Source organism: Pinus tabuliformis, chromosome 5_2 (genome assembly GCF_031772625.1).
Source record: "Pinus tabuliformis cultivar Carrire ecotype Pingquan chromosome 5_2, CPIR1, whole genome shotgun sequence".
Classification (NCBI taxonomy): domain Eukaryota; kingdom Viridiplantae; phylum Streptophyta; class Pinopsida; order Pinales; family Pinaceae; genus Pinus; species Pinus tabuliformis.
The window spans coordinates 73,978,439-74,050,527 of record NC_142306.1 but is presented as its reverse complement, the minus strand read 5'-3'; the positions used below and the strand labels follow the sequence as shown (position 1 = coordinate 74,050,527).

The window sequence follows — 72,089 nt, the reverse complement described above, 5'->3', positions numbered from 1 at the left end:
GAAGGCATTCTGACAAAGGTGATTAGCAGCAGTAGAAAGGTTTGGGCATACATATTGGTGGAGGCCATTTGGGCATAAAATATTACTTGGAAAACCACCACTGGATTCACTCCTTATGAGCTGGCATATGGGAAGAAAGCCCTGTTATCTATTGAATTTGAATACAACACCTTAAGGATGGTAGCACAACTGGATCTAGATGTCACAAGGGAAAAACAAGAAAGGTTGCTCCAGCTGAATGGGTTAGATGAATTTATGATGCAGGCCCTCCTACACATAGAAGTGACTCAAGTACAAAGGAAAATATGGCATGACAAAAATATCAAGAAAAAACTGTTTCAAGAAGGCAACTGGGCCTTGCTTTATGACTCCTGGTACAAATATTTCAAAGGCAAGTTAATGAACAGATGGTTGGGACCATATGTGATAGAAAAGTTCCATGACAATGGCGTTGTTCAGATAAGAACCATCGATGCAGAAGGTATCCCTTTGCTTGTCAATGGGTACAAGTTAAAGGTCTACAAAAGGCCCTTATCAAAGCATGAATTCATTAGTAGCATCAGCAAGGAAATGATGGTGATTGAAGAAGCCTCAGCTTCCACTTCACCAAGTCCTTAGAAAAAAAAAAAAAAGGACCTAGGTGAAAACCTCCATGAGGCAACTAATTCCAACTTTTGGGTTGAAAACCTCTTGAGGAAACCCAAGATTATTAAAAATAAAAATAAAAAGATAAAATAAAAAAATAAAAAAAAAATAAAAAAATAAAATCTTTGGGTGAAATCCTCTTTTGAGGCACCCAGGGCAGCCAACAAGGATGAAAACCTCCTTCGAGGTAGACTAGTTTTCTTTTCAAAAACAAAAAAAAAGACAGAGAGAGAAAAGAAAAAGAAATGAAAAAAAGGGACAAAAACATACACAAATAACAATTATGTTTTTGTAAGTTTGAAAAAAGATGATGAACACAGGACACAGAGGACAATAGACCCTACCACAAACTATGTTTTCCTTCATCCATCTCATCTCCTCCATAATCCCCGTGTTCTTCCATCCATACTCAACTCCATATTCCAATTCCAAGCAATTATATGTTTTCTACATGATTCCCTGTAATACTACATGATTTTCCTATAGGTATTACAGGAGGCCTTGAAAAAGTACAGGAAGGGTAGTCCAGTGGAAAAATGGTGACACAAACCTGTTTTGGGTTATCAAAAGAGCCATTGACCTCACCACACCTCAGCCAACACCCTCTATGACCATGTCATCCCTGTATCCGTCAAGAAAAATCAATGTTAGAAAATAAAAAAATAAGAGAATGAAAAGAAGAGAAAAAAAAACATCAAAAAGATATATGCCAATAGTCGTATACCTCATCTGCCACTCCATAACCACAACCTCCACTCATTCCAATACCCATTCAACTTCAGAGAAAAGAAGAGATGCGAAAGTTCAATAAAAAGGTAGCTACAGGACATCCTGTAGGAATTCTTGTAGCAGCCTATTCCACAAAATGGCCACAGCAACTCCAACCCACTTTCAACACAAGGACTACAGGGATGAGGAAGCTCCTCCAGAGCTCAGCAACAACAAAATCTAGCACATGTACATCATCAAAGGAACAACTCATCAAAAGAAGAAGAAGAAGAAAACATAGTTGAAGAATATGCAGTTAGGTCAAAGAACAACGGATTAGCACCACTCTCTAGCATTCATTAGCAAAGCAAAGGACCAGCAAGTATGTCATCTCACCAATAATCCCTCATAAGTACGAATATGATTAAACTGTAGGAATAATGCAGAAGTTGATTGTATAAGAGAAGGTTTCCAGTTAACTTGGCCACCCTAGGTCAGATAACGAGAAGAAAAAGGGTTAGTCAAATCCACACGTGGCAAGGTCACATCAAAAAAAGAGGGGAATGAATAAAAAAAGTGGTTAAGTTACTGTTATAGACATTTTTGGGCACTGAAACCCCAATCATACATGTCCATAAACCAAGGGCTCCTAAGTCCCTAAAAGTGTTGTTTCACACCCTAAAGGAACAAGGTCAGATGATTACATCATCTCCTAGAAGTTCTCCATGAAAAACTACTCAGAAATGGTCAAAATTGGACCATACTGATTGCTCAGTGCTGAGGGTGAGATGCATCACACCTATTACACACAGGGGGTGTGATGCATACTGAAAAGTCCTTCTATAGGTTGCGATGGACGAGAGTAGACAAATGGCGGAGGAAGTTTGCTAAGTGGATGATCTTGGAATCTTCCAGAAACTTCCCCAGGACACTTATCTCTCTGAATTTGCCCAGGGATGAGTAAGAGATCATCAATCTCCAAGTGGAATCAAGAACTATCAGAGAGAGGACACTAATCAAAATCCCAGAAGCTGACTCACCCCCATGCAATCATCTATATATGGATCCCTCATCCCAGAGATCCGGAGGCTGGAATTTTGTATCTTGTAAGGAAGTGTTGTTGGTGGAATATCATAGTGTTGGGTGATCTAAGCTTTTCATGAGGTGAAGAAGGGCTTTCATGCTGGGAGGATGACGCTAGGTCAGAAAAATTGATTGTAATCCTCTTTGCTATTCTTGATATTAATAAAGCTATTCAAGTTTTCCTCCACATTCTTGTATGTTTGATGATATATGCATTTAGGTGGTCAATATATATCTGGTCCTATATTGTTTATGATTGTAGATCTCTGTTCTTCGATAGTATTATGTGGCTTTGATTCCACAGGTGCTCTTCGAAGCTGTGTAGATGAAGGAAAAGCGGCAAATATTTGTCAGAAGGGAGAGGAACCAAGCAAGGAACCAAGTGCAAGACTGAGGTTGGTGTCCTTTGTTCCCCTCTTATCTACTTCTCGTAAAGGAAAGCAAAAGTAGTTTTAGTTTGTTTGTTTCTAAGATAGCTACCAGTCTTAGTGGGACTAGCAGCTCCGAGTGGACACTAGATTTCCCGATAACAAAATGGCGACTCCACTGGGGAGCGAATAGATTGTTTGCTTGTATATATTTGTTTGTTTTATAAACTTACAGATGGAGCTTCAAGTTAAGCCAGCTAGCCTTCGAACTGCATTTGTTATGCAAGTGCAAAGTAGATCAATGCTGCTTCAGTCTATCTCCGGGTTTTGTTTATAAACTGAACAATCGATTTGCAAACCTTCTAATTGCCCTAGTAGTGGCTCTAGTAACCTCATTAGATCAACCCCTGTGATTTATATTTACTGAACATCACTTGCTCAACCTAAATCCCTGAACTGAGCTGCAAACTATGACCCGGAACCCAGTTGAAGTCTCGTCCCTGGACCATCGCACTTTCTCCTCTTGGGAACCTAGATGCATCGCACCTCATGTGTGCAGTAGGTGCGCTGCATTGCACTTTCCCTGTGTTGCAGGTGCGCTGATCAGACAAGACCTCTTCTGCTCTCAGATTTTGGTTTTTGTGTTCACTCTCTTCAACTTTATTCAGGAGTTTTACTGTCTGTGATCAGTATACCACTGTAGAAACTCCCTTCTTTTGCATGATTCTGCCTCCATAGTACAAAGAATTATGAATGTTTTTATGTATTGTGCGTCATTTACAGTTCTCTTTTACAAAAAGTAACATAATCAAACTGTCGTCTTTTGACTTGAAAGTGTCATTTTCAGTCAAAGAAGAGAATCCTATTGTTCTGGATGGTCGATTACACGGTTACTCTTGTATTTGATTTGAATTAGTGGTTTTTCAAGTGTCAAAAGCATTTTTCAATTCAAAATAGCAAAGTGTCGTCATTATCTTCCTTTCGTTTTTGAAGAGAAATTTGTTAGTACTGTCACTATGAAAAGATAATTCAGCTTTGTACTTAACATTCTTCTTGTCATTCACACATTAAGAAAGTTGAAAACAAATACATGCATGTGCATTGGCATTTATACTGCTTGTTGGTTTGATTTAGGACAGTGCATCTAGTGTGTGCTCTCTGCTCTATGTTGAAAGAATGCCATCTCTCTTTCTTTAGTAGCTAGGATTTTCATTGCAAAAAGAAGATTAAACAATTGTTTATCATCTTAGATTGCATTTTAGGAATTGTACATCTACATCACGTGGTGAACCTGAAAGGAAAATTTCTTAATAAAGATCAACTGTAAAATAAATTTAATAAACATAAAAACGCTTTGGAACCTAACACACAACATCTAGAAGTCTAGGCTAGAGACGTATTCCAGTGTTGTAAAGCCTGGTAACTATCGCTTTCACTGTTGGTTGGGTGATTCCTCCTCTCTGAGACAACAAGTGCCAGTACGGACTTGTGCTCCCACCTACCGTCGAGTATATATTGGGAGACCACAATAGGCTATATCCTTTATCCATAGGAAGCCGTGTCTGCCGCTCTATCGATCGCAATGCACTGAACACAGCATTCGGGAAGATTGACTGTCGTACCGTAAAAAGTATTCTGTAGTTTTGCAATTGGTTTGGTAATCCCTTTGTCTAGATTTCCAGAGTATTCTCTTTCGTTCCTTTTCAGACACCTTAAAGGAAAGGGTCCATCTGAGCACTTGTCACTTCAAGCTGATTAAAAATCGAAGGCGACTAGAGTCATCTTTTGTTTTTTCTCGACTCTTAAAAATTGAAAAAACAAGTTGTGTCAAAGCGTCTAAAATTCATTTAATTCAGAAACATCTTCCCCTTTATTTTTAGTTGATTGAGTAATTCGCAATCGTGGAGGAAAGTCAATTAAAACCCCGTCGTTCGTGGAGACTTATGAGTCAACCGTCTTTGTCTCCAGAATCAAAACTAGTCCGGACAAAGTGAACTCGTTTAACCAGCTCAAAGTCACCTGGTCTGGTTGGAACAAGTGTTCCAACACCCTCGGAGACTCTAGTTACTCCAAACATTTCTGGTACCCCCGCCTTTACAGAAGAAGTTCCGCAGCCTCTAGAGGACAGTAGAATTGATCCTAGTGTGAGGGTAAACACTTCTATACCTGAACCGGCCCCATCTACAAATGATTCGGAAGGTGTTATTCCCAAAACATCTGTCGCTGCAGAATATATACCTTCTTCAGCACCGAAATATTTTATGGACCTGGCGGTCTACCTCTTCCACCTGGGTTAATTGCTATAGAAGAGATTGTGGAGGATCCCCCATCTAGTACTCCATCACATTTTGGAGTTGGGATCACCCTATATCCTTCTTCGTCGGAAATTAGTCTACCGTTATTGGAAGTTCCTGTAGAATCGCTAGGAAATATTTTGGATAGAGTAGATATGTCTGAACAACCATCGACATCTAGGACTGTGTCATCTGACACAGCAACGGTAGAACTTCCTGTTGCCACTCCAACAATGTTCGCCGGCGTACCGTTTGTCGCAACTAGCTCTTAATCGTTGGATGGAATCCATCCAGGGGTTGTTTTGACAGTATGGTCTGTTCCCATTTGTTCGTCCGGAATAATATCTAGAATCTCTTATGTTGAGTCTCAACAAATTGATCCTTCGCAGTGTCAATGTGGGCAGTCTGGTCCTCAAAGGCAAATCATTCCCTTAAGCACTGGATTACCGCCGTATGGGGGGCAATATGCCCTTTCATTGTCTCCTCCGGGAGGTCAAACATATGAGAGTTCACAACAGAATTCAAGTTATGTTGGAATTACATCCAGTGGTTGGATGCCAATACTACCTCAACAAACAATAGTTGTATACTCAATGCAACAAACTCTGCCTATGTCAAATATCCCCACTACACCGGCTATTGTGACAGTGTCGCAAGTACAAGTGTTACCTGTTGTATGCCAACCTCATGTCTCTCAGGTCGCAATCCAACAACCCCTTGTCTCTATGACGCCACCACAATCATCGATTAGTGGCTCCCTAACTAGAGTGACCCAGGCTCAAACGGGTACCATTACCCCTCATCTTGGTCAAACAACCAGTATTGGACAACAGCACATGGTCTCACAACCATGGTTGGTGCAATATCAACAACCGCAATTCCAACAAGTTTACCAAGGATCTAAGCACCAAATCTTTACAAGTAATGGGCAGTCGTATATTCAAAAGGGTCAACATCAACCATTTCATAATGGTTATGCCCATCAACCTTATCAAAGTTATCAACATCAAATACATTATTCTGGTATGCAAAGACCCATTGCTCAGGCGATTCCATCTTATCTTGGGTATGCTTCCCCTAACCTGAATCAACGGTTGCCCTTTGTGGAACCTCTAGAATTACCAGATCTAAACCGGCTGATGAATGATCCAATTGCTTACGCCCCTTGGTGGCTGCTGATTCCACATAAACTTCCGTCAGATATTCCTAAATTTAATGGAAATCAGGGTGAAGACCCGTTGAATCATGTGATGACCTTTTATCTGTGGTGTTCATCCAACACTCTCAACGATGATTCTATCAGGCTTCGCTTTTTTCAGCAAATGTTAACTGGTCCGGCAGCAAAATGGTATATCGAATTTCCTAGAGCTTCATTTGATAACTTCAACACCCTAGCCACAACCTTTTTAAACCATTTTCAGTTACCCATAAGGTACGAAACAGGAACAAATCTTCTTACCAATTTCAAACAAACGACGGCCACTCACATATCTGACCATATTCATGAGTGGCGACGTCGTCGTAGAATGGTAAAAACATATGTTCCTGATCAGTTGTTAGCTGAATGGTTTATTAAGTCATTATTACCTCCTATCACAGAAGATGTGGCAAAGGGAGGAGTCATCACTAAAGAGCAAGTCATTGCTCGTGCACAATATCTAGACTTGATCTATACTCAGTCTGGCACGCTCTACGATAAAATACCTAATGCTCCTAGACCGGAATTTTCCGTTCCTCCCCCTCCTAAATCAAACAAAGACTCTCATGTCAGCGATGGCATGATAGGTACGACAAGCATGAAATCGACAAAGGCTACATCTAAGAAAGTCCTTAATATTTTTGATCAAAATGAAAATGAAGAACTTCTCGCCTCAGAGGTAAATGTCGTGTCGACCAACAAGGGCAAACAACTGAAGCAACCAGGGGGCAAGAAGAAAAAGAAAGGGAGAAAGAAGAAGCAGGATGAGTCATCTCCTGAAAAAACTTCTGCAAACCCTTCTAGGCAAAGGAAACCCCCTGCGGGGTGTCAGATATCCGATGAGGATCATCAGATGAAAGATTGTCCACATAAAGTTGAAGTTAAGAAACTCTTTAAGAGTTGAAAAACCTCAGTGGTATTGATTGATCCGTTTCCAAACCCGGGAACCAAACTGGTTGCTAATCAAAATGCTTCCCCGTCCCAATTCCTCATGTTGTCCATTTCAAAATAGCAAAATGATGCTTTTATATCGACAAGGAATAAAGATTACAGGAATCCACAGCTGTCGAACAACAAGGCTACTGATCAACCTAGTAGTTCGACAACAACTTCGACCGAAGTTGTGCCACCCATCATTCCTGAGCTAACGATAAAGCCGCCAAAGGGAGTAGTACACAAATTGACATTTAATCCTCGTGCTAGAGCAGCATAGAATTATAATATAGTAGAGGGCTTGAACCAATCGCCGTCCGCTATGTCGACACTTGAGGTACTGCAAAATTTCCCCTCCCAGAAGCAGCCTCTATTATCAGCGATAGGTGGGATTGACCCAACGGATTCCAATCTTGTGGCCTTTAATCAGAAAGGATATGACCCTCAGTTACTAGCTCAACTAGCTTTCCTTATTCAAGTGAAAGCCCTCAACAAAACTGTTCATCGAACAATTATTGATGAGCGAGCATCTACATGTATTATGTCAATGAGTTGCTGGAAAAATTTAGGCTCACCACCCTTGTCGCGATCGTCAACGACGTTAAAAGCATTTGATGGACGATCATACACTCCATACAGGATTTTAAGTAACTTGCAAGTTGAACTGGGGGGCAAAACAGTAGAAATTGATGTTGAGGTTATCGATGCAAACCTCGATTACAACATCCTACTAAGCCCTGGATTTATGCTATGGCTGCCATTGTGTCAACCTACTTCAGGAAGATTGCATTTCCCTTCCAAGGAGGAATTACAATCGTCGACCAACAAACATTTCTCCCCAACAGTTCACAAGTTACGGGAAGCATTCTGATGATCCACGGAAGCTCTCAGGCGCTTCAAAATATTGGAGTAGGCCTACTAAAATACCCTACATCGATGGGTACTTTTGCCCTACCTCCTCCAAACAATCTGGCGGAAGTGGCCACGGTGGGAACCTGCAATATGATATCTTCTAAATTTAGAAGATTCTTGAACATTATGACAGCATGGATCATCGCCATTTTAGAAATATTGTAGCAATCAATTTTCTTGGCCTAGGGGGCAAACCCAGATCAACGCCCATTGAGTGTTTGGATAGATAGGTCTAAGGAATATGGCACCTTTTCAGATCCTTGGTCGCATGTACATTCTACAGACGAAGGAATCATTTAGTCAAAGATGATAGGAGAGGCACCATGGGAAGATTACCACCATTGTTCCCATCTTCCAGATTACCACGAAGATTATTCTGGAAACCTTAATCATCCTTCAGTTTTTTATTTTCTATCAAATATTGTAAATATGGTGGATTCTGAGGATAGTTCTTTTCCTATTTCAACCTCATTAAAAAAATGAAACAACTCCCTTTCCAAATCGAGTCTTTGATTACGATCTCGTAAAATCCAAATCAAGTCTTTCAAAAATCTCGAAGGTAAACCTTCATTCCAACCACCGTGTTGAATGCAATGAAGCTTGGGGGGCATGCACATCAATTTGCGTTATTATGTTTGGGGCATGCAAACTTATCACGAGCAGTGTTACAGCAGGGTTCAAGCTCGTTAAAAAATAAACCTGCCACGAGTAGTGATACCACAGGGTTCAAGCTCGTTAAAAAATAAACCCACCACGAGCAGTTTTTATGCGAAGTTGAAGCTCGTTAAAAATTAAACCTTAGCAATGAGCAAATGTTTCCCCCAGAGTTTAAGCTCATTAAAAAATTAACCAATCCACGGTAAAACCATTGTGAATGCATTATCATCAGCTTTTGAGCCCTGGTCGTGTTCTTACCATCACCTCCACTCTGTTTTAGCCGATCATTCACCTCCATTTGATTGTTTACCCCTTTTTGAGGAACAACTGCAAAGAGTGATCCTGTTAGCCATCCTTGTGACACTGCCGTGATTGGAAAATTCCAAACCTTACCTGGAATCAGCTACTACCTGAAATTATCACTCGTTCCTCAAAAAACGAGTCTCCTTTAAGCTCTTTTCATCTAACTCGTAAAATATGAAAATATTACGAGCAATTGGCCTCTCCAACTCGTTAAAGCTACCGGGAGTGCTATCCCTCCTCTAGATTTTAATCTTTTTGGACCTGAGGTATTATTACACAAAAAGATCAAGCGCTTGTTTTGTTCGGCTCGTTAAAATTACCGAAAATTCATCCCTTTCGTATTATTTTATACTTTTTCGGACTTAAGGGATTATATGAAGAAAAAGGATTATTGGAGTTTCCTTTACGTCCCTTTCAGACTCTCTAAAATTGAAAAGGACCAAGTTATCTTTGTTGTTAAACTCGTTAAAACCAAATAGTGACAAACTTGTCCATATAGACAAGAACGAGTTTCACTATCGCTAGGCTCGTTAAAACATAGCGACGGGTTTGCCTGAAGGGAAAATTATAGAACAAGTATATGTTATCCTCCTCAAGCTTGAAAAAAATAAAGAGGCACTGGTCATGACTGACTGGGGAAAAATTGGTAAGAAAACTTGAAGAAACTTTATTGGTAACAAGTCGCTCTTGAACATGACACTTTCACTCCACATCCGAGTCAGGTTGGGTTATTCCATTCACCGGTCATATCACCATTGGTCCATCGCACCATCCATATTTTGGGTTAATGCTACCAATCCATGTCAGTGTCACCGGTATGTTCAAGAGAAGTCGCTCAGAGAATTCACCTGTGTCTCATCCGATGCAATACATTCACGCTCCATTCTTTCATGACCGCCACCCTAAACATTGTATCATCAGATTGTTTTCACCTCCAAAATCATTTACTCCGTTTCGTGTCATAGATGTGGGATTCATTAAGGCCCTCCTACGACGGGTCGCTTCTTGTCGACATCATCTCATTATCCAAGGAGTCGACTTAGGAACAACCCTTTCAGTACTTTGAAGCTTGCATGCCTCAATGGCAAGTTTATCACTTCCAGCGACAAGTTTACATCAATGGCCTTCGACCGAAATATTTTGCGTGGTGTTCAATGCCAAGTCCCCTTTCACACCACGCGAATTGTACTATAGTACCTTGAGGGTCATCATCATTATTGGTGATTCCTCTCACGCCTGTTAACAGCTTACATCATTGGCTGGTAATCAGGCGATGTCTTTCCATGTTCAACTCCAGAACATCTTTCACATGGATCGACTTGTACTCCGAGTGAAGATTGAACGAGTTTGAAGACCCCGGATCTAGTTTCATCCATCCGGGCTGCGATAGATTGAAGAAAATAAAAACATCAAATGTACATTGTTGCTGCACAGATGATCATCCAAGCCAAAGGATGATGACTCTATCAGAATCATCAGTCTACCACACAGACGGTCATCTGTCTTATGTACATGAAAATGAATTTATAAAGCTGAGCATGGGAATGCCCGCCTCAGCTAGATCATGAAAAATATTATGAAGATAATGTATTGTATTGTATCTTATTACAGGTCGCCTTCCAGCTCGAAAAAACTTTGGATCCTCATGATAAAGCATTTCACCCGACATCAAAAGATTAATGACCTCATGCTGTAGGGGGCAACTGTTATAGACATTTTTGGGCACTGCAACCCCAATCATACATGTCCATAAAACAAGGGCCCCTAAGTCCCTAAAAGTGTTGTTTCACACCCTAAAGGAACAAGGTCAGCTGATTACATCATCTCCTAGAAGTTCTCCATGAAAAACTACTCAGAAATGGTCAAAACTAGACCATACTGATTGCTCAGTGCTGAGGGTGAGATGCATCACACCTATTACACACGGGGGGTGCGATGCATACTGAAAAGTCCCTCTATAGGGTGCGATGGACGAGAGTAGACAAATGGCGAAGGCAGTTTGCTAAGTGGATGATCTTTGAATCTTCCATAAACTTCCCTAGGACATTTGTCTCTATGAATTCGCCCAGGGATGAGTAAGAGATCATCAATCTCCAAGTGGAATCAAGAACTATCAGAGAGAGGACACTAATCAAAATCCTAGAAGCTGACTCACCCCCCTACAATCATCTATATATGGATCCCTCATCCCAGAGATCCGGAGGCTGGAATTTTGTATCTTGTAAGGAAGTGTTGTTGGTTTCTTGGTGGAATATCATAGTGTTGGGTGATCTAAGCTTTTCATGAGGTGAAGAAGGGCTTTCATGCTGGGAGGATGACGCTAGGTCAGAACAATTGGTTGTAATCCTCTTTGCTATTCTTGATATTAATAAAGCTATTCAATTTTTCCTCCACATTCTTTTATGTTTGATGATATGTGCATTTATGTGGTCAATATATATCTGGTCCTATATTGTTTATGATTGTAGATCTCTATTCTTCGATAGTATTATGTTGCTTTGATTCCACAGGTGCTCTTTGAAGCTATGTAGACGAAGAAAAAGTGGCAAAGATTTGCCAGAAGGGAGAGGAACCAAGCAAGGAACCAAGTGCAAGACTAAGGTTGGTGTCCTTTGTTCCCCTCTTATCTACTTCTCGTAAAGGAAAGCAAAAGTAGTTTTAGTTTGTTTGTTTCTAAGATAGCTACCAGTCTTAGTGGGACTAGCAGCTCCGAGTGGACACTAGATTTCCCGATAACAAAATGGCGACTCCATTCGGGAGCGAATAGATTGTTTGCTTGTCTATATTTTTTTTTTTATAAACTTACAGAGGGAGCCTGAAGTTAAGCCAGGTAGCCTTCAAACTGCATTTGATATGCAAGTACAAAGTAGATCAACGCTGCTTTAGTCTATCTCCGGGTTTTGTTTATAAACTGAACAATCGATTTGCAAACCTTCTAATTTCCCTAGTGTTGGCTCTAGTAACCTCATTAGATCAACCCCTGTGATTTATATTTACTGAACATCACTTGCTCAACCTAAATCCCTGAACTGAGCTGCAAACTGTGACCCGGAACCCAGTTGAAGTCTCATCCCTGGACCATCGCACTTTCTCCTCTTGGGAAACTAGATGCATCTCACCTCCTGTGTGCAGTAGGTGCGCTGCATCACACTTTCCCTGTGTTGCAGGTGCGCTGATCAGACAAGACCTCTTCTTCTCTCAGATTTTGGTTTTTGTGTTCACTCTCTTCAGCTTTATTCAGGAGTTTTTCTCTCTATGATCAGTATACCACTGTAGAAACTCCCTTCTTTTGCATGATTCTGCCTCCATAGTAAAGAATTATGAATGTTTTTATGTATTGTGCGCCATTTACAGTTCTCTTTTACAAAAAGTAACATAATCAAACTGTTGTCTTTTGACTTGAAAGTGTCGTTTTCAGTCAAAGAAGAGAATCCTATTGTTCTGGATGATCTATTACACGGTTACTCTTTTATTTTATTTGAATTAGTGGTTTTTCAAGTGTCGAAAGCAGTTTTCAATTCAAAATAGCAAAGTGTAGTCATTATCTTCCTTTCATTTTTGAAGAGAAATTTGTTAGTACTGTCGCTTGTAAAAGATAATTCAGATTTGTACTTAACATTCTTCTTGTCATTCACACATTAAGAAAGCTGAAAACAAATACTTGCATGTGCATTTTCATTTAGACTGCTTGTTGGTTTGATTTAGGACAGTGCATCTAGTGTGTGCTCTCTGCTCTATGTTGAAAGAATGTCATCTCTCTTTCTTTAGTATCTAGGATTTTCATTGCAAAAAGAAGATTAAACGATTGTTTATCATCTTAGATTGCATTTTAGGAATTGTACATCTACATCACGCGGTGAACCTAAAAGGAAAATTTCTTAAGAAAGATCAACTGTAAAATAAATTTAATGAACATAAAAATGCTTTGGAACCTAACGCACAACATCTAGAAGTCTAGGCTAGAGACGTATTCCGACGTCGTAAAGCCTGGTAACTGTCGCTTTCACTGTTAGTTGGGTGATTCCTCCTCTTTGAGACGACAAGTGCCAGTACAGACTTGTGCTCCCACGTACCGTCGAGTATATATTGGGAGATCACAATAGGCTATATCCTTTATCCATAGGAAGCCATGTCTGCCACCCTATCGATCGCAATGCACTGAACATAGCATTCAGGAAGATTGACTGTCGTACCGTAAAAAGTATTCTGCAGTTTTGCGATTGGTTTGGTAATCCCTTTGTCTAGATTTCCAGAGTAGTCTCTTTCGTTCCTTTTCAGACTCCTTAAAGGAAAAGGTCCATCTGAGCACTTGTCACTTTAGGCTCATTAAAAATCAAAGGCAACTAGAGTCATCTTTTATTTTTTCTCGACTCTTAAAAATTGAAAAAACAAGTTGTGTCAAAGCATATAAAATTCATTTAATTCAGAAACATATTTCCCTTTATTTTTAGTTGATTGAGTAATCCACAATCGTGGAGGAAAGTCAATTAAAACCCCATCGTTCGCAGAGACTTACGAGTCAACCATCTTTGTCTCCAGAATCAAAACTATTCCAGACAAAGCGAAATCGTTTAACCTGCTCAAGGTCCCTTGGTCTGGTTGGAACAAGTATTCCGACACCCTCGGAGACTCTGGTTACTCCAAACATTTCTAGTACCCCTACCTTTACAGAAGAAGTTCTGCAGCCTCTAGAGGACAGTAGAACTGATCCTAGTGTGAGGGTAAACACTTCTATACCTGAACTGGCCCCATCTATAGCTGATTTGAAAGGTGTTATTCCCCAAACATCTGTCGCTCCAGAATCTATACCTTCTTCGACGCCGGAAATATTTTACGGACTTGACGGTCTACCTCTTCCACCTAGATTGATTGCTATAGAAGAGATTGTGGTGGATACCCCATCTAGTACTCCATCGCATTTTGGAGTTGGGATCACCCTATATCCTTCTTTGTCGGAAATTAGTATACCGTTATCGAAAGTTCCTGTAGAATCGCTAGGAAATCTTTTGGATAGACTAGATATGTCTGAACAACCGTCAACATCTAGGACTGTGTCATCTGACACAGCAGCGGCAGAAATTCCTGCTGCCGCTCCAACAATGTTCGTCGGCGTACCGTCTGGCGCAACTAGCTCTCAATCACTGGATGGAATCCATCCAGGGGCTGTTTCGACAGTATGTTCTGTTCCCGTTTGTTTGTCCGGAATAATATCTGGAATCTCTTATGTTGAGTCTCAGCAAATTGATCCTTTGCAGTGTAAATTTTGGCAGTCCGGTCCTCAAAGGCAAATCATTCCCTTAAGCACTGGATTACCGCCGTATGGGGGGCAATATGCCCTTTCATTATCTCCTCCGGGAGGTCAAACATACGAGAGTTCGCAACAGAATTCAGGTTATGTTGGAATTACATCCAGTGGTTGGATGCCAATACTGCCTCAACAACCAAGAGTTGTATACTCAATGCAACAAAGTCTGCCTATGTCAAATATCCCCGCTACATCGGCTATTGTGATGATGTCACAAGTACAAGTGTTACCTATTGTATGCCAACCTCAAGTCTCTCAGGTCGCAATCCAACAGCCCCTTCTCTCTACGAAGCCACCACAATTATCGATTTGTGGCTCCTTAACTAGAGTGACCCAGGCTCAAACGGGTACCATTACCCCTCATCTTGGTCAAAAATCCAGTATTGGACAACAGCACATGGTCTCACAACCATGGCTGGTGCAATATCAACAACCGCAATTCCAACAAGTTTACCAAGGATCTAAGCACCAAATCTTTGCAAGTAATGGGAAACCGTATATTCAAAATGGTCAACATCAACCATTTCATGATGGTTATGCCCATCAACCTTATCGAAGTTATCAGCATGAAATACATTATGTTGGTATGCAAAGACCCATTGCTCAGGCGATTCCATCTTATCCTGGGTATGCTTCACCTAACCTGAATCAACAGTTGCCCTTTGTAGAAACTCTAGAATTACCAGATCTAAACCGGCTGATGAATGATCCAAATTCTTACGCCCCTTGGTGGACGGCGATTCCACATAAACTTCCGTCAGATATTCCTAAATTTAATGGAAATCTGGGTGAAGACCCGTCGAATCATGTGATGACCTTTCGTCTGTGGTGTTCATCCAACACTCTCAACGATGATTTGATCAAGCTTCACTTTTTTCTGCGAACGTTCACTAGTCCGACAGCAAAATGGTATATCGAATTTCCTAGAGCTTCATTTGATAACTTCAGTGCCCTAGCCACAACCTTTTTAATCCATTTTCAGTTACCCATAAGGTACGAAACGGGAACAGAGCTTCTTACCAATTTCAAGCAAACGATGGCCACTCGCATATTTGATCATATTCATGAGTGGCGACGTCATCGTAGAATGGTAAAAACATATGTTCCTGATCAGCTGTTAGCTGAATGGTTTATTAACTCATTATTACCTTCTATCACAGAAGATGTGGCAAAGGGAGGAGTCGTCACTGAAGAGCAAGTCATTTCTCGTGCACAATATCTAGACTTGATCTATACTCAGTCTGGCACGCTCTACAATAAAATACCTGATGCTCCTAGACCTGAATTTTCCATTCCTCCCCGTCCTAAATCAAACAAAGACTCTCATGCCGGCGATGGCGTTATAGGTACAACAAGCACAAAATCGACAAAGGCTACATCTAAGAAATCCCGTAAGATTTCTGATCAAAATGCAAATGAAGAACTTCTCGCCTAGGAGGTAAATGTCGTGTCGACCGGCAAGGGAAAACAACTGAAGCAACCAGGGGGCAAGAAGAAAAAGAAAGGGAGAAAGAAGAAGCAGGATGAGTCATCTCCTGAAAAACCTTCTGCAAACCCTTCTGGGCAAAGGAAACCCCCTGCGGGGTGTCAAATATGTGATGAGGTTCATCAGACGAGAGATTGTCCACATAAAGCTGAAGTTAAGAAACTCTTTAAGAGTTCAAAAACCTCAGTGGTATTGATTGATCCGTTTCCAAACCCGGGAACCAAACTGGTTGCTAATCAAAATGCTTCCCCATCCCAAGTCCTTATGTTGTCCATTTCAAAAAAGCAAAATGATGCTTTGATATCGAGAAGGAATAAAGGTTACAGGAATCCACAGCTGTCGAACAACAAGGCTACTGATCAACCTAGTAGTTTGACAACAACTTCGACCGAAGTTGTGCCACCCATCATTCCTAAGCTAACGATAAAGCCGCCAAAGGGAGTAGTACACAAGTCGACATTTAATCCTCGTGCCAGAGCAGCACAACATTATAATATAGTAGAGGACTTGACCCAATCGTTGTCCGCTATGTCGACACTTGAGATACTGCAAAATTTCCCCTCCCAAAAGCAACCTTTATTATCAGCGATAGGTGAGATTGACCCAACGGATTCCAATCTTGTGGCCTTTAATCACAAAGGATATGACTCTCAGTTACCAGCTCAACTAGCTTTCCTTATTCAAGTGAAAGCCCTCAACAAAACTGTTCATCGAACAATTATTGATGGGGGGGCATCTACATGTATTATGTCGATGAGTTGCTGGAAACATTTAGGCTCACCACCCTTGTTGAAATCGTCAACGATGTTAAAAGCATTTGATGGATGATCATACACTCCATAAGGGATTTTAAGTAACTTGCAAGTTGAACTGGGGGGCAAAACAGTAGAAATTGATGTTGAGGTTATCGATGGAAACCTCGATTACAACATCCTACTAGGCCCTGGATTTATGCTATGGCTGCCATTGTGTCGACCTACTTCAGGAAGATTGCATTTCCCTTCCAAGGAGGAATTACAATCGTCGACCAACAAACATTTCTCCCCAACAGTTCACAAGTTACGGGAAGCATTCCGATGATCCACAGAAGCTCTCAGGTGCTTCAAAATATCAGAGTGGGCCTACTAAAAGATCCTACATTGATGGGTACTTTTACCCTACCGCCTCCAAACAATCTGGCGGAAGTGGCCACGGTGGGAACCTGCAATATGATATCTTCTAAATTTAGAAGATTCCTAAACATTATGACAGCATGGATCATCGCCATTTTAGAAATATTGTGGCAATCAATTTTCTTGGCCTGGGGGGCAAACCCAAATCAATGCTCATCGAGTGTTTGGATAGATAGGTCTAAGGAATATGGCACATCTTCAGATCCTTGGTCGCATGTACATTCTACAGACGAAGCAATCATTCAGTCAAAGATGATAGGAGAGGCACCATGGGAAGATTACCACCATTGTTCCCATCTTCTAGATTACCACCAAGATTATTCTGGCAACCTTAATCATCCTTCAGTTTTTTATTTTCTATCAAATACTTTAAATATGGTGGATTCTGAGGATAGTTCTTTTCCTATGTCAACCTCATTAAAAAATGAAACAACTCCCTTTCCAAATCGAGTCTTAGATTACGATCTCGTAAAATCCAAATCTAGTCTTTCAAAAATCTCGAAGGTAAACCTTCATTCCAACCACCGTGTTGAATGCAATGAAGCTTGGGGGGCATGCACCTCGATTTGCATTATTATACTAGGGGAATGCAAACTTATCACGAGCAGTGTTACAGCAGGGTTCAAGCTCGTTAAAAAATAAACCTGCCACGAGCAATGTTACCACAGGGTTCAAGCTCGTTAAAAAATAAACCCACCACGAGTATTTTTTATGTGAAGTTCAAGCTCATTAAAAATTAAACCTTAGCAATGAGCAAATGTTTCCCCCAGAGTTTAAACTCATTAAAAAATGAACCAATCCCCAATAAATAACCATTGTGAATGCATTATCATCAGCTTTTGAGCCCTGGTCGTGTTCTTACCATCACCTCCACTCTGTTTTAGCTGATCGTTCACCTCCATTTGATTGTTTACTCCTTTTTGAGGAACAACTACGAAGAGTGATCCTGTTAGCCATCCTTGTGACATTGCCATGATTGGAAAATTCCAAACCTTACCTCAAATCAGCTGCTACCTAAAATTATCACTCGTTCCTCAAAAAACGAGTCTCCTTTAAGCTCTTTTCATCTGACTCGTAAAATATGAAAAGATTTCCGCGAAATTGGCCTCTCCAGCTCGTTAAAGCTACCAGGAGTGCTATCCCTCCTCTAGATTTTAATCTTTTTGGACTTGAGGGATTATTACACAAAAAGATATAGCGCTTGTTTTGTTCGGCTCGTTAAAATTACTGAAAATTCATCCCTTTCGTATTATTTTATACTTTTTCGGACTTAAGGGATTATATGATGAAAAAGGATTATTGGAGTTTCCTTTACGTCCCTTTCAGACTCTCTAAAATTGAAAAGGACCGAGTTATCTTTGTTGTTAAACTCGTTAAAACCAAATAGCGACAAACTTGTCCATATAGACAAGAACGAGTTTCACTGTCGCTAGGCTCGTTAAAACATAGCGACGGGTTTGCCCAAAGGGAAAATTATAGAACAAGCATATGTTATCCTCCTCAAGCTTGACAAAAATAAAGAGGCACTGGTCAGCAATGACTGGGGAAAAATTGGGAAGAAAATTTGAAGAAACTTTATTGGTAGCAACTCACTCTTGAACATGACACTTTCACTCCACATCCAAGTCGGGTTGGGTTATTCCGTTCACCGGTCATATCACCATTGGTCCATCGCACCATCCATATTTGGGGTTAATGCTACCAATCCATGTCAGTGTCACCGGTATGTTCAAGAGAAGTCGCTCAGAGAATTCACCTGTGTCTCATCTGCTGCAATACATTCACGCTCCATTCTTTCATGACCGCCACACTGAACCCTGTATCATCAGATTGTTTTCACCTCCAAAATCATTTACTCCATTCCGTGTCGTAGATGTGGGATTCATTAAGGACCTCCTACGACGGGTCACTTCTTGTCAACATCATCTCATTATCCAAGGAGTCAACTTAGGAACAACCCTTTCAGTACTTTAAAGCTTGCATGCCTCAATGGCAAGTTTCTCACTTCCGGCGACAGGTTTACATCAATGGCCTTCGACCAAAATATTTTGCATGGTGTTCGACGCCAAGTCCCTTTTCACACCACGCGAATTGTACTGTAGTACCTTGAGGGTCATCATCATTATCGGTGATTCCTCTCGCGCCTGTTAACAGCTTACATCATTGGCTGGTAATCAGGCGATGTCTTTCCATGTTCGACTCCAGAACATCTTTCACATGGATCGACTTGTACTCCAAGTGAAGATTGAACGAGTTTGAAGACCCCAGATCTAGTTTCATCCATCCGGGCTGCGATATATTCAGGAAAATAAAAACATCAAATGTACATTATTGCTACACAGATGATCATCTGAGCCAAAGGATGATGACTCTATCAGAATCATCAATCTGCCACACAAACGGTCGTATGTCTTATGTACATGAAAATGAATTTATAAAGCTGAGCATGGGAATGCCCGCCTCAGCTAGATCATGAAAAATATTATGAAGATAATGTATTGTATTGTATCTTATTAGAGGTCGCCTTCTAGATCGAAAAAACTTCGGATCCTCATGATAAAGCATTTCACCCGACATCAAAAGATTAATGACCTCATTCTTTAGGGGGAAACTGTTATAGACATTTTTGGGCACTGCAACCCCAATCATACATGTCCATAAACCAAGGGCTCCTAAGTCCCTAAAAGTGTTGTTTCACACCCTAAAGGAACAAGGTCGGCTGATTACATCATCTCCCAGAAGTTCTCCATGAAAAACTACTCAGAAATGGTCAAAATTGGACCATACTGATTGCTCAGTGCTGAGGGTGAGATGCATTGCACCTATTACACAGGGGGGTGCGATTCATATTGAAAGTTCCTTCTATAGGGTGCGATGGACGAGAGTAGACAAATTGCGGAGGCAGTTTGCTAAGTGGATGATCTTGGAATCTTCCAGAAACTTCCCCAGGACACTTGTCTCTCTAGATTCGCCCAGGTATGAGTAAGAGATCATCAATCTCCAAGTGGAATCAAGAACTATCAGAGAGAGGACATTAATCAAAATCCCAGAAGCTAACTCACCCCCCTGCAATCATCTATATATGGATCCCTCATCCCAGAGATCCGGAGGCTGGAATTTTGTATCTTGTAAGTGTTGTTGGTTTCTTGGTGGAATATCATAGTGTTGGGTGATCTAAGCTTTTCACGAGGTGAAAAAGGGCTTTCATGCTGGGAGGATGACATTGGGTCAAAACAATTGGTTGTAATCCTCTTTGCTATTCTTGATATTAATAAAGCTATTCAAGTTTTCCTCTACATTCTTGTATGTTTGATGATATATGCATTTATGTGGTCAATATATATATGGTCCTATATTGTTTATGATTGTAGATCTCTGTTTTTCGATAGTATTATGCTACTTTGATTCCACAGGTGCTCTTTGAAGTTGTGTAGACGAAGGAAAAGTGGCAAAGATTTGTCAGAAGGGAGAGGAACCAAGCAAGGAACCAAGTGCAAGACTAAGGTTGGTGTCCTTTGTTCCCCTCTTATCTACTTCTCGTAAAGGAAAGCAAAAGTAGTTTTAGTTTGTTTGTTTCTAAGATAGCTACCAATCTTAGTGGGACTAGCAGCTCCGAGTGGACACTAGATTTCCCGATAACAGTTACAGAGAATAAAAGTTGGAGATGATTATAAGGAAAGGTGATATGATGAACTTGTAGTGGGACCAAAAGTCCAAAAGAAGGTATTCGTACTCACCGAGCCAGCACATCACCCAACAAAATCATCCACAAATATAAATAATCACTAACTCTCATGCAAAGTATTAGTTATTTCAAAAATTTGAAGGCAGAGGCAACTTCGAGGAGTCATTGAAAGACAAAGTTACTCTCAGCATCCCTGCAGTGACAACCTATAGGAAATAGTGAGCACCTACAACAAACAAGAGCACCTATAGGAAACTACAAGAAAGCTATAGGATACAGGGAGAATTACCACATAGAGTTGTAGGTGGACACCGAGGGAAATCAATTCAAGATTTCTCATCACCAGAGCATAGAAGAGGGAGGTAGTTTCCATACCTTCTATGTTTCTCATTTAAAAAGAAGAAATCCTCCTTTCTTTTGAGTATTTTCAGTACACATAAAGGTAGAAAGAATTTTGTGAGGGTTAAAGAAGAATAAACTACGAAACCTCATCACCTACTAGAGTTCTTAAACTATAACCACCCAAACCTCACTCAGACGAGAATTGCCAGAAAATATGATAGGGGGTTTCAACAAAAGGGAGCCCACCAACACAACAAGAATACACTAGCATCCTCCTGTGGTAGAAATCTTTACAAGGCATCAATGGATGGGGTTCTTTGAGCTACTGAGGGGATACGATGATGATGTGGCTAGAGAATTTGCAATGTCACTCATACCTCTCACTAGAGCCAGTGCCACTGCTGTAGTGAAGGGTTTGTCAGTAGAAATTACCCCTGAGAGTATTAGCAGGATAACTACACTCCCCCTAGGGTTGCAATGGAGAAAAGAGGACAAGACTAACAACACTCTTGCAAAGAAAGGTTTTTTCTTGGAAGGAGAAGAACCAATTGAAGACAAAAATGGGGTTAGAAGGGAAAACATTCCATATCCCGGAATGAGGTAAGTTACCACATCATCAAGTATATTTCATGTGAAGGTAGATACAGTGTAGTGTATGGGTACCACTTTAGACTCCTCCATGAGCTAAGATTTGGAGAGGAGACACCTCCTCATAACAGGCTTAGTGTACCTTATTTTATGTTACAATCAATATTAGACATAAGCATCAAGGTTGTAGGAATTTACAGGGTAAGTTCCTCAGAAAGAACACCAAAAGGACACCGCTCACAACCAGATCTCAAATCAATACACCAGTATTTTTGACGTGGTTAAAACCCTCAAAGAGGGAAACAGTCCACGGCCTGTGCCAACGTGGCTACTACAGGCAATTTATTAATCAAAGAATGAAAATTTACATAAGCTTCTCTCATGCACGGATTACCCGAACAATGACCCTCCATGCGCTTTAAATAGAACTCATGGACCAATCGGGTGTCAAGCCACGGATCAAGTGTCGGTAATACCGAGGAGAGAGTGAACCGTCGGATCACTACATATCGTGACCGTCGGATTGTAAGTTACAAAATGTACAACGGTAAAGAAACACACTTTACCTAACTCTATACCTAACTCTACACTAGACCAAGTTGAACTTAACTATATCCTATGTGTCGGAATATCCTAACATCCCCCCTTAAGAACAACTTGGGATAGGATTGAAGGATTTACAAATATGACACAATAGGAGAAGGAAGGAGGCACTAGAGCCTATCCCCCCTTAGTGACAACTTCCTGAACTCCAAGCATATATCGAAGTTTTGTGAACTTCGCCTCTGTGAGAGCCTTTGTGAAGATGTCTGCAACCTGATCATCTGTTGAACAATATTGCACTTCAAGAACATGGTCATGAATGAGCTTTCTGATGAAGTGCATGTGTAGTTCAATGTGTTTGCTACGCTGATGCTGGACTGGATCTTTGCATAGCTGAATGGCACTTTGATTATCACACTAAAGTGTGGTTGGATGCTGCTGCTCAAAGCCAAACTCTGATAGGATCTGACGAAGCCACAAGGCTTCCTTACTAGCTTCCACGGCACCACGATACTCTGCTTCTGCTGACGAAAGAGAAATGGCAGCCTGTTTCTTACAAGCCCATGTAATAGGTCCTAAACCAAGAGTGAAGACATAACCAGCAGTAGACTTCCGATCATCAGGGTCACCAGCCCAATCAGAATCAGTGAAACCAACTAATAGAGGAGCTGCTTTGGCACTGTAATGAATCCCAAACTGTACTGTACCTCGAACATAACGAAGTATTCTTTTAGCTGCTTTCCAATTACTTTCACAGGGGTTTTGCATAAAACGAGCAACAAGGCCAACAGCAAAGGAAAGGTCAGGACGAGTATGGGTTAAATACAAGAGTTTTCCTACAAGTTGACGGTATAAGGTAGCATCAACTTCAGGAGAAGTACAAGAGACTGAAAGTTTGACTCCAGACTGAAAGGGAGAAGGGGCTGGCTTACAGTCTTCCATGTGAAAATGACGAAGAATATCACAAGCATACTTGGACTGGGAAAGGGAAATACCCTCCTTGGATTGCAAGACTTGAAGACCGAGAAAATAGTGTAAGTGTCCTAAGTCTGTCATTTCAAATTTCTTTTTAAGGCTGGACTTCACATGGTTTATAAGGTTGGGATCACTACCAGTAAGAATAAGATCATCAACATAAAGAACAAGGATGATAAGAGAGTTGCCCACTTTCTTGGTGTAGACAGTATTGTCAGAATAACACCTAGAAAAGCCAGATTCTAAAAGAAAGCTATCCATTTTGGCATACCAAGCTCGAGGAGCTTGCTTGAGACCATAAAGAGATTTCTTAAGTCGACATACAAGGCTGGAATCTGTTTGAATGAAGCCAATGGGTTGTTCCATATAGATTTCTTCATGCAAGTCCCCATGCAAGAAGGCAGATTTAACATCCATCTGATGGACTTCCCATTTTAAAGAGGCGGCAAGGGAAAGAACAAGGCAGATAGAGTTCATTTTGGCAACAGGGGAGAAGGTTTCAGTGTAGTCAATACCTTCAACCTGTGAAAAGCCCTTAGCAACAAGACGAGCTTTATGTTTATCAACTTTCCCATCTGGTCCATACTTGGTTCTGTAAACCCATTTACATCTAACAAGTTTGCGTCCCTTTGGTAGAGGAACAAGATCCCATGTATCATTTGTCAACAATGAATGATATTATTCATTCATAGCTGCTTCCCAATGTGGATGGCCTAAAGCTTCTGCAAAAGTGTCAGGATCATGATTTACTGGAGCTTGAGCCAGTAAAGAAGAGGCTCTTTCAAACTGAGAACGTGTACATCGCTGATCTGTAGGATCACCGGCAAGATCACCTGCTGCATCCCGAGTAGCACGGACCCATCTTGGAAGTTGAGGATCCCGAGAAGGTGGGGGAGGATTGTCATCCTCACTTTCATCATCTGAAGAAGAAATGTTTTCAAAAGTAGAAGAGATAGGAAGAGGTGGCACATCCGCCGGACTAGGCTCGCAGGCCGATTTATTTTCATTAAATTTTACATCTCTTCTAATGATAACATTTTTGGACTTAAATGGAATAAGTCTATAACCTTTTACATCTTTAGAATATCCAACAAAAGTACATTTCTCACTCTTAGGTTCTAAAGCTTTATGCTTTTCATCTGGAATATGGGCCCATGCTTCACTTCCAAAAACACGAAAGTGACTTACATCTAGTTTAATGGAACTCCAAGCTTCTTCTGGAGTGAGATTCTTTAGAACCTTAGTAGGAGTGCGATTTATTATATAATTTGCACAATTAATTGCTTCGGCCCAAAATCTAAGACTGAGTCCTTTAGATTGCAGCATACAATTAGCCATTTCCTTTAAGGTGCGATTTTTCCTTTCAGCTACACCATTTTGTTGTGGAGTGTATGGAACAGTATGTTGCATTTGAATTCCATTTTCGGTGCAAAAGTTGATGAATGTGTTTTTAACATATTCTCCACCATTATCAGTTCTTAGCTTAAGAATTTGATGTCCAGATTGTTTTTCAACAAAGGCTTTGAAGGCCAAAAATGTGTTAAATACTTCGCTCTTGAGTTTTAAGAAGTATACCCAAGTGCGTCTGGAGAAATCATCAATGAAAGTTAAGAAATACTTGCAGCCAGAGAATGAAGCAACAGGAAGTGGACCACATAAATCACTGTGCACACGCTGTAAAGGGGCTGAGGCGTGCCAAGAGGCACGTTTTTCAAAACTGTCCCGATGATGTTTTCCGAGTACACATCCGGAACAAACACCATCTCTGCAAGATACCATAAGAAGACCTGTCACCATATTTTCTTTACATAGATGCTGAAGGGAGCGATAGTTTAAGTGACCAAATCGCTCATGCCAAAGTTTGCTCACTTCATCATTATGAGCAACAAATACTGAGGGAAGATTTGATGACCCAAAGTTGTGAAACTTATACAACCTTGTGGAATCATCAGCAATACCAGTAGCTAGAATCTGTTTAGGATCTCTTAGATCATTGATTACAACATCATGAGGTGAAAATTCAACAATTTTACCTTCACCTGAATGAGTTATCTGATATACAGATAGAAGGTTGCAGGATAAGGTTGGAACACATAATACATCATTAAACTGACCATTGTCTAGATGAACAGTTCTAGTCCCTACAACATTAAGAGATCTATCATCACCAACATATATATTTTTGGTGTTACAATCATTTAAAGAAGAAAACATGGCTTTGTTTTTGGCCATGTGATAAGAGGCTCCAGAATCAATGAGCCACTCATGAGAATGAGAAGAAGAAGATACATTTAATGCATAACCAGACTAAGATGATTGACAACGACATGCAGAAAGTGCCATTCCTGAAGATGAACTTGAAGTTGAAGTTGAAGAATGCTCCACATGGATGTTATGTTTCTTGATTGCGGCTTCCAAGGCTTCCATCTTCTTAAAGCATTTAGATTCTAAGTGGCCATCTCGATTACAAAAGTTACAATGTCTATCAGTCTTCTTCCATTTGTTTTTATTGGTCCTATCATTTTGCTGAAATGATCTTTCATTTTGAGGCTGAGTTTGCTTAGGACCCTTGTTTGGTTTAGGACCATTCTTTTTAGGATATGACTTCTTAGGATTCTTTGAATTTGGTTGCTGCTAGGCGGCTAACGCTTTCTTGGAAGAGTTTCCAAGATTAAGAAGACCAAGGTGTAAGAGTTTTTCTTGTTCTCTTATTAAAGAATCACAAAAAGAGTCAAAGGAAGGGGCCTTGTAGTCTTTTCCCTGACAAATGAAAGCTTCCCTTGTAGAATGGAAGGTGGAAACAAATACAGAGTAGGCTGGTCCCAACTTAGTAAGGATGGAATAAATAAGGTTACTATCTTCTTTCTTAACCTTAACACCTTCCAAGAGATATCTAAGGGTCTTGAATTTGGACAAGAAATCTTCAATGCAAGAAAAATTATTAGGATCCAATGTAAGCAACTCATTTTCAAGTTGATGGGCTCTAATTTCATTTTTAATCCCAAAAACTTTAGTGATTTGTTCCAATGCTTCATGAGGAGTCTCAAGTTCTGCAATATGGAATCTAAGATCAGGAGAAATAGACATCCCTATCAAACCACGTGCTTGATCTTGTCTATTTTCCCATTTTGCAGCCTTGTCTTCATCTTTTGGTTTCTTCTCTTGGTCTGTGGCTATTCTGTAGAGACCTTTACTTCTAAGTAAATCTTCCATGTAGGCTATCCATTGGAAGTAGTTAGTGCTGTCAAGAATGACTTGGCATGGACTTTCCATTTAAAAAAAAAACTGAAGCTGAAGATGCGGAAAGTAAGTGTTCCAACGGATATATCTCGAAAAATTAGGCGGTTTTAAAAAAAACGGCTCTGAAAAAGGCTTCCGGATGAAGAAGTTATGGCTTTTTGAAAACAAATTGTTGAAGTTGTCGGCAAAGTGCGCGAATGTGCGGAAATGAAAAAATTTGCCCCCACAAAATGGAGACTTGAACCCAAGACCTCTACTCTCTTAAAATAGCTTTGAACCAATTGATCTATACAAAAAATTAGAGAGAGAGGAGAGGGGGGGCCTTGGTTTGCGTGCTTGCCTTGAGAAAGCAAAAAAACTGAAGCTAAAGATGCGGAAAGTAAGTGTTCCAACGGATATATCTCGAAAAATTAGGCGGTTTTAAAAAAAACGGCTCTGAAAAAGGCTTCCGGATGAAGAAGTTATGGCTTTTTGAAAACAAATTGTTGAAGTTGCCGGCAAAGTGCGCGAATGTGCGGTAATGAAAAAATCCGCCCCCACAAAATGGAGACTTGAACCCAAGACCTCTACTCTCTTAAAATAGCTTTGAACCAATTGATCTATACAAAAAATTTGAGAGAGAGAGAGAGAGAGAGAGAGAGAGAGAGGGGGGGGGGGGCTTGGTTTGCGTGCTTGCCTTGAGAAAGCTCTTTTTCCCTACAAAACACAAAACCCAACACAGACATGCAAAGAAAATGAACCTTATGGCTCGAAGTTAGCTTTAGCCGAAAAAACTAAATATTTTTCTCAATGTTTCTGATTTTCCGAGATCACACTAAGGTGCAGGGAAAAGAGCATACGCATGAGAAAAATCCTTCATTTCTGTTTCTGATTTGCCCAGATCGCACAGAGTCGCAGGGCAAAGAGCATACGCAGAAATGAAAGGTATAGATCCGGTTAAAAAAAAGCTAAATAAACTGAAACCGAAATAAGCAGAGAGAAAATAACAGTAAACTGCAAATAAACACTGTATACCTCCAGATCTTAAAAAAGACGCAGCTAGGGCTACCAGAAACCTTTTCGCGTGAAACGAAAGGGGTTCCTCACTGGAACAGATGCTCCGAACACAACAAAGCAGTCCTCTCGGCCCGAAAGCAGTCAGAAACAGTAGATCTAGGAAACAGCAGTCGGATGCAGTTCTACCGGCTTCAGATTTAGATCACCAACGGACGCGGCCCTCAAATAGCTCTGATACCATGTAGGAATTTACAGGGTAAGTTCCTCAGAAAGAACACCAAAAGGACACCGCTCACAACCAGATCTCAAATCAATACACCAGTATTTTTGACGTGGTTAAAACCCTCAAAGAGGGAAACAGTCCACGGCCTGTGCCAACGTGGCTACTACAGGCAATTTATTAATCAAAGAATGAAAATTTACATAAGCTTCTCTCATGCACGGATTACCCGAACAATGACCCTCCATGCGCTTTAAATAGAACTCATGGACCAATCAGGTGTCAAGCCACGGATCAAGTGTCGGTAATACCGAGGAGAGAGTGAACCGTCGGATCACTACATATCGTGACCGTCGGATTGTAAGTTACAAAATGTACAACGGTAAAGAAACACACTTTACCTAACTCTACACTAGACCAAGTTGAACTTAACTATATCCTATGTGTCGGAATATCCTAACAAAGGTACAAGAAGGAAAACATCAGTAGCTAGCACATCATGGGTTGATCAAACTCATCCTAGAAGATGCTCTACACAATTTAAGAATCCCTATTGCATGGTCAACAATTGCAGACATGCAGGAAGAAGGAGAAATTCAAGCCATTGAGTATGACAAAATCCCTACTTCTAGTGAGGGAGAAGAATAAAAGGAGGATGAAAAAGAGGAAGAAATAGAGGATGAAAAAGAGGAAGAAACAGAGGATGAAAAAGAAGAAGAAAGAGAGGATGAAGAAGAAGATGAAAGAGAGGATTAAAAAAGGATGAAATACAGAAGGATGAACAAGATTCTGAAAAACAGAGCAGGGAAGAAGAAGGATCACCAAGGGTGTCTCCAGAGCCTACAGAGAAGGAAGTAATAGCTTCTCTAACTTCCCTAAGTACACCTATCAAATGAAAGGGGAAGAGACAAAGGCAAACTCCACTTTACTTTAGGACAAGGAAGAGCACCCGGATTAAACAAGGGAGACCTCAAACTCATACCAAAACTCCAATTTTCATAGAGGACTCACCAAAACAACAAGAGAAAGTAGTCCCTCTAGGGAAGAAGGAAGGAAAAGAAACACCAAAACAAGCTTCTCCTAAGTCACCAATCACCTATGTTAGGAGACCTGTCACCAGGTCAGCCTCAACAAAAGAGAAAGGTCTCCTACAAGAAACACAGTCATACCTATAGGAAGAAGAAACAGTTCTACAAGAAACCCTATCACATCTACAGGAAACAAAGAAAAAAGATCAGGAAAGGCTGCAAGGTCAAAGGGAAGGAAAAGAGGAAGAAATTACTCAAGAAAAAATAGAGGAAGAGGCCCAGGAGCTGAAGGAGCCTAGCCCACAACCAAACCTCAACTCTTACTACAGATTCATTGAAGGAGGTAGGGTGATACCACAAAAATTTCCCATTCCTCTATTCTTTGAACTTGAAAAAGAGAGAGAAAGGACACATCGTTGGATGCAAATTGATAAATCAAAAGGTGTGGAGGATGTAGGCCACGTGGAAGAGAAGCTGCAAGAAATTGGCAGAGGATTGAGTAGCATAAGAGACAGGGAAGCAATGATGAAATATCAATTAGAGGCTGAGAACACATGGCTAAGAAAGCAGCTATAGGAAAAGGAAGGCCAATTGACAACTATGGCAAGTTTATCCATGGAGGCAATTCAATGCAGGATGCCATCAAAGTCATATGCCTTAAACCTCAAAAAAAAATGGTTGCAGTTTCAGATAAAAACCCTTGCTCAAAGAGGAACTATTCCTTTCCAAGACTATAAGAAATTCATTGACCTCTATGATCAAAGTACCCTGTTGGATAGAGCAAAGATATTTAAGTTCTACCTACACAATTTAGCTCTGATATATTTAAATGTGTGGGACCCCAATCCAAAGCTAGGGGACTTATAGTTAATGGATTTGGCATCTTGGATGAGTCATGGGGAAGCGAGAGCTACAGAAATGAAAAGGGTATTGGCAAGAGAAGAAGCAGAACCCCTTTTCATCAGAGTGGAATACTCTACCCCAGTGGCTGTCATCAACACTCACAACCTCATTGCAAATGATCCCAAGCTTGCACCATGATAGCTTGATGTGCAAGAACAAGAAGTCACTCATTTTGAAGACATGCTAAGATTGCTAGGAGATGAGAGCCTGCAAGCCTGCCAAAGGAGATGGAACACCCTACCCCACATCCTAAAGATCAAAGAATATCATTCTATTGATAGAATGAGGGATGTACTAGAGAGAGTACCATTGTATAAACAAATATTACAGAGACTCAAAGTCAAATGGATTGGATTGAAACTCAACCCATGATTTCTTTTAGGTATGTTAGAGGGGATAAAGGAAGAAAATAAAGAAAGAAATGGGAAGAAATAGAGAGGAATTAAAGGTTTTATCCACAAGAAGAGGAGAGTACAACAGAAGTTTGGAATGTCAGGGAGGCCACCAAAGAAATGAAAGACATGGACATAGATTGAGTTTCTTAGAGGATGAGAAACATTTTCAGTAGGGGGGTGATGATGAGGCTCATCAATGGGTAAGTTATATGGACCTTAATGCACCTTCAACTTACTAAAATAACCTTTTCTCATCATTATTTACATGTTTTAATTATGTTTTTCTTAATGAGGAGAGTAAAGATGAGATGTCATGTCTAGTGGTCTACTGTGCCTTGATTGCAGGTTTTAGGGAAAATTTTGGCTAATTAAATTGCAGGAGCTCAAATGGAGACAATCAAGAGGGATTCTAGGAGACAGAATCTCCCTCCTTAAATCCTCACTCACTCGAAGATTCCTCAATCAAATCTCATCAGCTCGAAGTTGCAAGCAGCCGAGTCATGAAGTTCATTGGTAGCCAAATCAGTGACAGTTGAAGACCAATTGATCTCAAGATTGGAGCCAAGCCTCCCTAAATTTAGGGAAGTTGTTGGTAACTTCAGTTGTATAAATCAAGAGGCCTAGAGCCTCATTACGATTCATATTTTTTGTTCAAGATAGCTAAGTAGTTTTTGAGTTGAAGGATTGTAACCAAGAACTCTTATGTATTTATGATTTTTTAATGAAAATAAGCAGAATTCCCTTGATCCAATACTAAGTTGACTCATAGGGCTTAAGCTCTTGGGTTAGGGCCCAACCCTAGCAGAAGAGGTTCCTCTTGTTGTATATGTATGCTTAGGTTATATTCATAGTTAGTGCTAAACTCATTTTGGTGTTGTTAATTTGCAAGTATTGGTAGGTTTAATTATTTTGCTTCCGTTTGTGGATAGTTCTAATAGTAACATTGTAGTGATAATAAGATATTCCAAAAAGGATGACAACAAGTGGTTTTCATCTCATTTTTCCCTTTCAGGGATCATGGTTTCAGGAACACTTCTCATCCAACCCAAAAAGACAGAATTCTTTCTTTTTGTGTAATCTAGGGTTTTCTTGCTAATTAGGTCATTATATTTCAGTTTCATAGGATAAGTTGCAATTGGTATTTTCCGATCTCTTAGGTTTTTCACTAATATCCTAGCTTTCATATTGGTTTCAAGCACTTCCATGCATGAACTTAGCAAGTAAATGGTGACAAATCTATTTTCTTCTATTTTGAATAAACCCTTCTTGTTTTTGATGAATTTATGTATAAATGCCAAGAATGATGTGTGTTGTTGCATGAGTTTCTAAATTGTAGGGAGACCTCATCTCATTAGCCTTAGCCAAGACATATTCACCCATGATTGCCAAAACTCACTAAGGTCTCAATTCAAATTCTTGTCTTATGAGGAAATTTTTCCATCTTCGTTGAGAAAATCCAACCATATTAAAGCTTTGGCTTGAGTTCTAAGTAAGTGCCTACCACTCCTATGCCTTATTCCCTCCTTATTCACATTTTCCAAGCTCCATCCCACCTTCTAGACCACTCCCTAAGCTTTTGGCCTGTTGCTGTAGTAAAACAAGGGATCCTGTAGGTGAACTAGTACTTCCTGGAGACATCTTGTAGGAAAACCTATAGTAGCATGTCTTGAGCTTGATTTGAGAAAAATCATCCCTAAAAGCCAGGTTTAGGCCCCTACTTGCCCTCCAATCCATCTGAACCATTGTACTCATTTTCCTCCACACTTGTCTCCCCTGCCAAAGAACCAAGAAAGATTAGTATTTACATTTTTCAAGCAAAAAGATAAAAAGGAAAAAATTTCTTTTATATTTATTCATACAAACAACAATTAGTACTCTCTAGGTCCGATTTCATGCTTATATTAGTTAAAACCTCACATGTGTTAAAGTAGGGTTCTTTTGCAAGAAAATTATGTTAGCAAGTAGATAGAGGATTTCATGTTATCTTGCAAGCATTCCTTTCAGTCTTTCCTTCATGCAATATACAACATCCCTTTTCTTCCAATTAGGGTAAATTTCCCCTCTCTAAGTTGGTGATCAGATTTCTTCTAGTCAATATAGGCTGGTTTGAGAAACCCTAGTGGTCTATCGCCCCAGCTCAACAATGACAAAGAGTAGACCAATTACATCTATTTGTGTATACATCATTGTCACCTCCAAGTTTGTACAAACTCTGGGTTGATGAAGTAAAGTCAGTAGCGTCAGGAGTTGCAGCATCATTGCCGCAATACTAGTGCTCATCACACACATTCTAAGTCATTGACGAACTATTTTATTCCATTTAGTTGTAATGTACTTTCCAATGCCTAAATTAAAATGAATAATATATCAAATTTTCCATTCATGTAAAATATTTTGCCTTTTAAAGCATCTATGGATGATGCTTTATATGCAAATCATAATTAAGTAACACAATCTAAAAGCATATCCAGTCCAATACAAATAGATAAAACATAGTAAATTAAACCTTACTAAAAAGTCAAAATACAAATAGATAAAACATACTCAATTAAGTCTTACTAAAAGTCAAATAAAACTAGATAGAACATACTAAATTAAACCTTACCATCCTTTATATAAAATGACAAGTGGGATAGTTGCAGAGAAGCTTAGTCCCTGCCTCTCTAAAATAAATTTAATTGCTTCTATTACTAATAGAGGTGGCAGGTGTTGCCAGTTTTAAATAAAACGTCGTTTCAGCTCGCTTCTGTCCTCCATATGTATAGACAATGAAGTATAATATTGAGAAAACATTTTTTTGTTACTAACACATGCACTGCCAATTTTACATCAAACAAAATTTCATTTCGTTCTTCCATATGAATAGAAAACAAAGTATAATTTTGAGAAAACAATCCAAACCCTTCCATACATGTCCACGTCCTTAAAAATCAACGTGGACAACGATGTCAAAATGCAACCATTTAAAACATCTAACACAACGATGTCAAAGAGGAATGAACCAATGCAAGACTTAATTTCCATTCTTTTAAGTTGTGAAATATGCCAAATAATACAACTTCCATCTATGGTATCTAAAATATGTTATCCTTCACTTTTAGAAATCATTTGTTTTGAAAGATAATAACCAACTGTTAATTTGGATATGCTTTATAGAAATATTGATATCTTGAATATGTTGAATGTTACATATCTTTTGTAATTTGTGTCACCCCAACTTTGATAGTTCTGTAATCTGCGTCACCTCAGCGTTGATGGTTTAATATAAAACAATGTACAAATTTGTGAAATTCCATCTTTTCACACATCATAGTCAAAATTTATGACTCAAAACCCCACACACAAGGAATTTACAAATTTGCGAGAACCCATATTTTACAAATAATACTAAGAATTAAGATTAAAACATTACAATTCAAAACTTGCAAGCAGGGACATAAGACAACACTTCATTCCATTAATAAATAATTGTTAGAGAATGCCATCACTTGCAGTTGTTAGAGATAGTTGATAGAAATAACTTAGTCACCAACCATCTAATTGTGTTTATTTGTGGATTATCCTTGACCAATAACAAGATGGGTGTGCCTTTATCGACCATGTTTAATAACTTGACCGATTAATTTCTAGTGGTTATTATTTGGTAAAGAAAAATTATAAATAGTGCTAATTCCACCGTGGTGGTTACGAATTAACCAATTAATTGAGGATGATAAATTATTTGTTAGAATTCTCCTTAGTTCCTTGGAACATGCTTATATAATGTTGTCTAATCAACGAAACAAATCATTCTTGATCTTGTTGACATTGAAAGGACATGGGGAATTAATTTAAGGTTACAATTCCATACATCATGACAACAATGATATTTAACAAAGGAAAAGTACTTCAACCATTTATTCCCTTCCACACATCAACCAGAATTATTACCTTTCGATGACACAGTTGTAATCCTAAATTATGATAATGTCATGGAAAGGTAATGATTATTCAAGTATGAATTGTACAAAATACTTAGTAAATTTGTTGGTAATGTTTAGTTAGTGTTGGTGGTGAGGGATTATATAACATACTTAACATATATATATATATATATATATAATCTAATTTTAAGGTTACGGCCAAGCCAGACATCAAATTGGTGTATGAGACCCCTTGTTTGTGGGACAATGGACTCACCTTTGTGCAACAATTTGAATGCTAAGTCTATGAAGACATACATACTCTACCCTCTCTGGTTTTGAACCTGTGACCTCTTAGGAGGAAATATATGATCTTAACCATTAGGCTTATTCAAGCTATATATATATATATATATAATTTACAAATTCTATAAATTGTATTAATGTTTCATATAAGACATTATGGTGTAGTTTGGTCATATTAATAATTGAAAGTGACATTTTTTACATAAAAATTAGAGAGAAGCAACACATGTCAATTTAATTTAAGTATATACTATTTTTCTTTTCATATGGATCACATGAAGCCAAAAATTTGAAAGATTTTTGACAAATATGTAATTAGTATAACATATAATTGTGTGAAAGTGGAATCATCCACTGCATGCATTTCCATCTACTATTATTTTTTAAAATTGTGAAATGTATATCAAAATATTTTAAAATTCTAAAATATATATCAAGGAAAATAAATGCAAGTTTAAAGAATTAGTATAAGCAATAATCAATTTTGATTGAAGGGAAACCTATCATTGCATACCAACATGTGAAAGTTGCACTTCCCCAACACATGCCTCACCCTAATTCATTGTTGCAATTCATTGTATTAGAGTTCTTAGAGTTCTTCATTGTTGAAATTTAGAATTATTTCTCATGCCATTTGTTACTAGTTTCTTTTTCCAAATTTAGCACTAGGCCAGTTGTCTCTAAATTTGAAGACATGATATATACAAAATTTGTAACTTAAGACAAATTTGAAGGTTTAGCGAGACACATTTCACTCTTGAATAACCACTTAATGACATGGTTCAACTTAGAGAATAGCTTTGGTAAGGTTATCTCAACCAAAGAGCAGTGATGGAATAGTGGAAACAATGAAAATAATTGGGTCTTAAAAGAATCATGCCTTTATTTGCACATCTTTGCAAGGAGTTTAGACTCCATCGGTTGATATTCATCTCGACAAGTCTTCTTCTAATGATATGGAGTACTATTGAATTCTGCAGTAGTATTGACAACAAGATGTTGTGTTCCAACATTGCATCAAAAACACCATATAAGATGACAACTTTGTAAAGGAATTTAGAACTACAAAAGGTACAAGACTTTAATAAATCCAAGGGTGATTTCATATTTTAGAGATTGGTGCATATTTGGAAAGTTGAAATTAAGAACAATGGGTTTTGTGGTATTAAAAGAGTTGGGTAACAAAAGTCTTTAGGAACATGAAACCTTTGACTACTCTACAATATTTGCCAATTCCAACACCAGTAATAGTCATCATCTGGTATCTCCCAGTTCTTGTATAATATTTAATTACTCTACTATGGCATATAGGAACATCTACCTGCACCATATTACTTGTTCTGCGATCCAGGAAATAGGCATAAACCATCCAAGGTATTTGAAGAGACCTAGAATGTTATGCACTAAATATTTTCACTTCTGTTTCAACTTGGAAGTTTATTTTGAATACCAGATTCCATGGGCGTATAACAACAAAGTTCACTTGTAACAACCCCACTAAATACAACTAATTTTTTTTTAATTACTAAATGAAATGAGTTCGATAACTATCTTTAACACTTCTCTATTTATGTAACTGTAATTTGTCATTATACATTACTTTTCAATCTTTTACAATTGTTGATTTGTACATGATCTACCAAATTGATTAAATACAAGATATTTTCTTTCAATACTATGCTTTATTTCTCATTAGGTTCACCTCTTTCTAATATACACCTTGTTAGGCTTAGTAAAAACTTCTTTTTCCTTTTTAATATATATATATATATATATATATATATATATATATATATATATATATATGTTCTATTTATAACCCTTAGCATGTTGAGTTACCATATTTGTATATGTTCGATGAATTTCTTTGTACTATATAAATTATTGTTGATTATATCTAACCTTTTGTATTCATATTTTAGAACAAAGGGGTTTGGGTATAATAATTTCACACACCATGAGTTCATATATGAGGGTCAAACCTATGTTCATGAGAACCTCTAAGTATTATCAACATGTTTGTGACCATGTCAACTTATAGTCTTTGATTAAATTCTTTATTTAACAAGGGAGGCTGTGAGGCAGCAAGTCCCTGCATTGAGAACCGAACTAGATGCTGATTCTGTCAAACTGAATTGGTCATCCTACAAAACCTAGCCGGTCTTGCCACAGTTGCTTCTAGTTGATAGCTTTGTGACTGGTCCTGGGGATGCTACAGGTGCTTTCATTACGTCAAATGCACCTGCATTGAGTAGGCTCAGTTAATATCCAATGCAAAACCTAGCCAGCCTTGCCACAGTTGCTTCCTGAGCAGATTTAAGTGCCTGCATTGAGTAGGTTCAGCCTAAGAATGCACTTGAAAATGCACCTGCATTAAGTAGGCTCAGTTAACATCCAATGCACAGTTTTGATACCAGAGTTCAAAATACGACTGCCAAGATAAAAAAGAATTTCCCAGACATAGGAAACATGATGACGACTAAGTGTTTGATGCAATATTATGTTTAGTGATGCAATTCAACTACAAGTCACAGAATCATAATATGTCTACTGAGCTGCTCAGACTGCTTATGTCAGTTAACATCGAATGCACAGTGTTGACACTAGAGTTCAAATAACCTAGGCTTGTTATTATGATGTTAAGTGTGGCCAAGGTTCTGCAATCCAAATGCCCAATACTGCATAATCAAACTAATGATCAAGAATATCAGTCCACTGTACCACTGTAGCTAACTAAGTGCTAGGTCTTGGAGTTTTTTTACTGTCATTGCCTTCTTGGACTCTAAAGACTTAATAAAATAGAGTTGTACTTTTCTCAGTCAAGTGGGACTATATTCTATCATACTGAATTGGGAACACTTTTGCAGAGAAAGTGAAGGTGCCACTCCTGCATGCTAGCTTTTTTGATACCAGACTTCAAAATACCACTGCCAAGCAGAGAACGCCTTTATGGTTATCCCTAGTCGATTGAAGGTTGACTGAACAGGATAATGTTTAAACAATTTTCTCAGGCATATAAATTTTCTTTGTATTTCCTCAACGAGGAAGTATTGTCTCCAGGTGTTCTTATCGTTTGAGGATCCAAGGAGATTCCTATAAATCGTATTATGAAGTCATAGTTAGAATATGATCATATATAAATCAGATATTGAAACAGAGCATGTCATTTGAAACAGAGAGTTATTGTTTGTAATCATGTGAAGATTTAGAGTTGCAGAACAAATTAATTGTGAAACAGAGAATGTGCTTGACTTTGTAGACTTTGTAAAATTGGTAATACCATTGTCACTTATAACAGGATATAGAACAGGAAGTGATTATGTGTACCTTTGGGACTGCGAAGGTCTACTGAGCTGAGCTGTCAGTTAACATCCAATGCACAGTTTTGATACCAGAGTTCAATATTATGTTTAGTGATGCAATGCAACTACAAGTCACAGAATCATAATAGCAAGTTGAACAATGAAAATGGATATAGAACAGGAAGTGATTGTGTGTACCTTTGGGACTACAACTGTCTACTGAGCTGCTGAGACTGCTTATGTCAGTTAACATCCAATGCACAGTTTTGATACTAGAGTTCAAAATACCACTGCCATCTTTTCTTAGTCAAGTGGGACTATATATTTTACTGAGCGAAGGGCGGGCAAGATAGTGATGTGAGAGCCGCTGGGACTGGTTCTGAAATTGGCATACAACCATCAGCAAGTTGATTGCACCCTGACAGAAATTTGAATTAATTTCTGGTCTTTCACTGCATCCTCTTTAATACAATACAGCCACACTAGCACTTTCTGTAAAATTCATTTCATAACAAGGAATATAATTTCCCAATCAAATAATGATGACCAGTTAAAGGGGAAACACCAGTATAACAAAGCCAGTAGTAAAGGATTTTTTGTGATTTGTCAATAAAAGAAAAGCACTACAGGAATGCCAGAAATCATGTACAAACCTCACGAATTTCTAATGTAGGCATGTGCGGAAGGAAATCATTCCCCACAAAAACTTCATGTCACACTCCAAGTACTCTCGCAAGGTCCAGATGTTGAGAAACTGCTCAATTATTAGCATAATGGCATATGGGAGTAGACTTACTGTAATGAAATCCCTATCCCTTCACAATTAGCTGTCAAATGACCAACCTGACCACAAAGGTAGCATTTTTCTTGCTGACCAAGGAAAGTGATGACCTGTATCATCACCACAGGTATATATTCAGAGGCAGAGCTATCTCTTACATAGTAATCCCAGAATATCTGGAAACAAAATATAAGTGTTTATGTTGCAAAGAAGTCAACAACCTCTCTTAAAATTGAGAAGTGGATTTCATGAGTTGCCAATGCCAACATAATTAAATCTGCATCCTGGAGTTGCAAAAGCAGCTTTTAAAATCATACAAATTATACACAAAAGTAAATGTATGTTATCAAATAAAATCATGATTAGCTAAATGAAGAGATACCATAAGTCTTAGTAAAATATCAATCAATTAACCTAAGATACCACATGTCAGGTTCAAGCAACGCCATTCTTTTTAGAAATCAGAGCACTTACTAATCCATACAAGCAGTGACGCGTATTTGGATTGAAACCTGGGAGGTTTCTTTGGAGACGTATATAGGACATGACTTTGTGTTCTCCCTCACCAAGAACATTTGCATCAGACACTATAACCTTCAAGATTGAATTAAAAAAAGCAGTTCAGCACACATCAGAGATGAAATGTAGAAACGAATCGCAATTATATGAATTAGTCCCAGTCCCTGCAAGGAATTTACAATTTATCGCTCATATATATGTTCATGCTGCTTGCTCTATTGCTCTTTGGGAGCTCTGTGTTTGTAAAACACAGAGCTTACGCATTTGCCTCCAGTAAGGGCCATATGGAGCAGAGCCGACGTCCGAATAATTATACAACAAGTAATTACCTGCAATTGATGGAGGTCTGCTGGCAAAAAGCAGATCACGAGTCTTCATAAACTCCCTTGCCATATCATGAGAAGAGATGACTAAGACGAGCTTGGAGCCGAAGTAGAGAGAATGAGGGGCCCGAATTTCACGAATTTCTTGCGTTCTTTGTTAGCTTTACGATTTGCCCCTTTGTGTTTTCAACTTAAAATTGTTTGGCTTTATCTATCCCTGCTGGTACTTTCTGCAAGCCCAAAACTTCAACAGATGTTGCAGCATCGCCTGAATTGGCACAATAGGCTTGTGGATGACCTTTTCCAGTTGTGGTTGTAACGGTTGGTTTTTTAGTGAAATTTATATGCTTCTAAATTGGTTCTAAGGATACACGAGACAGAGAAACAAGCAGTGGCTTGCGAATGAAGAGAAAGATCCCCATGTGTACAACCGAGGCAACACAAAACCATATAATGATCAGTCGCTGAAGCTTGTTGCTGAATATTGTGTTAGTGGTATATGCTTCTGAGCTGAGATTTGTCAGCTTGTGAAGGATTTCGTGGCACTGAACTCTGTAGTTACCCCGTTGACATCTCCAATCAAAGAGAATGATGTGATTAATGCTGAATCTGATCATTCTGCCAATGGTAGTCTAAGCCCCACTGCAAATTTACCATTGTTGAGAGATGTTCCTTGGTTTGAAAGACAGGATCTTGATTAAAAAATTCAATCTTTGCTGTCTCAAATATGATTTCTCAAACCTTAAAGAAAATATTGCAGAGAAAGAGTTCAAGCGGCAAACCTTACTGGAGCTTGTTGACTATGTTCAGTATGGAGCAAGCACACTCACAGAAAGAGTTCAGGGGGAGATTGCCAAATGTTTGCTTCAAATATTTTTCATTCCTTGCCTCCAGCTTGCCACGAAAGTACAGGATTGGACAAATTTGACTGGGAAGAAGAAGATCCCTATATGGATCCTGCATGGCCACATTTGCAGATAGTGTATGAACTCTTGCTGCGAGACATAATTTCTACAGATAAATATCCCAGATTAGCCAAGAGGTATATAGACCGCTTCTTTGTACAGTGATTGCTCAACCTATTTGATTCTGAAGACCCTAGAGAGAGAGAGTATGCAAAAACTATATTGCATCGCATTTATGGAAAATATATGATGCATCGACCATTTATACGGAAAGCAATTAACAACATATTCTATCGATTTATTTATGAAACTGAGAGACACAATGGCATTAGTGAGCTGTTGGAAATTCTGGGTAGCATAATAAATGGTTTTGCATTACCTCTAAAAGAGGAACATAAACTCTTTTTAAGCAGAGCTCTTTTGCGTCTGCATAGCCTAAATGCTTTTCTTTCTATCATCAACAACTATCACACTGTATCACTCAGTTTGTGGAAAATGATTTCACGTTAGTGAATACTGTTATTAGGGGTCTACTAAGGTATTGGCTAGTCACAAACAGCCAAAAGGAAGTTTTGTTCCTGGGACAACTGGAGGAAGTTCTAGAAATAACGCAATCTTCTGAATTCCAGTGTTTCATGGTACCTCTATTTCGGCAGATAGGCCGCTGCCTCAATTGCTCACATTTCCAGGTTTATAATTGAATTTATGTAGGTTGTTTTATTTTTACATATGTAAGTGTTATTGCTTGGTATTATGTAACTTATGATTGATATTGTGGGTTGATAAGAAACAGTGGTAAATTGAGATTTCTCATTTTTTAATTGATATTGTGGGTTGATAAGAAATAGTGACAAATTGAGATTTCTCATTTTTAAATGGTTCTTAATGTTATGTCGCCGCTCTCTTTACACTTGACAAAGCCGATTGCAAATATATAAATATAATTTCGATTCCTCCGATTGCAAATGTATAAATAAATTGTTATTTCTAGATTATAATGACACTTAACATTATTAATGACCAGTTAAAAAAAGTAATGGTAAGACTTAATTATTTTAGGTGTGAACAACAATGAAGTATTATAATTTAGTGGCCAACCCACAAAACCATATTGCACGCCAGTTCTTGAATCCAGCCACCGAACTATATTGCACAACACTTCTTGAATCCAGTCACATCACGCAAGGCCAAAGACGCCACATCACAAATGAAGGTCCTGCCACATCACGCAAGGCAAAAGACGCCACGTCACAAGGGAAGGTCCCACCGTCCTTTGCTAGTGTCAAAGCAATAAGGAAGTATGTGGAGAAGCATAGCGACACCCACATGATTGTTTTGTCATGATAAACACAACCATGTATGGCTCATGCTGAACGACAACCTGCATGCATACCAAATGCCTTATTAAACATGCCTTATTACGTCCACCAACTCTTTGAATCTCATGTGGTAATGGAATTCTAGTTTTATAAATTCGTCCATTCCGGTTTTGATGTCTTCTTTTTGCTTATTGAGCGCTCTTAATTGCCCCAAGAATGATCATTGTTGGTTGAATTTAAGGTCAGTCTTTTCTTTGTGTGGGCTTTTGGATACTGTCAGTTGTAATGATACTAACCCCCCCTAAAATCACAACTTTGACGTCAGAATCAAGCTACCCATATTGAATCCCAGGTGGGTGTGGTCCTTTCAGTCGCGAAAGAGAAGTATTGTGAAGTACCATGGCTTAGAAGCTGCTAATATTTCATATTTCACGGTAAGTTTAGTTTATATTGGTTCAGGTTGGAAGCTGGTGTCAAAAAATAGAATGTGGGCTGAGGTTAAACTACAACTACTATCTTAATGTACTAAAATTTCATTGTTATTTGACTTGGGGGAGTTTATCTTCAAATGTGTAACATTATGACTTGCTCCCTGGAAGCCAAGATGTTAACTAATGGCACTGGCTTACTCTCTGCTTCTGTAAGTAAGAACATGAATATGAACCATAATGGTGGTGGTTCCACAAAGTTAGTTGTCAAGCTGTCAAGTGGTGGTCGAGATTTGCAAAGAAGCAAACTTCGTCAACCTACCCACATACTGGACAAACATGGCACACAAAGGCATTAGCTCTATGGGCTTTGGTTGCATTCATAGTATCTCTGTATATCTATCGTTCCATGAATACTGATATCATTGAAAGGAGAAACGAGGTGCTGGTTAGTATGTCCGATGAGCGTGCCAGGATGTTGCAGGATCAATTTGTTGTTAGTATGAATCATGTTCATGCCTTGGCAATACTGGTTTCTACTTTTCACCATAGGAAAAAGCCCTCTGCAATTGATCAGGTCGGTTATCAGTTCCCTTTTTTTCCTTTTTTATGCCACCTTTTGAGTTCATAATTATAGAGAAATTTTCAAATGGTTCAGAAAAGAGAAAATAATATGATAAATTCAAGCCCTAGAGACCTGTGTTCTTCATGTCTACTATAACGGCATAGGTGGTCTCTGCGAGAGGTGATTCTATCTTTCAGAAATGCCAACACTCGGCGGCTTGATTTTCCATTTGTTCATGGAAGGCGTTTCTCCGTGCAGACCTGAGAATGGTCTTATCCACTACAATCAAAGTACATACAACACAACATCAGCATGCAGTGCATGCCCTAATCATCATAACGAGAGAGGTCAGCCCAATTAACCAGATGAATGAGAGTGGCAACGAAAATGGAAAAAGATGTAGCATTTTTCCGAGACCAAGCAAAATATTGTAAGCAAAGAATTCAATAATTAAGATTTATTGATCAAAGCATGGATGAATGAATAACTATTCAAGCATTTTAGTAAAGTAGTTTAAGATTATAATAGTAGATTAATGCAATCTGCAAAATTGTCATGTAAAAACATTGATAGAAACTAACGAAAATTAAGCAACTGCAACATGGGAATATCCATTATTCAACATAATCATTGACTTACTTGTAGAGATGATGAGCATCTGTGCAGCATGTTTGAGATTAGCTCTCGCCCAAAGAATCACCCTTGCTCCAATTCCTGTCCTCCATAGAGCATATGCAAGAAGAAGATGCAAGAAACGAAGTCTGGGACTGACATTCAGCTCTCTAGGAAGCTGAGAAGTTGAAGCTGGGATTGACATGCAGCTCTCTGGGAAGCAGATGTTGGGAAGCAAAGGCAAGAAATTTCATGAAATGGCCTCTTTCTGTACTGTAAAAAGTAAAGAAATCCATTTATGTGCCCCGCCCGGTATCCCAGCCTGGGCTGACGCTGATGAACTCAGTAGTCTGTCTGCCAGACCCTGCAGTCACTCTTCCTTGCCGCCCGGGCTGTGAACTCGTGAAGGTGAAGACTCTGGTGCTGCAGACTCTCGTATGCTGTTGGTGTTCACAGTTAAGTAAGTGGCTGACTTCTTATCCGAATAGAAGAAATTGGGGGCTTGTTCTTCGCCCTTTCCTTATCGCTTCTTGTAGTTCACCATGTCTTAATATGAATGAATGGCGCTCTCATCCGTAGTGTAGTCTTCTGCATATAAATTCACTGGCTCACTTCAATTTCATTTCATTAAGTAGTAGTCCTTTATGTGACAGCGCAAGATACCTATTCGATCCCGGGTTAGCGATTAAGACAGGTATTCACTTTTCTGAGCCATCTATGCAACTGTCGTCCTAGATCTTGGATTTGAAAGAGAAGCTGCTTGCGTCTCAGAGCTCTCAGCGGGCTATTCCAAACTAGCCTGCCTCATAATATGCCTGACATTTCACGTCCCACATACTGGTTTCTTGGCCGAATCATCCATAGTGTATCAACTGCTATCTCCTCGAGCTCTCCTCTGACCGACATGAAAGACCATCCAATTTCCAATTGAGGAAAGGCTTTGCCAACCCAATCAGTTCAGTTAGGAAACAAGGGAGGGAGGCCAGCAGAACACCTGCACGACCATGCATGGACACCTACACCACCTGCATGCACAACACCTGCCAATATGTTCAGACCTGCTAATATACTAGCCAACCTGCAAACAAACGCGAACTAATGTTAACATACCTTAACATTAATATGAACTCTTTGATCGCCACAGATAATAAATAGGGCAAAGCAAAATAAACCTATGGTCCAGCCTCTTCCGCATCGGGAAGAGGCCAAATAAGATGGCAAACATGGTCACTTTTCAAAACTTTGGTTATCCCGACAATGGCAAACACCGTCGCATTTGAAAATTTTGGTCACCCGACAATAATCCGCGTAAATTAATAACATAGCGCTTCGAATTAGTGCTATAGCATCGCATATGGATTACTATAGTCCCTGACCATTGCCAGATGGCAAGGACTAAAAATATATTTATGCTTACCCTATGTTAAGTTCCTTGCCTTATGATATAATTAAACAATGATTCAATGTTACACTACTCGCACTTTAACCATGATCTCATAACTATTGTTTACCCTTATTGGTGGCACAATACATATTTGAATTGTAATATGGTTATTTTTATATATTTCTATGTTTAAGCTTCTGATTTCCATGTGGCATATTACAATGATGTGATTTTAGATTATTCTAAGGTGGTGGTACGTATTTCCGTGTGCTCATGTCCCCCTATGGTGTTGACACGTAGGTTTTATCAAACATTAACAGAGTAGCCTAACGAGGCGGAGGAATTGCCCAGATTGGGCATTAGTCTAACGAGGCGAAGGAATTGCCCGTAGTCTAAAGAGTAGAGGAATTGCCCAGATTCTCTGCCTACCAGAAAATTTTCCGACTTGGATTTCGGCCACCAGCTATTCTTATTTTGTTCTCCAGCACCGCCCGCCTCCAACATTTATGCAGCATGTCGCCATGGTTCTGATGACGATGGCATAGCCATCCGATGCAAGTACTAGTTCCCGCCGCACCCATTTCAAATTTTGGTTTCAAATCTTTGTTTTACCGCCCCTCGCAACTCTAATGTTCGTGGAAAATGAAACAGGGGATCAAGTTGAAAGTTGATCAATGCCCATGCTCGTGACCTAACATGGAAAGCTGAGCATCCCCTTACACTGCACTTCTTAAATATTTGACTGTCAGCACGCGCCTGCGGAAGCCAAACATGGCAAAAGCCCCGCTGCCTCTGAAGCTAGCAAAAGCCCCAAGGCCTCATTTTCCCCTGCCACTGCCAAGGTCTGCGGTGGGTTATTGGTCTTCTTGGTTGGATACGTCGGAGGTTTTATGCTATAGGCAACCCAGCGCCGTCGTTTGTCGGGAGGAGTCGAATTAATGGAGGGAGATCTGTGTTGTACATCATTATTTGATTTGAGCGGAATAATTGTTGCTTATGTTCCTGTTCTTAGGTTAGTTCTGGACTGTTCGTCTTTATGAATTATTATTTCATGAAATAGCTCGATACTGTTCGTGAGTTGTTTTGGAGCGTCTACATCTAGAGATCTTCGGGTCTGGGGCATATGGAGTGCTTTTCAAATGAATTTTTATTCATTTTAATAAAATTAGTTGCCAATTAAATGATTTATTCATTTTCTCTTCTGTCACCATCCTTGAAGGAGACGGATCAGGCATCAGCACCATCAAATAGGTTGACTTCACTCCAGACACTGCTATTCTCATTAACCTCATTATCTTTTCTTATTCATCTAAGGAATTTTAGCAGCGCACTGGTTCTGCATTAATAGTTGAATAGGCAGAGCAAACTTTCTAAAGGAGATTATGGGAAGTTTGATTCGGCAGAGGACAATTGTGATTGTGCCTGCCCATGTTGCGAAAAGCCTTTGAAAATCTTGGAGACACGTAGTTTTTATAATTGTAAATGGAAGTACATGGGTATGGTGCAGCAGATAAGTGCAATTGTAAATGTAAGTACATGGGTATGGTGCAGCAGATAAGTGCAAGAGAATCTAAAGCTCCTAAAAGAAATATCAAGAGAAATGGCAGTGGCCTGGGAAACTCAAGAAATGTTTTTTTTAATGTACGAGAGACCTAACAAATAGGAGGTTCCTCGAGTTCAAGGTCAAGAAAATTCCAAAGAACGAGCTCATTGATCGCTAAATTGATTTGGTTTCTTTGAACCAACTCAATGTTGCTTCTGATTACTGCTCTTTTAGTAGTTATGTACATGAAAATGACTTAAAATTGTATAGGACGTGCAGGAATGTTTAATGTTTTGTTGATTTTTAGAGCGATACAAGCATTTGGAGGAAATGCCATCGGTTCTGGATGATACAAGAAGTTAAAACTCCATGTTTGATAGGAAGTCTTCTACTTATTAAATCTGAGAATTTCGGATAGCCTTGTCTGCTTGGACAGATTTTTATTGTTTCTGGTAATAGTTTTGTTAATATAATCTTGTTGTATTTTATAAGATTAAGGGGTATGAATGAATAAAATATTAGTGGTTTATTTGTTTCAAATAAACCGCATTTGGTTTACATGGACTATTTTTTGTCTTTCCCTTTAGAAATATTTTTTTACTTTTCTCCGGAATTAGTAGTTTTTTATTCCATTTAAATTTGAAGTTAATCTTTGTGATGAAGTTTTCTCTTTTTCAGATATGATAATAGTTTTTAATATTTTTCCATTATAATGCAATGTTTGGAATTGATGTAGAATATGGGGAAGTTATAGTTATAGGATAGTATCCAAAATAAGCCATTTATAAAGATGTTCAAATATGAAAACAAAAATAAAACACTATCCAAAATAAAATAGAAAAAAATACTTATAAATATAACATATAACATTATACCTAATTAATATTGATGATTTATTGATTTTGTTATATTAATGTATAAATTTTAAATGGATTTGATATTGAGGAATATATGTTGTTTTTTAAAAGATGATAAGTTTGAATTTATTGACTTATCTTTTTAAATGTTAACGTCCAAATAATTACATTATATCTATATCTATATATATATATATATATGATTTGAGTATATTTTAATTGGTTATATCATCTTGCATTATAATTATTTTTCAATTTTTAGAACTGAAATACCAATTTGAAGTAAAAAACATTGTTATTTATATACACATACTTTTATAATATTTATTTAATATAAGTTGAACCAGTAACTCTAATCAATGTGTTATTCAATTAAATTTGGTTTTTAAAATATTTCATTTTTAGACATTAAAAAAATTAATAAATATATAATATTCTTTTCAAATTTTTATTATTGTTTTTTATATATAAAATATAGATTAGAAAGTGATAATGTATAATATTAAATATTTATGGTATAAAATTGTTTTATTTTCAAAATGTAATGTAAATAATATAAATTCAACATAGATATAGGTTAGAAAATTAGATGATGTATAATATTAAAACACTTATTTTATTAGGGAATTTTATGATAAAAATGTAATCTTCTAAATACAAATTCTAGTATGAGATAAAAATAAATAAAGTTTGCTAAACTATGGTAAAATTACATTATAGTTCTAAACATTTCCCATGTTTGTTTCAAGAAAGATTTTGGGTGCATTTTTCACTTGGGGAATATATGCTTAAATTTGGCAATATGTTTAGTATAGATGATAATAAACCTAAGGAGTTGGCTTGGTGGTGGAGGCAATTATGGAAACTATGTTGCCCATCTAAAGCATGCTTATTTCAATGGTGCATTTTGGAAAATAAAATTTTCATTGTGACAATTTAAAAAAGAAGATGCTTGGTTGGGCCTAGTCGGTGTGTTTTTTGTAAAAACGGTGAGGATATGGTGGAACATATTTTTCTTTTTGGCCCCTTTTCTTTGAGTGTGAAACTCAGTAAGAAATTATCTAGGTATTCACACAAATTGGTAAGGAGTGGAACCAAGTTGATTATAATGTTTCGAAATGGCTAACTATCCAATTGTTAGTTCATTTTAGTCATGGTCTATTGTGCCATGTAAATATTTTGGTGTTGTTCATGTCTAAATGGTTTACACCCTCGACATTGTTGTTGTGACTATGCAGATATAGTTGGTCATGATCCAATTTTATTTTTGTAGCATAAAAAATTGAAGATTCTAAAAATTCAAGCAATTTCTTTAAATAGAGGAAAAATATAATTGCAGAGCAAATAAAATCACTTATAACAACACAATATATCCAGTAAATGCTCCAAAGGAATAACATTCTATTACTATTGTTTCTTTCTAGTGTTTCTACATGATTTATTCTCCTTACATTTAGCCATTAAAAGAAGTTTGGTGGATAAAAATTGATGATTGGTTTTCATACCAAATTTTATGTAAATTATAAGTAAATAAATAATACGAAAAATAATTGTTATTTTTTACTAAGTTGTCATGTATCAATTATCAACATACTCCCCTTTGATGTTGAGAAAACTCATTTGCAATAACCCTAGTAAATATATTTGCAAGTTCTTGAGTTTTGATGTATTTAAAATCAACATATTTGTTTTAAACTAGGGCTCTAATATAATGATATTTCAAATCAAAATGCATTTTTCTACTATGATGGATTGGATTCTTTTCCACTTTGATTGCACTCATGTTATCACAAAAAATCATTGCTGGTTGAATTTGTTTTTCTCCAATTTCTTCTAAAACTTTTATGACCCACAATGCTTGTGTACCTCCGAGAGTGACAACAATATATTATGATTCTATGGATGAAAGAGAAACTACAATTTTCTTTTGTAACACCTTCACCCCCACATTTACCCACTTTTACAAACCCTCTGGGTAAATGTGAAGCAGAGTGCCACTATGACATGACTCAGCCTCCTTGTTCCAGTTAAGGAAGTGGGGCCTACAACTGAGACTTATTGACCACAAATTGACATCCTATAGGGACTCAAAATCACCTAAGAGCTAAAGGCACGCACCAGGTGGTCAATCCCTTAGTTGGAACTTTGTTTCACTGACCTAGACGCCCAATTGCATCCTTGACAATGCTTTCATGTGGTTATGAGGCTATAACCGCGCTCACATGTTTACCTCCATGTGGTTATGACCTAAATTACTCAGTTCAGTGCTTACAGTGTTAAGATCTTAGCCACTTTTCTAGGCTAGCCTCTAGACCACTACCCAAAACTTCTTGTAACTTTCTAGAATCATATTTCTCATGAAGATAAAGCTAAAAATTCAAACTTGAATCAGAAACTTGACCTAGACTAACCATAACATACTAGACATTTCTTCAAACACATGGTAAACATGTAAGCTAAAGGTCATGAATGCATATATGATTGTAATTTATGTACTTTAGCTGAGAATCACCGCGAAGGTCTAATGCCCTCTCAAGTAGTTGCAACAACACTTGTTATCCCATGCATTCATAAACTTATCAAACATGACAATAGCCATAAATAGAACATATCTTAACCATGCTTACAACCAGGTTATCAACCTTGACAGAACAACCATTAAAGCCACATAATAAAAAGTACAAATTCTCATGAATCAAAATAGGAAAATAACTCTTATTAACATATGAAAAATCCAACCAAGTTAGGGACTTCCACATACCACCTAACCATATATTGAGCTAAACCAAAAAAGAAATTCAGCCAATCACCCTCATTCCATATTCCAAGCATGAATGTGGGATCTCATGGGATAAACCAAGACATAAACAACCAAGGGAATCCATAGGTTGAACCACCTCCACCCTCAACCTATCGTGATCTTGCAAAAACTAGTAAAGAGATCTCAAAACCAAAACAAGTTTGGATGCTTTATAATTCCTTCACCATACCTTGAGGAATTTTCCTATCTCCACCTACCTGCCAAGGGATTCCTAGAGAAAACCATCTCTACCCCCAACCCTTGGGAATTTTCCTGAGACCACCTCACTCAGTTCTAAAATCTTTCGACAATCCAAAGATCAACCAAGAAATGAATCACATCACACCATGGCTATCCAGGAAATGGTAAGGCAAGGATGAAACCATTGTCAAACCAGGAAAATCCCATGCCAATGACAACAAATCAACCAAATACACAAATTCATGTACCATGCATTCACACCTCATCTTGAAAATCACACATACAAACTGCTACCTGCAAAATCTTTCTGTTGAAGTTGTTGATCCAACCTGCTCCTTGATTTCCTTACCTTCTTTCTCCAATCCAAGTGAATTCCCATGTGCTCGAAGAATACTCCAATATTTCTCTAAATGTGTAAGAGTATAAGAGAGCAAGGATAAAATTGACAAAAGGTTGTGAACTGATCCTAAGAAGCCTTTTTATCATTGAGGCCTCTATTTTATTCATTTTCCTTAAATTTCGTTCTAATTCCCTTCTCATGCAAATCTATGTCTCTTCACCTTCCTTTTCTCTTATTTTCCTTTATTTTCATAAATAAATTCCAATTAATGCCTCTTTGCCTTCGCTAATACCTTTTTCAATTTCCTTAGCCATTAATAAACCAAAAGTGATGCCCACTATAATGATTTTCCCAACATTCAACTTGGAATACATGTCTCGTGACCTTGGTCTTATTTTTCCTTTATTAACCTTTATTACATGAAATTTTAACTTGAGGTTGTTACAAACCCCTCCCCCTTGGGGGAACACTGTCCTCGGTGTTCAATGACAACTTTGACTAGCAAACCGCTGAAAACAAAACATACTGCCTATGGAGCTTTATAGCATAGTTCGATGCAGTATTTACAATGGACAACCATTGCAAACCATGACCAACATGAAAAACATGACAATCATACCACTTATTAGAGATTTATAACACAACCCATCACAATATCTACAACCATACACATATATAAATACATAGAGCAAAATTCATTTGCTTGACCCAACAAATAATGAAAGATACAGAGCTTGCATCCAATCCACCATCTCCCATATTGCTTCATTGGGACTAAAGTGCTTCCACTACACTTTAACTTGCTTGATTTCTCGGTTCTGGATAATGATTTGTTTATGCTGCAATATCCATTTTGGTTATGGCTATAATTCTCCCTTTGGTTCAACCTGCAATATAGACCAATTAATCACATGATCAACATCCTATACATCTTAAGTAATGAAACATGGAAAATATCATGGAATTTCATTGTCAGAGGCAATGTAAGTCTGTAGGCCATTGATCCAATCCTCTCAAGGATCTCAAAAGGCCCGCAATACTTAGGTGCCATCTTGGCACATGGTCCAATCCTCAAGGAGCTCCTCTTGGCTTGATGCGTAAGTAGACATGCTCCCCAACCTGAAACTCCTTAAATACACTGGTAGCCACAATAGTAAAGATCCCTACAACCATTGTAATATCAAAAATCATACAAAGGAGAATTGTTGGAAGTTGCATACTAAACTTAACCCAAATAACAAAAAAAAATATAATAATAAGAATAATCTCATGGCCACTAATTCAAGTGACCAAGTTTAAAGAAACTTGGACATGGATGAGAAGATCATTTTTACATCATTTTATAAGTAAGTGAATTTAAGACCCTTCAACAAAAGGAAGAGAACGAAAATACTAGGCTCTTCCACATAAAGATACAAGTGAAAAAGACCAAGATTGATGCTCTGTTTGACTCTGGATCACAGGAAAATATCATTACAATAGAGTTAATCAATAAATTAAGATTGGAATTTCATGATTAATCCAAGCCCAGATCCATTGGGATGGGTAAATAAGGATGTAAAGATAAATGTAACAAAATAATGCAAAATTAGATCTATTATCAATTTTGATTTTATTGAAAATATAAAACTAAATGTAGTTCTTTTTTATGTATGTGGAGTGGTGTTTAGGAGTCCCTATATGTACATATGTGATCCTATATTCATGTGCAAAGGTAACCAATAATTCCTCATCAAGGATGGAAAATCCTTCACCATCAACATGTACAAGGGCAAGTCCAAAATTTCACTTGTAAGTGTCAATCAAGCTAAAATATTGATCATTCCAAGCAAGAAGTATGTTTTACAATTTTTAAGAGAAAATTAGTTTGTGGAAGAGTCAATAAGAGAAAAAGAATCCCTGTAGGATGTCAGTTTTTGGTTAGTAAGTCTCAGTTGTAGACCCCACTTCCTTAACTAGAATAAGGAGGTCGATTCATGTCATAGTGGCACTCACTTCAAATTTAACCAGAGGGTTTTTAAAAGTGGGTAAATGTAGGGGTGGGGGGTGTTACAAAAGTAAACTATAGTTTCTCTTTCATCAATAGAAGCATAACATGTTGCAATCACTCTCGCATGCACAAGTTCATGAGCGTGTCTTTTGCACAAGCTTGAAAAAGAATAGTACAGTCCATCAAGGTAGTGCCTATGCAATATTCAACTCATGTCGAAAGTCAATGCGCACTGTCATTGACAATCCCTCACTTTTCGCTGCACTTGTACTTCTGTTTTGGTGATTTTTTCAAACTGTCGCTTTTGTGAACCTTCTCTTTTGTGAGTATCATTTCATGCTTTCGACTGCTACTTTTGCTTGCTTTCACTTTAATTAGTGTCAGTTTCATGTTATCTTTGTTCTTCCACGTGTCGCTTTCACTACCATTCATGTATTGCAAGTGTCATTCACATTTTTCTCTTCATATAGTAAATGTCATATTTTAACATGTGGAGGGTCACACAATGCAGAAAAGCTAGTTTTGGTGTGTTTCAAGAGGTAATATTTGCGTTAATGAGTTGTACTTACCATGCAAACATGTATTGCACTTATTCCAAGGTTTCAAGCACTGTTGCATAAGTGTCGTCACGGTCATCGCGAAGTGTATCTTTGGTGTCGCACTTGTTGTAATTTGTTGCAAAGTTGTTGCACTGAGGGAAGTATGTTGTTCATGTGTTCTGGATGATCTACGTTGTGTTGTTAAGTGTTCTAAGTGTGTGATCAAAATAAAGTCTTTCCATTGTTCACATCAGTTGCATGGATCTTTTGTAAAACTTCCTGATCAGACAACATAGCCTCATTCATCCCTTATGAGTTGTGCATTACGCAGTCTTAGCCCTCAAGTTGCAACCCTACCTCTTGGTACTGCGCAATGCACAGTTCCTGCTTTCCAGGATTGTGCACTATGTAATCACAATGCTCAAGCCTTGCCCTTGAGCTCCAAAACTGCGCAATCCATCTCTCCAGCCAAGACTAAAATGCACATTACGCAGTCTCAGACCTCAAGCCCATCTCTTGAGCTCTTGAAATGATCTGAAAATGAGATCTTAGATTAATATTAAGGTATTACAGACTCATGTGCAGGACTTGCCTATATTACTTAGTGCAATGGATCGAAAAGATTACGAATAATATAGACAATGAGCAGTTAGAGAAACATAACAGAGACACACACATAACACAACAAATAATCAAAGAGTTCACCCAAAACTCTTGGCTACGTCTCCTGGTCCAGCTTTCAATGGTGACCTCTCTATTATGTCTTCAAGAGCAGAGTTTTTACAAATGTGAGCTCAAATTGAGTCTCAACACAACAGGAACAAACAACAGGAGTTTGCTTGAATCCCTCAAGTCTTTCTGAGTACACAGACTCTCCCTCTCGCTCTCTGTCTTTGTTTTCTCTCTGTCTCAGCACTGCCTGTCCCTGTTTTTGTCACTAATTGGCTTTTAATCCTATCGGCGCTTGTCTATTCGTCTGCCCCTTCGGGCTCTCTAGCTTTCGGCCTCTGTTCTCTCAAATCCCCTCTGAGCGTTAACCAATCATGGTGTAATGTCTTCGGGTATGGTGGCCACCTGTTTTTAAACGGAAGGGACCATCGGCATGTTTGAAATCCCAAAATAGTCGTTTCTCTGTTTACACATAGAAATACACATAAACACGGAAAAATTCGCTAAAACGCCTTTTATCAGACTTGAAATATTATCGAATCCACCCTATAATCCTTTTGGATCCACCTTTGGTCGCTATCGCAAGTCCACCGTTGATCTGTGTGATCGTTGATCCAACGGTTGACTTTCATTTCGGGCAGCTTATGCGCACGGAGATTACCTGCTTGAAAAGGTGGTTTTCTCTCTCTAGCGCCAAGCCATGTGTCGACAAGTGTATGGGATCGAGCAGAGCCCGTCCAAAACCACTTACCACCTGAGGCTCACCCAAAATCTACTCATTACAGAACTCAAAATATATATAGCTACATGTATAAACCTTTCGGGTTCGTTTTTATCGCTCCGGGCACATTTCCTTTGTATTTCATTTATTTAACGAAAATGCGAATTTACATAGAAAAACCCTTTTTTCCGGAACTCAAAATATATGTATTTGCACCCATAAAACCTATCAGGTCCGACTATCGCAAGTCGCATATGTATCAGCCCCACCCTTTTGTATTGCCGCTATACGATATATCGTAATCACATATCGCATAGTCCTCGGGCCCTCGGTAATTTCTTCTGTGTGTGTATTAGCGATGCGATAACGCGAGTAGATCTAGACCGTTGATCAAGGTTTAATCGTGTTGATCACTATCGTGATTTCCCATAAGGCCACCTCCGATGGACTCTGCTTACCACCTCTGATTGCGATATGCCGATTAGATTTGGGCCGTTGATCGGCCAGATCTGATGGCTCCTGTGCAATGTTGCTTTAGCATCCGCTTAACTCTGTTTTCGCCATTTCTTCATGTTTTTCCCTTGCAATAGTGTTTCTTGCCATTCTTGAAGGTTTATTCCTTGTAATATTTTTAAGTATTGAAAGACTTAGAGGTTTTTAGGATCCATTTTGGATCACGCCTTCCCACTGAAAAAGATTTTGGACCACCAAAAGTTGGTTTTTAAGCATCGATCAAGTGAGGATACAACTTCCTCGCTTGTCCAATCTCTATCCATCGTGCACTGCTTGGTTTTGAACCTTTGAGTCCGATTCTCAGGTACTCAACATCCCCTCTGTGCATAGTTCTCACCTTCCTGTCCAGAACTTTGTCTTCGTGTAACTCATCGAGATATTCAGTCAACTGACTTTGCTCTTCGGGATATTCAATCAATGAAGGTTCATACAGTCTCAAGTTCTTTGCATTAACGACTGAATAGATATGCATATAAGCTGGCAAATCAAGGTGAAAAGCGTTTTCACCAATTTTCTCAAGTATCTTGAAAGGCCCATACCTTATTGGTTTCAACTTCTTACCTTCACCTTGCATTCTGTCTTTGTTGATGTACAACCAGACTTGATCACCAACTTGGAAGATATGCTCAATTTGGTGTTTGGCATGCCTTGCCTTGTACTTGGCCTAGCTTCTCTCTAGTTGTTCCTGCACTGCCTGGTGAATTTCTTGGATCCGTTCAATGAACTTGGTTTCTTTGTCCACATCAGTGTCCATCAACTGCTATGTCTTTACTAAAGGCAAAATCCAAGGGAGACTTTGGTATAAAACAAAAACAAGTCTCAAAAGGAGATCTTTGAGTAGAAGAGTGCTTGGCACGGTTTTAAGCATGTTGCACATAACACAAATGTTCATCCCAAAGCTTGGGATTCTTGCTGCAATAGCCTCTGAGCAACTGGATCACTATCCTATTGACCACATTTGTTTGACCATCTGTTTGTGGATGAAATGTTGTGCTCTTCTTCAATCTAGTGTCCATCAACTTCCATAGACTTAACCAAAACTTCTCAACAAATCGGGAATCTCAATCAGATATAATAGAAGCAGGTAACTGAAAATGAACCCATACATGCTGAAAGAACAACTTCTTTGTTTTTTCAGCTGTAATCTGCTTGTTACAAGGTATCAAAATACACATTTTGTTGAACCTATCCACAATAACATACAAATAATCATGACCTTTTATACATTTTGGCAATCCCCCAACAAATTCCATGGAAACACTTTCCCAAGGACAAGAAGGAACTTGAAGTAGAGTGTAAAAACCTATTTTTCTATTGCTGGGCTTGCTTTTAGCACACATGATACACCCTTTAATATATCTAGAAACTATTTCATGCATTCCTGGCCAATAACAGAACCTTTGTAGCTGTGCAATTGTTTTACTTACACCAAAATGACCTGATATAAGAGAAGTATGTGCTTCTTGAATCATGTTAACTATTTCAGTTTGAGGAATGCATAACTTTCCCAAATGATATAGGAGTTGGTCCTTAACATAATAATCCAATTCTTCTACTTGTTTTCCATGACTTAAAGTTTCATATACATCTTTAAAATCTACATCTTGAGAATATTTTTCAATGTAGCTTTCATGCATTACTGAGTTATGCTTAAGTATTGTAGATGCATTTATGATTGATCTTGATAGCATATCTACAACCTTATTGTGTATGCCCTTCTTATATCTGATGACAAGATGAAATTGTTGTAGAAAACCCATCCACCTATAATGTCCTTATTGCTGTAATTTAGTTTGTGAGTGCAAATATTGAAGTGGTTGATGATCTGTATGTATGATTGTTTCCTTACCCATTAGCTAATGTTTCCACTTTTTTACACTGTACTAATGCATACAATTATTTATCATATGTGGGATAATTAACTACTGCAGAAGTAAATGTCTCAGAATGATAACATATGGGTTTACCGTGTTGCATCAACATTTCTCCCTTGGCATAGTCACTGGCATCTGTTTCAATCTCAAATGGTTGTTGAAGATCTGATAGTGCTAGTACTAGTGTTGTACTAATTTTTTCTTTTAAGGTGTCGAAGACTTTCTGCTGTTTGCCTCCCCACTGAAACACCTTGTTCAATCCTGTTAAAGCATGTAAGGAAGCTGCAATCAAGGAAAAGTTAGCAATAAACTTTCTCCAATATTGTGCTGCTCCTAAGAAACTCCTAACTTCTGTAGCAGATTTGGGTTTAGGCCAGTTCACAATGACTTCAACCTTAGAGGGATCTATCTTCAATTTGCCACCCCCTACAATATGACCTAAATAATTTAAAGATGTTTTGCCAAATTCAAATTTTGATAACTTCACATAGAGATTTTCTCTTTTCAAAACATCTAGAGTCTGCTTTACATGCTTCAAATGTTCTCCCCATGTTTTACTGAAAATAAGAATGTCATCTAAATATACAATTACAAAATCATCAATAAAAGGTCTAAGTACATCATTCATAACTCTCATGAAAGAGGCAGGAGCATTAGTTAAGCCAAAAGGCATAACCAACCATTCATACAGCCCTTGCTTTATCTTGAAAGCAATATTCCATGCATCTTGTTCTGCAACTCTGACCTGATGATAGCCACTACGCAAGTCTAACTTGGAAAAGTAAACTGCTTCTTTCAACTGATCTAATAGATCATCAATGCGAGGAAGAGGATAACGATTCTTTATCGTTATTTTATTCAGTACTATATAATCAATGCACATCCTCCACGAACCATCTTTCTTTCTCACCAACACGATTGGATATCCATATGGTGATGTGCTTGGTCTTATGAACCCTTTATCGAGCAGCTCCTGTACTTGCTTCTTAATCTCTGCATTCTCTAAAATGGATAACCTGTACATTCCGATGTTAGGTAATGGAGCATCTTGCTGCAAATGAATATCATGTACTATTTCCCTTTTGGGTGGAAGACCTTTAGGTTCTTGAAATAGGATATCATATTCTGAAACAATTTTTACTAAATCAGCTTTCTGTTTAGCATCATAGCCTTCAAATACATTGGTTTTATCAGGGTTATTTTCCTTTACAACCATTACTAAAAATTGCTTGCAAGAATTTACAATTCTTTTCATCTACCCTGAGTTTATGAGAGAATAGTTATTTTTGAGTTTATGAGCCTTAAAATATATTGTATTCCATATTTAGTGAGTTGATACTTATTTTTAGCTCTATAGAAAATGGCTTTTCTATCATACAGGTAAGGACTTCCTAAAACAATATCACATATATCCTAGGGAACTATACCTAACTCAACCTCATCTACAAATGTTGACCTAATAGCAAACCTAAGTTTAAATTGTCTTGTCACTTGTAGCTTTGCTTTATCACATACCCAACCTAATGGATATGGCTTCTTGTGAGGTGTTTTTAGTAAGCCCAACTTCTTTACAATTGTTTCAGAAATCAAGTTTACTTGTGATCCACTATCAAATAAAGTATCAATCTTTTGGTGCTTGGAAATAAATCTAATATGAAAATGCTCATGTCTTTTCCTCTCATTATCTTCATTATCAATAGATTATGCAGAATTACTTGTAGATGCTTCATAATTTTTACCTTTTGTACCTATGGTTGTGACTGTTGTTTCATCACCTGACTCTGACCCCAAGTCTTTCTGAATAGCAGCAACAGTCTTCTTCTTCTTACCACCGAACTTCTTAGGTTTCAGCTCTGGATGCAAAGACCAACAGTGTTCATCATCGTGTCCATCCTTCTTGCAATGAGTGCATGAAGGTTTGTCCTTCTGTACAATGTTTTTCTTCCTCTCCCCCATTTCAGCGTCTTATTTTCCTTGTTCTTGCTTGCAGAGGGTTTTGATGATCCCCCAACCTTTGGGTTCACATTTTTTCCTCTAGCTTCTAGATGTGTAGCCTGAACTAATACATCATCTAGGCTAGTGGGATTAAACATGAGAATGGTGTGCTTCAAATAGCTATGCAGACCACCTATATACTTCAACAAAGTTTCAGGTGAGTCTAGAGATATGCCTAGAGTTAAAGATCTTTTTCTAAATTCCTGGGTATAACTTTGTACACTTTGGCCCTTTAATTGGCAGAGAGTTTGCCAACTCATCATTGTTTGCTGCATATAAGCTAGAGGATAGAATTGTTTTTTGATGGCAGAAACAAATTCATTGCAGGTAGAAAGAATTTTACCATGTCTCTTCAGATCAGCTTGTGTCTTGCCTTCCCTCCACACTAGTGCAGTTCCTCCAAGGCGAAGGCTAGCCAGCTGCATCTTTCTCCCTTTTGAATCAATGTTCTGCACCCTGCAATATACATCAATCTGTCTAATCTAGTTATCTAAATTCTTTGCATTTAATTCTCCATCATAAATTGGCAAATCAAATTTAATCAAAGATTTTATTTATTTATTTATTTATTTTTTTTTTTCAGGGCTAGGAGATGAGGATGATGGAGGTGATGGTGGAGGAGATTATGGAGGAGGATTTTCCCTTTCCCTTTGCGCTTGGATGGGCATCTAGAGAAGGTTCCTCCGCTCCTTTGTCTTGTTTGGGTGTTGAAGTTCTTTCACCTCGACCCTTATTAAATTCCCGATACATCTCTTCCACCATGGCTCGCATGGCCATAAAACTGTCCATGAACTGAGATTCTGATTCCAATGGGACTTCTCCTGCCATTATCCTCTGAGAATAGACTCTTCTAATCTCTAGATTAGCCTCATCGAGTTCTCCTTCTCCTAGTTTGAGCTTTGACCTAGTTAGCATTCAAAAATCCAGCACAAGCTTGTCTAACCTTAGCAAACCTAAAGCTCTGATACCACTTGATCTGAAAATGAGATCTTAGACTAATATTAAGGTATTATAGACTCATGTGCAAGACTTTCCTATATTACTTAGTGCAACGGATCGAAAATATTGTGAATAATATAGGTAATGAGCAGTTAGAGAAACATAATAGACACACACACACATAACACAACAAATAATCAAGGATTTCACCCAAAACTCTTGGGCTACGTCTCCTGGTACAGCTTTCAGTGGTGACGTCTATATTATGTCTTCAAGAGCAGAGTTTTTACAAATGTGAGCTCAAATTCAGTCTCAACACAACAAGAACAAACAACAGGGGTTTGCACAAGAACAAGCAATAGGGGCGGTAAAACCAAAATTTGAAATGGGTGCGGCGGGAACTAGTACTTGCATCGGATGGCTATGCCATGGTCATCATAACCATGGTGACATGCTACATAAATGTTGGAGGCAAACAGTGCCGGAGAACAAAATAAGAATAGTTGGTGGCCGGAGTCCAAGTCAGAAATTTTTCCGGGCAATTACAGTGCGGTTGAATTAGGGTTTTCTCTTCCTCTCAAAGAACTATTCTGACCACTATATTGTTTGACTGATCGTTACTTTGCTCTACTCTTGAACAAAGCTATGATTCTCTGCAACGAAATATACCCTAATCCCTTGACGTTACTACTTATGCATTAATTAGAGAACTTTCGCTACTACAAGCCCTATTCCATCATTCTTCCGCTGTGAATTTATTTTACTAAGTAACTCCATTTCCTTATGGGGTTTCGTCTCGGGTAACTATTTTCATTTTCGATACATGGTTTCTTGTTTATATTCATCTTCTTTTACAGTTTCTTGCCAACCTTTTATTCATTTTGACTTAGTAACTTCCTTATCATGTCTACGTATATTTTTAGAAGTATTTAACCTAGTTATGGGCTCGTTCTTATGGTCTAGGCCATCGGCCCTAAAATAAGTTGCGAGGATTATAACGAGTTTCTTGGCCCGTGGTGCGTTAGTGTGGAATTTGTAACCACATTTTAAAAAGTAAATATCATATCTCCCATTCATAAGGTTTTACTGTTACAATTTTTGTACGGGGGTAAATGATTTTAACCCTAATATTGTTTTTGTTTTTTGGTTTTTAAATGTTGGTGTCTTTGAGTTTTTCCACTGGCAGCCACCATAATAGGTCTTTGCTTTATTTTCTAAAAGACTTTGCAAGTAATTAATTTGTTATAAACATTTTCTCCTTTCGGGTTTACATTCTTTCAAATATCAAAGTAATTTTTTTGTTTCGTTGGTTATAGTTAAACCCTACCCATTTCTCTTTGTGAACCATGGGGTATATTTATGAGGCCAATTCAATCTTTGTGTATTTGATACCATCCCGTAATGGGTTTGACTAAGGAAGAGCTCTTTTACTCTAGAAAGGAACTTCAGTTATATACCAATGGTTCGAATTGTTTATATCCTCATAATTGAACTTTATATGATATGGAGTGTTTTTTAAATTAGTTTACCATGATAGACCTTATAGGATTGTAAACGTTTGGTCATTATAATCCTACCATTAGTATTAATTATTTCTTATTATTAACTTCCCCATACAAGGTTTCTAACCCTTTATAAGTACATTTATATTTAAATACTTTTACTAATTTAGCTTGTACCATGTTAGATGTAAAACCATAATTTTTACAGGGTCTTAAAAACCCTAACCCTTCCTCCACTTGCTTTATCTATAGAGAATTTTCTAAAATATTTATATCATATTCTAAAATAAATAAACTAAAAATATGTTTTATGAAAACGCCTCTCATACATGATTGTTTATGTTAATAGGATTGTAGCAGAGTATTCTACATATAAAACCCTCTCCAAGTATACTTCTTACAATGTTTTCTTCTTTTCTTCGTATTACTTTATAACTCCTTCATCTTATAATTTATTAATGGAATTTATTCTTCCAATGCATAATTGCAGGTAATCACATGATACAATTAAATTTTGAAACTTTTTTTCCTTTGAGACAGAGACTTGGAATCCTACTGCTCATAGAGAAATTTGCTTCTTCTTTCTAGTTCGGATGTTACTAGCTCATTTATGAGCTCCACTTCCCCACTCTCAAAGACAACTTCTTGTCTTTTAGGGAAGTTATTGATCAATTATTTCCATGATCATAAATAGTTAATAATTTAGATTAGATTCCTAGGACTTAATGAGTGGTATTCAATATCCAACATTTAACTTGTAGCCATAACTCGTTCAACCATGTGTAACTTCAACATTAATTTCCAGATTCCTTTATTTTATTAACAACATAATAATTACAAATTCACATTTAATATTTACCAGGAATACAATACTAATAAATCAATTTACAAATAATTTCTTAAAGGTAAAGAAACAGTCATACTAGGTCATATACAAATTTACAATAAAACTCCAAGTCAGGGGATATCACATCCTCCCTCACTTGAGTTTGACCCCATCTTGGTGTCAATTCTGGCCAACCCTACAATTATGTTGTTCCAAGGATATTCAGGTATCCTTCAAGCATATCAATTGCCAAGATGCCAACCCAAAAAGCATGTTTCTCCAGGGCTATTCAGGCACCTTCCAAAATAACTTCCAACTGGTATTAGAACCTAAACTCAGGGTTTACCAACTGGTTAACTAATTTCTAATTTTTATTAACATTTGTAAACTAAATACCCTTCAATTTATGTTTTGGTCCTAATTCTTACTAACTAAGCTAATAAAATATTTTTGACCCCGGTCCTTGAGTCAAACTAGCCGTTGGGTCAGGAGGCTCCGTTCTGCCTATTTATCTTGCTTAGCTGGATCTGTTTCTTCAACTTGTCCTGACGATGAACCACACTTGTTGGTTCGAAACGCGTCGACAAATGATTTTCCATGTGATTTTCGCCGAAAAATCTCTCTCTAAATTGATAAGGATCACAGAAGCCTGAACTCTATTATGGTTACTTAGAGCTCATTTTTTTAAATAGAAAATAAAAATGGATGTGTTTTCTTTAAAGGAACCTTCCAATTCCCAAGTATCCTTTTCCAGGTTGAATTAATTTAATTGAAGTTTAACTTGGGTCATAAGTCTATTTCGGAGCATGACTTCCCTCTCGTCTAGAATATGTAGAGGTTCCACCAGGAACTATCCTTCCAATTATACCTATGCAACATTCCAAACAATGATGTGAGCTGGATCATGTACACATTTCTTTAACAAAGATGCATGAGAAACATTTTGATTTAACAAAAAAAAATGGTATTTGCTGGAAGGGAAAATTGATAGGCCGCCAGTCCAATCCCTACTAGCACCTCAAAAGGTCCATACTATCTAGGTGATATCTTGACACGGTTTCCAAGTCTAACTGTGATTTTATTTATTTTTATTTTCAAGTATACATGATCACCAACATTGAATTCCTTTTGAGTTCTTTTGAAATCTGCATAACTCTTTTGGAGATCTTGAGCTATTTACAAGTTTTGTTTCACTTGCTTAGCGACCTCTTCCATTTCTTATAGCATGTTTTGGACCCAACATCAATTTGTCTTCGGGATGATCCCAACACAAAGGTATTTTACATCTCATGCCATATATCACTTCAAAGGACTCATTTTTAATGAGGTCTAATATCCATTGTTATAGGCAAATTCAACCAAGTGAAGGTAATATTCCCACTTTGTGGGCCTATCCATGACATACATTCTTAGCATATCGTCAAAGATATGATTGGTCCTTTCTATTTTAAGTGCTAAAATTTAATTTTGTTCCCATTCCCTCAAATAAACCATTCCAAAATATAGAAGTAAACTTTGCATTATGGTATGAAATCACAATTTTGGGTATACCATGGATTCTAAAAATCTCCTTCAAGATTATTTCAACTATGTTGATGGCCTTGAATGTAGACTTCACAGGAATAAAATGAGTTGCTTTACTAACTTTATATACTACTACCATAAGAGAGTCGTATTGTCTCCTTGTTTTTCGTAACCTTGTAATGAAGTCCATAGATATTATTTCCCATTTCCATTATAGAATTGGTAGAGGTTGTAATAGCCCAACTAGATGTTAATGGGAAGCCTTAACCTGTTGGAATTCCAAACATTTGGCTACATATCCAATTGTTTCTGCTTTCATATTAGGCCAATAAGAATGTTTTCTTTACATAGTTATTAACTTTTGATAACAAGGATGGTAGGCTTTTGTTGTAGCGACTACAACCACCCTCCAAAATTTTTCCTTAGCTTCATTTTGGAGCCTTCCTACGAACCTTCAGAGCAAGATGTCTTGCTTCGTCAAGTACACAAGCTCCAGTGATTTTCTTACAGATAGACAACCTGTCGATCAAACCTTGATGCATTCCCCTCACAGGTTGTTCATCCGGACTTGGTCTAGCAGCAGGCTGAGCAGCTCCTTCAAGAATTTGCACAAATCTAGAGGGAAACTAGCCTTCCCTCCAGAAATTGCGCAATCCTGACTAGCAACCAACTGGGCCCCATAATTGTGAAATTATGATGACCAAGCTTCACCCAGAAAATTGCGCAATCCTTCCCAGCTCGGCTGCTCAGCCTAGAATTTGCGCAAATATGGGCAACAATCAGCTGATCTGCCCAGAAATTACACAAATCTTCTGAGCAGCCAGCCCAGCTCCTAGCCAGAAATGCGCAATCCCTCCTAGCTAGGATGCTCAGCCCAGAATTTGGGCAAATATGGGCAGCAGTCAGCTGCTCTGCCTAGAAATTGCACAAATCTTCTGAGTAGCCAGCCCAGCTCCCAGCCAGAAATGCGCATTTTCTCCCAACAGTTGAGCAGCCTCTTGCATGTGCAGCTGAGTTGACCAGTTCCCTCTGGGACCGAGAAAAACAGACTTGCATGCATGGGCTGCTTCTCCCAAGGCAACATGCAAAGGCATCCCTTGTTTCAATGATCTATTTCTGGCAGTTGGAGGTTACATGCAAGGATCATTTTAGAAACCTCCCACTAAGTGTCACTTTCCCTAGATATGTGGCATGCGTGTCATAACCTAGATTTGATCAAAACTCATCAACTAGACATTGTGGAGCTCATTCCTCACATCAATCTTGTAGCTCTGACATCCCACATCGCATCTAGGAGCTATTGGCACATTCATCTCAACTGTTTTGGGGTAAGCCCACTTTCCATGTCTTGTGTTTCATTTCTGGCATTTTTTGTGTTTTGCTTCATGTGAACGTTGTCTTCTTGATTTCAGTGAGCACTTGTTGTTGTTTTGATTCATACTATCTTGTACTAGCATTGTTTCAGTTTCGTTGCTATCTCATTGTTGTCACATGCATGCAACTGTTTTACATGAATGGTCATTTATTCGGTGACTCGCTTCACCCACATGCATGTTGATTTGTTTACTGAATCTTTCATTCAATGTTTGCATGCACTGTCAATCACTTATTCTTTCACTTTGTGTCACCATGCATTCACTATCATATTTTCTTTCAGTTGCCCGTTGGTGAGTCTGGCCAACCTTGGCCCCTACTCTGCCTTCACTGAGACAACATCGTGCAATCTAGGGAAGGAAGGCTTTGTCTTCCTCTATAGAAATGTGCATTTATGCCCAGGAAATATCCTCTAAGACTATTTTGTGCATTTCTGAGGGACAATCTACTGGCCCAGAAAATTGCACAATGCAGTCACTGAGCCTGCAGCCATTGTCAACTGAGTTTGCGCATTGTGAAATTATAGCAGTCAGTAGCTAGATTGGACTGTGCATTGCGTAGTTCCAGCAATTAGTCAGCCTTCAAGAAGCCCAGGTTGTGCCTTGCGCAGTATTGGCAGTCATCCTCTCGACCTCCCGGTGGAAATTGCGCAACCTTCATGATAAGTCACACATGTATGTTGCAAGTTAGTTCTCAAGTTCATTTTGGTTTTCGACTAACAGATTGCTTGCCATGAGTGTTGCCATGTCTCCAGGTATTGCATGTGTTCATCTGCCTCTCAGCAGCACATGTACAATGGTTTCCAGGAGAGCAGACTCGGAGACACCATTTAAAGAACACTTGGGGATGTAGTCAATCAAGTGTCTATGGGCTTGCCTACTCACGAAGACATCAAGTTGTTCGTAGACAAGGACATCAAGATATGATGGCAACAACATCACAACGAGCAGCATCATGAACGACAGTTGAAGGCAACATATTGGATGCAACGAATGCAAGAGGAAGGTTGTTGACAACATGGAGGCAATACAAAGTTGCAAGCTCAAGTAGATCCACTAATGATGAAAGAAACTTTGGAGACTTAGGCTATGAAGTGACGACACAATCACATGAAAACAAAGAATGGAAAAAAGAAGGAGTTGCATGTGCTGAAGTAGCAACTCAAGGAAGAAAATGAACTACAGAGACAAGCGAATGAGTTGCAGTAGGAACAGGAAAAATAGGGGGTGCAACATGCACTCACGAATGAAACTGTGCCCATACAAGTTATAGATCCATCCCAACAACTGGCACAGAGAAGACATGGTGAGCAGTGTTGTTGATCGAATGTAAGGGATTCAAAAACATGCATGTGATTGTGCAGACGCATGCGATCCAACCCATTCAGCACACTCACCAAGGTGAAGACAAGAAGCAAGTCTAATTGGAGCTGAGCATGTAGTTCACAGTTGATGCGCATGACCACCATCACACACTGGAAGATCAACACAGACACTGTATCAGTGTGTTGCTAGTTCGGTTGCACCAAGAAGACCATGCGCATGCTAGCAGATGAGTTGGATGGAGGAGCCCAATGCACCCAGATGCAACGGAGGCAAGAGTTCGCTTCAGCAAGATGTCACCATGAGGTACATGCATACCATCATGGACGACCAAGCTTGGCATTAGCTCACCACCTTCACCATCACAAACATGTTAAAGAGTTGGTCTGGCCATAATGGATCGAGTGTAAGTGATGTCTTGCATGGCTTTCCCAAGCCATTTTGTCTCACATGAGCACATGTGCATTGTAATGTAACGTCTTGTCAAGTGGAAGTTCAAGTGTCGATAGTTGGATGTAATAGTCATAGAGTAGATGAAGAGTCATGAGGGTAGATGAACTGTCACAAAGGGGAATGTCAAGGGTCACCCCACCCTTTGCTATAAATAGAACCTCATAACTCATTGTAAAGGCTTTTGGTCAGCCAAGCTTCCGATAAGACTATCTTGGAGAGAGCTTGGACAGTATTGTAACGAGCCTTGGCTTCTCCACTGCGCAAAGCTAGTACATCTCTTTGGAGGAGCAGGCAGTTGTGGCTGTAATGTTCCACTATTGGAACTAGTGGTTGGACATGGATGTATTGTATGACTGGAACTTACACTTCTTTATATAATAAGAGCCATCACGTTTCATGCATATGTTGTATTGTATTCTATGCTATCTGGTTTACTCTAAATGATATATGTATTGGTTTGCTTACGCATGCATGTATGGACTATTCTATATAAGTATGTATGAATATTTTTGAAATGTGTTGTTGGTTTAACCATCACTTTGGATTGCTCACTAACTTTCTTTCTAGCTTGTGATGCATCTTCGCTCATGTGTTCCCTTCTAAGTCGGGTACTATTACAGGTTTCCAAGGGGCGCACTCACCTCAACCCCAGTGTGTTAGAACCTCTCATGCACTTTCCTTGACTCATTGCAGCTGTCACACCCTTGCTACCAATAGAGCTATCTTACTTGCCTTTGTGTGGAATCGTGGTCTATGCATTACCATATGACCCACTGCTGGGACTCTTATGCCAAACGGTCTGAGGTCTAATTGGGACTTCTTATCGGGGAGATACCCTTACATGTTGGCGGGTCCAACACTGTTAACATTTTGGTTCTAGAAGGAGGGCCAGATGACAAGCTGAGTCCTCACATCTGTTTTGAATCTCTACATATCTATCATGACTAACTACCGAGTTGCTCTTCTAGAGTGTATGTCTTTTGGAAACGACTTCATTATCTCAGAAAAGCTCTCAGATAACTTGTCTCATAAAATATATGATGGTGGAGGCCATGTAGCCTTGGTTAGGGACGCGGTCGGCATTGTAAGCTCATGCGAAAGACATGGATTATTTGAAGAATACATGAGTTGTGCGCTATTCATCTACACGCTTCGAGGCAACCCAATGCATTGGTGTGCCACGATGCCCAAAATATCTATTCATTCTCTTGTTCATCTGGTCGCAGAGATAGACCGTGCTTTCAATCACTTTGACCATAAAGCACTCAACAAAGAAATTATGAAATTATGAAAAGAACTCGATGAATCCATTGAACAACTTCACACATGCTTTTGTAATCTTACATACTGATTCCCTGAAGATGATATTGATTGGGAATTTCTCGATGGGAGATTTGAGTATCTTCTCTACATATTTGAAAATCCACAATTCTTGAAATCACTCGAATATTGCTCATACTCCGGTGATGGAACTACACAATCACGAGTAGGCACAGTCGCTGCCATAAGTGACTCTCCGCCTTCACCTCATCAAATAGCTCCACCAATGCGGAGTGATGTGGGAGATCATGCACATAGCTCCGTTGAACTGTCACATCCTCCCACCCCACCTACTCTTGATATCTGCGCAGATTTGGCTTGCAAGCCTATTGGTTGTCATGTGGATTCGTTCCCTCGACCTCCATCCTCATGTTCTGTTGATCCTTTGGATTGTACTGTCTTGTGTTCTCCCATTCCGGACTCCTCACCTGTTGTGAACGAGGATCAAGTTGTCGACGGAGTTGGTGTTATGCAGCCAACCTACGCCATCATTCATGATGAGTGTGTGCGGGAATCTAAAGAAGAACCTGCAGTGAAGGATGACTCAATTCCATCTGCACCTCATCCGCTTCATCTGACATCCCTTGTGATTCTGCCACTGCTGATTTCCCCTGTGAAAACCCATTTCTGGATGTTTCTACTTCCGATCATTCACAGGAAACGTCAGATATTATTCTATCATCACAGTGCGAAGATGACACATCTTCTTCTGGAAATCCATCCAATCTATCATCTGTCATTTTTGAAAACACAGAGGGTGAACATCTTTGCTTCTCATCTACCCCTCTACCTGATTCATCAAATCATGAGGATGCCGACAAACATCCTAAATTTTCTGATCTTGGCTACTGTGATCTCTCTACTTCTTCATTTGATCACGATGTTGATATAATCATTGTTAATCTATCTAAGGCACTGGTATACAATGATCTATCTATCAACGAAGTCAAAACCCCGCAGACTATCGAGGCACTTCAGCGTGAGTTGATGGTTATGTCAGGCCCTCGCTCTCCTCAGGTTGGTTTCACTTTCAGTCAGGAAATTGTTGAAACAGTTAAGGCTTCTCATCACTCTCTACTTTGCATTGAAGATCAACCAAACACCTATATTTCACTTCCTCCACTTGAACTACACAATCCCATCGCCAATGTGTTGGAGGAATCTTACACATCAAGCACACATGCACAACATAAGTGGTGTACCTTTCTCACGTTTGATTGCATGTCATAGTCAAAAGAATGCACACACTCAACATCTGCATGTGGTGTAGCACAACACCATGGCAACTACACAGAGGGCATGTCATGCACTTTCACTCATCTCTGTTTTGTGGTTGCTTGTAAACTCGAAGTGTGTTTGTATTCACTGTTATATCTTTCTTGTTGGCTGGTTTTCATAACTGTCTTGTTCGTGAACTATGGATTCACCAACATGGGTCAACCAATGCGCCAATGGCTGCATTGGAAGTATCACTTCACATGAGATGGCCCATGCACTGTTAGCTTATGAGTAGGAGTAGTGTTTGCTTTCAGTATATTTGCTTGCATTCTTGTTTGCTTACTTGCTTTGTTGGTTTGTTCGCTTGCTTGCTTGTTTGCTTACTTGCTTTGATTTCGCGTTTGATTCAGCTTATGCTTTTCTTTGTTTTTTGTTTGCTTATTTTGTTCATAGGTTAGTGTTATGAAACCAGCTCAAGAAAAGATAGAAAAGATAGATCAACGCCTTAGAATTCAGCCTCTTCGAGGGGGCAACCTCCTTTACATTACATAAATGAACAATTCTTGGATGATACAAATGACAAAACCTCCTTTCTATATATAGGAGTCTAAGGAGTCACAATATAATCCAGCCGACCTAACAATAATAATATAAAGCCACAAAAATAACAATAGAGGGATTCTATGGGGCACAAAAATAACAACATGGGGGTAATATGGGCACAACAATATAAATAAGGGGTGTAACTATAATAGTAATGTGGTAATCACTAGTATTATAGGGACCCAACATGCCCCTCTCCTTCAAAAAAGTGTTGTCCTCAACGCTTGAGTAGTTCTGGATACTTTGGCATAAAATTCTCATCCTCCCATGTGGAATCTTCAGCGGATAAGTTCTTCCACTTGATAAGATACTCTGAAATTGATCGATTTCGTAGCTGTCGAGTTCTTGTTTCTGTGACTGCTTTCTGTTCCAATATAATTTTTCCTTCCTCGTCAAGTTCTGGCAATATTGTTTGAACTGGGAGCTTGTCGCCTATAACCTTCTTTAAACATGAAACATGGAAAACTGGGTGCAATCGAGAAGCTGCAGGAAGCTCCAATTTGTATGCCATAGTAACAATCTTTTGCAACACCTTGTACGTACCATAATACTTTGGTGATAATTTATTATCCTTCTTAGCTTGCTTTAGGGACATTTGCTTATATGGTTGTAGCCGTAGGAATACCCAATCACCTACATCAAAACTTCTTTCACTGCGATGTTGATCTGCCTGTTGCTTCATTCTATTTTGTGCCAACACGAGGTTATCCTTTAAGAGTTGGAGGACTTGTTGTTGATGTTCGATGTGATGTTCCATTGCCTGAACCTTAGAATTTTCTCTTAAATATGATGTGATGGATGGTGGTTGATACCCATAAAGTGCCATAAATGGGGTCATTTTTGTTGTTGTATGGAAGGAAGTGTTATACCACCATTCAGCCAGAGGCAACCATTTGACCCATTGTGTCTGTTTATCAAATACAAAGCAACGAAGATATCCTTCCAAACATTTGTTTACTATCTCAGTTTTCCCATCAGATTGAGGATGATAAAATGAGCTATGAGCTAATTAAGTACCAAGACAAGAAAATAATTATGTCCAAAAATTTCCAGTGAAAATGGGATCTCTGTCACTTACAATAATCTTTGGGTTTCCATGTAGCTTTTGAATTGTTTCCATAAATGCAGTAGAAACTGTACTGGCTTTAAATGGCTGTGATAATGCACAAAAGTGTGCATACTTGGTAATTCTGTCAACTACCACCATGATGACACTCTTTCCCTCAGACTTGGGTAAACCTGTGATAAAATCCATTGAAACCTCCTCCCAACGTTGGCTTGGAATGGATAAAGGTTGTAATAGACCCGATGTCTTAATTGTTTCAACTTTATTTTGTTGGCAAACCAAACATTCCGCCACAAACTTTTGAATATCTAATTTAAGGCCATCCCAAAAAAATTCCTTCTTAACCCTGTGGTAATTTTTTAAAAATCCTGAGTGCCCTCCTAAGGGAGAAGTGTGCAATTCCATAAGAATATTTTGTTTTAGCTGAGAATTCTTACAGAGGCATAAGCGATCTTTGTACCATAATGAATCATTTTGCAAGCTAAATTTATCAGACGTACTGGAATCTTGTTGTAGCTTTCGAATAAGTGCCCATACTTCTTCATCATTCTTCCATTCCTCCCTTGCTTCGTTTATCCAATCTGGTTGGATAATAGAAATGGCGCACAACAATGCTTCCACATCCTCATCCTTTCTTGAGAGTGCATCTGCCACCACATTTTGCTTCCCTTTCTTGTAGATGATTTCCAAGTCATAACCCAACATCTTTGTGACCCACTTTTGTTGCTCTTCAGAGGATAATCTTTGTTCTAAAAAGTATTTAAGGCTATCATGATCCGTTTTTACCTTGAAGTGTCTTCCCATTAGGCAGGGTCGCCATTTCTTAAGTGCATGGAGTATTGCCAACATTTCCTTCTCATAAATAGCTTTGCTTAAAAACTTTCCCTTGATTGGACGACTTTCAAAAGCAATGGGTCTTTCATCTTGCATTAGAACAACACCAATTCCATTTCCTGAAGCATCACATTCCACAATAAAGGTTTTTGTGAAGTCCGGTGTAGCTAAGACCGGTGCTTGGCACATTGCCTCTTTAAGATGTTCAAAGGCCTTTGTTGCTTGCGGAGTCCATGAGAATGCATCTTTCTTCAATAATGTTGTTAGAGGTGCTGCTATTCTCCCATAATTCTTAACAAACTTGCGATAATGCCCTGTCAACCCAAGAAATCCTCGCAGATGCTTTATGCATGTGGGGATTTTCCATTCCTTAATGGCTTTAATTTTGCTAGGGTCTACCTTAACTCCTTCATGAGATACAATATGACCCAAATATTCCACCTCCTGGACTCCAAAGAAACATTTGGATCTTTTTGCATATAATTGTTTCTCCTCCAATAGTTGTAGCACCCTGTCAACATGTTCAACATGATCCTTCCAAGACTTGCTGTAGATTAGTATATCATCAAAAAATACTAACACAAATTTTCTAAGGAATGGTTTGAAAATTGAATTCATCAAACCTTGAAATGTTGAAGGTGCATTAGTAAGGCCAAAAGGCATGACCAAAAATTCATAATGACCCTCATGAGTTCTAAATGCCGTTTTCGGAATGTCTTCAATCTTCATTCTGATTTGATG

The 72,089-nt window shown here is 38.5% G+C and overlaps 1 protein-coding gene and 1 pseudogene across 1 annotated transcript; one reads left to right on the top strand and one right to left on the bottom strand.

The window, feature by feature from the left end:
• Positions 1-38,147: 38,147 nt before the first annotated feature.
• Positions 38,148-38,861, bottom strand: LOC149157611 (5'-3' exoribonuclease 4-like). Its single transcript, XM_089435978.1, has 3 exons — positions 38,745-38,861; positions 38,492-38,554; positions 38,148-38,380 (listed from the first exon to the last, which is right to left on the bottom strand). The coding sequence occupies exons 1-3, from the start codon at positions 38,814-38,816 to the stop codon at positions 38,282-38,284; spliced, it is 234 nt and encodes a 77-aa protein (XP_089292104.1). The 5' UTR covers positions 38,817-38,861; the 3' UTR covers positions 38,148-38,281.
• Positions 38,862-39,230: 369 nt separating this feature from the next.
• LOC149157610 (serine/threonine protein phosphatase 2A 57 kDa regulatory subunit B' beta isoform pseudogene) lies at positions 39,231-43,220 on the top strand (annotated as a pseudogene).
• The last annotated feature ends 28,869 nt before the right edge of the window (positions 43,221-72,089 follow it).

Coding starts and splice junctions, on each gene's coding strand:
- LOC149157611 (XM_089435978.1), bottom strand. CDS start 38,816: ATGTCCTATATACGTCTCCAAAGAAACCTCCCAGGTTTCAATCCAAAT. Junction 38,555..38,744: donor GTCACTGCTTGTATGGATTA/GTAAGTGCTCTG, acceptor TTGCAACTCCAG/GATGCAGATTTAATTATGTT. Junction 38,381..38,491: donor ACTTCTCAATTTTAAGAGAG/GTTGTTGACTTC, acceptor GTGATGATACAG/GTCATCACTTTCCTTGGTCA.